General features: G+C 51.9%; 2 protein-coding genes and 1 non-coding gene across 9 annotated transcripts in view; 2 read left to right on the forward strand and 1 right to left on the reverse strand.

Annotated features, from left to right (window-relative positions):
• Window positions 1-13,800: 13,800 nt before the first annotated feature.
• Window positions 13,801-13,909, reverse strand: LOC113893823. The gene has a single exon (XR_003511352.1). It is a non-coding gene; the product is annotated as a U6 spliceosomal RNA (small nuclear RNA).
• Window positions 13,910-20,318: 6,409 nt separating this feature from the next.
• On the forward strand, window positions 20,319-53,162 carry CARD10 (caspase recruitment domain family member 10). Of its 7 annotated transcripts, XM_027541710.1 has the most exons (24): window positions 20,319-20,403; window positions 21,543-21,686; window positions 25,459-25,536; window positions 26,120-26,198; window positions 26,745-26,996; window positions 27,864-28,001; window positions 30,213-30,538; window positions 34,660-34,851; window positions 35,767-35,922; window positions 36,518-36,643; window positions 37,710-37,901; window positions 39,572-39,706; window positions 40,050-40,165; window positions 40,964-40,992; window positions 41,440-41,563; window positions 46,916-47,075; window positions 47,507-47,666; window positions 48,061-48,304; window positions 48,491-48,560; window positions 49,613-49,715; window positions 50,818-50,976; window positions 51,071-51,186; window positions 51,633-51,745; window positions 51,972-53,162. In XM_027541710.1, exons 3-24 carry the CDS (start codon window positions 25,504-25,506, stop codon window positions 52,210-52,212), a joined length of 3,264 nt encoding a protein of 1,087 aa, XP_027397511.1. In that variant the 5' UTR covers window positions 20,319-20,403; window positions 21,543-21,686; window positions 25,459-25,503; the 3' UTR covers window positions 52,213-53,162. The 7 variants fall into 7 exon arrangements, 6 of the variants coding, with proteins under 6 accessions (XP_027397511.1, XP_027397514.1, XP_027397510.1 ...); XM_027541713.1 differs by lacking the exons at window positions 20,319-20,403; window positions 21,543-21,686; window positions 26,120-26,198 and having other exon boundaries at window positions 25,465-25,536; XM_027541709.1 differs by lacking the exons at window positions 20,319-20,403; window positions 21,543-21,686 and having other exon boundaries at window positions 25,480-26,198.
• A 3,706-nt stretch (window positions 53,163-56,868) lies between these two features.
• The window catches only part of MFNG (MFNG O-fucosylpeptide 3-beta-N-acetylglucosaminyltransferase), a 15,648-nt gene continuing 3,101 nt past the window's right edge, over window positions 56,869-69,415 (forward strand). Inside the window, exons 1-6 of the mRNA XM_027541714.1 lie at window positions 56,869-57,358; window positions 61,887-61,935; window positions 62,296-62,398; window positions 62,843-62,996; window positions 65,960-66,045; window positions 67,939-68,104. Of these exons, the coding sequence (XP_027397515.1) occupies window positions 57,104-57,358; window positions 61,887-61,935; window positions 62,296-62,398; window positions 62,843-62,996; window positions 65,960-66,045; window positions 67,939-68,104 (813 nt within the window). The 5' untranslated portion in view covers window positions 56,869-57,103. The remainder of the gene's footprint in view (window positions 57,359-61,886; window positions 61,936-62,295; window positions 62,399-62,842; window positions 62,997-65,959; window positions 66,046-67,938; window positions 68,105-69,415) is intronic.

Raw genomic sequence — 69,415 nt, forward strand, 5'->3', positions numbered from 1 at the left:
TCCTCAGCCCCTGGGATCCCCAGGCTTGCGGGAGCCAAGCAACCCCCGGGGCTCTTATTACAAACACCTGCTTCCCACGCCCAGTCTCGGACCTGCCAGGCCTAGGGTGAGACAGGCTGTGGGGTTTTTAAGGAGGCCCCAGGCCTGGGCCTTCTATCGGGCAGGTGTGGGGAACATTCCTCTCGGATGACAAGAATTCACTCCCACTGCTTCCTCCTCAGGGAGACAATTCCTTCAAAACACACTTTAAAAAAATTGTGCTGTTTATTGAGTAAGCCTCACCTATTCTACAGAGAAGGAAATGGCAACCCACTCCGGTGTTCTTGCCTAGAGAATCCTGTGAACAGAGGAGCCTGGTGGGCTGCTATCTATGGGGTCGCACGGAGTCAGGCTCAACTGAAGCAACTTAGCAGCAGCACCTATTCTAAACCTTTTCTGCGTTAACTCAGACAATCCTCACAGCAATCCTGTGATGTGTAGGTACTCAGGATGGCTCCCATCTTACTGACGGGGAAACTTGAGGCCTATGAAAGCTAGGAAAGTTGTCCAAGGTCACAGGAACTCTGACTTGTTAGGAGTCAGATTGGGACTTGAACCTGGACATAAGCCCTTAACCATTGGGTTGTAGTTTCCCCATCTGCCTCCAGTCCCTGGGCTGTTTGATAAGAGTCCTCCAGGTGTCTTGGGTCAGAGCTGAGTGGTTCATATTTTTTGCTCCTTTGTCCTCTAAGATAGCAGTCCCTAACCTTTTTGGCACTAGGGACTGGTTTTGTGGAAGACAGTTTTTCCACAGACGGGGTAAGAATGGGGATGGTTTGGGGATGATTCAAGCACATTACAATTATTGCACACTTTATTTCTATGATTATCACATCACCTCCACCTCAGATCATCAGGCATTAGATCCCTGAAGTTGGAAACCCCTGCTCTAAGGGTGTGACCTTTGAATCAAGAAATGACCAGTCTTGCTTCAAACCACCTTGGGAAACAGAAAAATGGGATTCAACTTCCTGTGTCCTGCTTACTTCCTCTGGGTGGTACTGTCTCCCGGAACTGGTTTCCCTACCTCTAAATGGGGGTGCAGCACCTCCCTAGGTATCATCAACAAGTTAGAAGATCAAGGATGGGGAGGGGGGTTGTGACCTATTAGGCTGAGGGTTCTTTTGGACCTGGGAGTGGCCAAGGTGGGGTGTGGGAGGATTGGTGTCAGTCTAGGAGTTGTTCAAGTCACCTACCTCCAGGGCTAGTCCTTTTCTTTTTTCTTTTTTTATCTTCTGGCAGCATCACATGGCATGTGGGATCTTAGTTCCCTGGGATCGAACCCACGCCCCCTGCAGTGGCAGAGCAGAGTCTTAACCACTGGACCACCAGGGAAGTCCCCAGGGGGTAGTCCTTTTCCAGCTGGTGTCACCAGGACTCCAGAGGCTGGGGGAGGCCACACAGTGGTGGGAAGAGAGGTTGGTGGGGAACCTGGCTTCTCCCTTCCTGCTTGGCACTCCAACATGCCCTGGCTGGTGGTGGCTCATGATTCATCAGCTTTAAGCCCTGGTTTCATCAGTAATCAGGAAACACACCAGTAGAGAGCCTGGGGCATTTTCTGGAGGGTCCAGTGCCCTCCCAGAAACTGCGGAGCAGTGCAGGGGAGAGGAGAAGGAAGAGGTCCGGCCTCAGAAAATTTACATAATGTATTCTTTTCTTTGAGGAGGCTGAGAAAGCTTCAGGACCTGACATCCCGGGAAACCATTCACTCATTCATTCTAGTTTACTGAACCCCGTACACTGCACCAGTTACCACAGACCCAGAGAAATAAAGTTATGAAGTTATCCAGAAGCTTCCTGATATGGAGATTACTGTATGATTGGCTAATTCCTGCACACTGCAGTGAGGTGCAGGTTTACCAAATTCAGAATCCACAGAGGAGAGAGCCATTAATCTGGGGTTGGGTGGTTGTGGCATGGATAGGGGAGTGGGGTGAGATATTGGTAGTTCTGAAGCCCACATCAGGGAAATGACAGTGTGGGCTGCAATCAGATCCTTCTGCCACTTCTGAATGGTTCTTCTCCCATCTGGGCCTCAGTTTTCCCAGCTATGAACTGGACACAGTGATGGAGCCTTTCTCCTTGGGCTGTTATAAGAGTTAAAGGATTTCAATCACGTAAAGTACTTAGAACAGCCCCTGGTGTGTGGTCAGCACATGGGTCACAGCATGCCTGGCATGCAGGAAGAGGGCTTTCCGGTGAAGGAGCCTGTCCTTGCAAAGGCCAGGAGTATGCTGCACATGGGTGTGATGGACATCGGTTGGGTGGAGTGAGAGGTAGGAAGGATCACTGGAAGTAATGTCCTTCCTTAGGGCAGTGGGGAGCTACAGACGGTTTTTGAGCAGAGGAGTGACACAGGCAGACCTGAGCACCAAGGCTACAGACTGGTGATGGGCTGGAAGGCCAGACTGGGGCAGGGAGACCAGTGAGGAGGTGGTACCAGGGTCTTGGTGAGACATATGGAGGCCTGAATGAGTAGCTTTGGGGATGGAAAAACCTGGAGATGAGGACCAGTGTCAGGGGGACACATAGCTGAACTGACACAATGACATTGGGTTGGCCAGAAAGTTCATTTGGTTTTTCCATGACATCTAACATCATCAGTCTTCCCTGGTGGCTTAGAAGGTAAGGAATCTGCCTGCAATTCAGGAGACCCGGGTTTAGTTCCTGGGTTGGGAAGATCCCCTGGAGAAGGTAGTGACAATCCACTCCAGTATTCTCGCCTGGGAAATCCCAAGGACAGAGGAGCCTAGTGGGCTACAGTCTACGGGGTCACAAAGAGTCAGACATGACTGAGCCAGTAACATGCACAACATCAACAATACAATGAGTGAATAGACACCACACCGTGGGCTGGGGCAATGGAGGAGTCCACGTGTGTTGGGAGATACTGATTCAGAATATACTAATATACTTAGGAGAGGGTACTCAGGAAAGGCCTTAAAGGGTGTATAGGAATTGTCCAGGGGACCCATGAGGGAAGGGCTGCCCGGACAGATGGAACCAAAAGCAGAAGACTGAAAGCAGTGGGTTTGGGGAGGAAAGAGTGGGGTTCAGGAGTTGGGGGGCCTTGGATGTCATCTGTAGGCCACTGGGGTTGGGGGAAGGTCAGCAGACAGAGCAGTGGGAAGAGAATTTCAGCATCTCTGTTAGCGTCTCATGGCTGTTGAAACAAATGAGGTACAGCCTGGGTACCTTAAGGCATTCTGCTTTAAAACAGTAGTGATTTATTCTCTCACCACAGTGTGGGCAAGGCTCTGCTCCCTCCCAAGGCTTCCAGCTTCCAGTGGCTCCAGGTGTTCCCTACTTGTGGCTGTAAGAGTTCAAACTCTGCATCTGTTTCCACATGGCCTTCTCTGTGTCAGCATCTTTTCTTATGAGGACGCTTGTGATTGGATTCAGGGCCCACCTGGATAATCCAGGGTAATCTCACCTCAAGACCCTTATCTGAATTACATCTACAAGGACTCTTTTTACGAATAAAGTCACCCACAGGTTCCAGGTGAACCTATCTTTTGGGGAGTGGGGGTTACCATTCAATACATCACAAGGTCCTAAACTCTAATCCCAGTGCTTCCTCCCAGATGAAGTCTTTCCTCTTTCCCCTTCTTCAGGGCTGCCGGTCCCTCCAGTCGTGCCTCAGGCAGGACGCCCCACTGTTCACCCCTTCATCCCCAGGGCCCAGAAGTGCACGGACACGTGTGCAGAAGTAGCTCCTGCCCGCCTCCCTTCTTCCAGCAGCCAACGCCCTGAGAGGAGGGGACCTGGCTAAACCTGGGGGTGAGCGCCACCTTGTGTTCATTTGGAGCGCTGCAGTCCGAGGCTCCAGCCCGGTCCTTGCCCTGCGGACAAGTGGAGCGGTGCGTCCGCAGAGTTCCGGCTGTTCCCCTGCTCCACACACGTGGGTTCTGCTGGCCTCGGTGTGAAGTGGGGGACATAGCCCCCATACCAGGATAACTCGGCTCAGAGAGGCTGTGACTTGCTAAGGTCTCACAACTTCCACTCCCGTCTGACTCCAAAGCCGCTCCGCAAAAATGAGACTAGTGCACCGGCTGGGGGCGGGACCTGTCCACCCTGGGGGCTGCGAGGCTTTTCAGGGTCTACGTTTGCCCACATGAAAGAGCGGCAGGGATGCACATGAGGCCCCCCACCCCCGGGCAGCCCCGTGCAGAGAAACCCGAAGAACCCAGAATTTAGTCTTTCACTGAAATGGTCTGTGGACCTCATTGCTTCTCCATACTTTCCAAACATTGGTCTTAAAAAACAAAACAAAGCAATTAGGTGTTTATTGTTTAGTCTTTCACTGAAATGGTCTGTGGACCTCATTGCTTCTCCATACTTTCCAAACATTGGTCTTAAAAAACAAAACAAAGCAATTAGGTGTTTATTGTTTTTCTCTAAACATTTTCATGTATGTGAACTATTTAATAACTTAAAAACATACTGAATTAGAAACTTTATGCAGGCTTTCAGTTCTCCTCTGAAAGGCAATAAGCTGAGCTGTTTCTTCCACATTTCTTCCAGGAATGATCCCTGCATATGATTATATATAAGTATGTATATATACACATATACACGCCCTTGCATGTATATTCTGGAGAAGGCAGTGGCACTCCACTCCAGTAGTGTTGCCTGGAAAATCCCATGGATGGAGGAGCCTGGTGGGCTGCAGTCCACGGGGTCGCTAAGAGTCGGAAACAACTGAGTGACTTCACTTTCCCTTTTCACTTTCGTGCATTGGAGAAGGAAATGGCAACTCACTCCAGTGTTCTTGCCTGGAGAATCCCAGGGACAGGAAACCTGGTGGGCTGCCGTCTATGGGGTTGCACATAGTCGGACATGACTGAAGCGACTTAGCAGCAGCAGCAGCAGCATGTATATTCACACACTTCCATTTTTAAAAAAGTGGCAAGCAATCAACATTCTACATTTGCTTTTGTCACTTAATGACGCTTTTACATTTGATCCATATGATTGTGTGTTTGTGTGAATGAGTCATTCAGTCATGTCTGACTCTTTGCCACTCCATGGACTGTAATTCACCTGGTATGAATACTGGAATGGGTATCCATTCTCTTCTTCAGGGGATCTTCCTGACCCAGGAATCGAACCAGGGTCTCCAGCGTCGCAGGCAGATTCTTTACCATCTGAACCACCAGATATCTATATCTATATCTTAAGTGTATACAAGGTGAACACAACAGGCAGCCAGCACCCAGATAAATACATGAACACACACACACACACAAAACACATGAACACAACCAGCTCCCCGTGAGTCTTCTCAGTGCCCCTTCCAACTCCCCGCAAATGGTACTAACTGTCCTGACCTCTGAGATTTTGATGTCTTTGTTCTCCATGTAAATGGCATCATGTCCTCTTTTGTCCTCTTTTGTAGGCAGCTCCTTTCACTCAACATTTTGTTTGTGGGATCCAGTCACATTGTTGCCCGTGGTTGTACATTATTTATCCTCACGACTTGTAATGCCCCACTGCATGACTACACCACACTCTATTTCATCTGTTTTACTATTCATAGACATTTGGATAGTTTCCAGGTTTTGCCCATTACAAAGAGTGTACTATGAATATTCTAGCTTAGTATGTGTCTTTTTGGTGAAAGTGTTGGATCTACACCTAGAGGCAGAATTTCTAGGTCAAAGGCCTACATGTGTTCTGTTTCGGCTTCCCAGGTGGCTCAGTGGTAAAAGAATCCACCTGCAGATGCAGGAGACCCTGCAGACGCAGGGTCGGGAAGATCCCCTGGAGAAGGGAATGGATACCCATTCCAGAGATTTGAACATGAGTTTGATCCCTAGGTCAGGAAGATCCCCTGGAGGAGGAAATGGCAACCCACTCCAGTATTCTTGCTTGGAAAAAATCCCATAAACAGAGGAGCCTGGTGGGCTACAGTCCATGGGATGGCAAAGAATTGGACACAACCGAGCGACTGAAGCATGCACCCACACACTTTCTGTTTTAGCAGAAGCTGCCAAAAGGTTTTCCAAAGTGATGGTAACAGTTGAAGTTCCCACCGGCTTTGATTACTCCGTATCTTCACTCACCCTTGATATTTTTGCCTTTTTCATTTTAGTCTATGTATAGTGCTATGGCATTGTGATTTTAATTTGCATTTCTCTGATTGCTAATGAAGTTGAATACACCTTTTCATGTATTTATTGACCGTTTGGGTATCCACTTCGATCTGTTCAAGTATTTTGCCTATTTTTCTTTTTAAAAAGTTTTGTTGGTATAGTTGATTTATTTTGCTATTAGGATGTCTTTTCATGTTGGGTGTTTTTGTATTGATTTGTAGGAGTTCTATGTATATTTCAAGCAGAAGTTTTTTTTGCTGTATATGCTCATTACAAACATCCTCTCCCATTTTGTGGGTCATCTTTTAACTCTTCAAAATGTATTTTTTGTTAAAGGAGGGCTTTTAATTCTGATATACTCCGCTAAAAAATTATTAGCTCCTTTGTTTATTGTTTAAGAAAACCCTGCCTCTTTCAAGGTCATGAAGATGTTCTCTTAACGCTTTCTTCTAAGTCTTTATTATTTCACTCTTTCACATTTAGGTATAGAATTTATTTATGTTTATGATGTGAGGTAGGGGTTATGTTAGGCTGGAAAAATGGTCTCCCAATGATGTGTACCTCCTAATTCCTGGAACTGTTACCTTCTATAACAAAGTGTCTGCAAAGTGATTAAAGGTTTTGAGTGAGAAAGATTATCCTGAATTATCTAGTTGGGTCCTAAATACAACCATGTGCATTCTTGTAAGAGGAAAGCAGAGGGAGATTTCACACACACACACACACACACACACGGAAGCCCCTATGAAGATGGAGCAGACAGAGATAGACTTGAAGTTGCTCGCCTTGTGACTAGATTGATATAACCATGAACCAAGCAGTGCCTGCAGCTCCAGAGATGGGGAGAGGCAAATAACATTCTCTCTGACAGCCTCCAAGGTGTTGGCACTGCCAATACATTAATTTTGGCCCAGTGATACTGATTCTGAACTTCTGATCTCTAGGACTGTGAAGTATAAAGTTCTATGGTTTTAAGCCACAAGTTTCTGGTAATTTTTTTACAGCAGCTACAGGAAGCCATTAGAGGGATCAAGATACATTTCCCCCATGATATTCTATCTAGTTGACCCAGCACCATTTCCTGAAAAGATCATCCTTCTCCCATTGCACTGCTGTGTCATGTGTGTGGGTTTGTTTCTAGACAGTCTGTTTGTCTGCTCTTGAACCAATGCCACACCGTTTAAATTCTTGTTCCTACAGTAGTTCTTGATGTCTGGTACAGTAAGTTCTGTGGTTTTGTGCTTTAATTTATTTTCTTTATGTCAATGGCTTTTCCTTTGCATCTCCATATACATTTTAGAATCAATTTGGTAATTTCAGGGGAAAAACTCTGGGATTTTTGAATTAGGATTGTGTTGAATCTTGCAATTAATTTGAGAAGAATTGATATGTTTATAATATTGAGGCTTCTAGTCCATGAAAATGATCTAGCTCTCGGTTTATTTAGATCATATTTAATTTCAAATAATGATGTTATTAAAAAATAAAAAATTGAGATACAGTGCACATACCATATAATTCATTCATTTAAAGTAGACAGGGTGGGATTTCCCAGTGTGGCTAAGAATCTGCCTTCTGATGCAAAGGATGTGGGTTCAATCCTTGGTCAGGGAATAAAGACCCCACAGACCAAGAAGAGCCCACACACTGTAACAAAGACCTAGTGATGCAAAAAAAAAAAAAAGTGTACAAGGAATTCCCTGTTTGTTCAGTGGTTGGGATCCTGCATTTTAACTGCTGAGGGCTTGGGTTCAAGTCCCTGGTTGGGGAACTAGGATCCCAGGAGCCACGTGGTGTGGTAAATGAAAACTGTGTACAATTCAGTGGGTTTTTTTTAAAGTATATTTACAAAATTGTACAATCATCACCACTACCTAATTCCAGAATATTTTTTATCACTCCCCAAAGAAACTCCATCCCCATTGGCAGTCATTCTCTACACTCCCCTTCCCCCAACTCGGCAACCACGAATTTCTTTTTGTCTCTATGGATGTGCCTATTCTGGACTTTAAATATATAGAAGTGGAATCATAAAAAATGTGGCCTTTTGTGTTTAGCTTCTTTCACTTAGCATCATGTTTTCCAGGTTCATTCATGTTGAAGCATGTATCAGCACTTTCTCTCTTTTATGACTGAATAATATTCCATTATTCAGGCAATGCCAAAGAATATTCAAACTACTGCACAATTGCACTCATCTCACACGCTAGCAAAGTAATACTCAAAATTCTCCAAGCCAGGCTTCAACAGTATGTGAACCATGAACTTCCAGATGTTCAAGCTGGATTTAGAAAAGGCAGAGGAACCAGATATCACAGCGCCAATATCTGTTGGATCACTGAAAAGGCAAGAGAGTTCCAGAAAAACATCTACTGCTTTCTTGACTATACCAAAGCCATTGACTGTGTGGATCACAATAAACTGTGGGAAATTCTTAAAGAGATGGCAATACCAGACAACCTTACCTGCCTCCTGAGAAATCTGTATGCAGATCAAGAAGCAACAGTCAGAATCAGACATGCAACAACAAACTGGCTCCAAATTGGGAAAGGGGTACACCAAGGCTGTATACTGTCACCCTGCTTATTGAACTTACATGCAGAGTACATCATACGAAACGCTGGGCTGGAAGAAGCACAAGCTGGAATCAAGACTGCTGGGAGAAATATCAATAACCTCAGATATGCAGATGGCACCACTCTTATGGCACAAAGCGAAGAAGAACTAAAGAGCCTCTTGATGAAAGTGAAAGAGGAGAGTGAAAAAGTTGGCTTAAAACTCAACATTCAGAAAACTAAGATCTTGGCATCTGATCCCATCACTTCATGGAAAATAGATGGTGAAACAATGGAAAGAGTGACAGACTTTATTTCTTTGGGTTCCAAAATCACTGTAGATGGTGACTGCAGTCATGAAATTAAACAATGCTTGCTCCTAGGAAAAAAATCTATGATCAACCTAGATGGCATGTTAAAAAGCAGAGACATTACATTATTACAACAAAGGTCCGTCTAGTCAAAGCTATGGTTTTTCCAATAGTCATGTATGGATGTGAGAGTTGGACTATAAAGAAAGCTGGGTGCCAAAGAATTGATGCTTTTGAACTGTGGTGTTGGAGAAGACTCTTGAGAATCCCTTGGACTGCAAGGAGATCAAACCAGTCCATCCTAAAGGAAATCAATCCTTAATGTTCATTGGAGGGACTGATGCTGAAGCTCCAATACTTTGGCCACCTGATGCAAAGAAGTGACTCATTAGAAAAGACTCTGATGGTGAGCAAGATTGAAGGCAGGAGGAGAAGGGGATGACAGAGAATGAGATGGTTGAATGGCATCACCAACTCTATGGACATGAGTTGAGCAAGCTCCGGGAGTTGGTGATGGACAGGGAAGCCTGGCATGCTGCAGTCCATGGGGTCGCAAAGAGTCGGACATGACTGAGTGGTTGAACTGAATATTCCATTGTCTAGAGATACATTGTTTGTTCATCCATCCATCAGTTGATGAATATTTGGGTTATTTCCACTTTGGGGCTATTATTAATATGAGTAGAGCTGCTGCGAACATCATGTATATGTGTTTGCACGGGCATATATTTTCAGTTCTCTTGGGTATTGTATATCTAGCAGTGAAATTGCTGAGTCATAGGGCACCTCTATATTTGACTGTTTGAGGAGCTGCTAAACTGTTTTCCTAGGCAGCAGCACCATTTTACAATCCTACTAGCAAGGTGGCAGGGGTCTAATCTCTCCGCATCCAGCTAACACTTGTTACTGTTTGTCATTTTGATTATAGTCATCCTTCTCGGTGTGAAATGGGATCCCACTGTGGTCTTTATTTCATTTTCCTAATGACTAACACATAATAATATTTTGTCTTTTTCAGCGTAGTGGTCTTGCACACCTTTTGTTTGATTTCTTCCTAGGAAATTGATATTTCTGATGCTCTTATAGATGGCTTCATTTTTTAAAAAATAGAATTTTCTTATTTTCCAGCAATTTTAGGTTCACAGAAAAATTGAGAGAAAAGTACTGAGAATTCTCACCTATTCCTTGCCTTCACATGCATAGCTCCCCCTACTATCAACATCTCATTGTTTTAATCAATGAAACTATGATACATCATCACCCAAAGTCTGTAGTTTACATAAGGGTTCACTCTGGGTGTTGTACATTCTACGGGTTTTGACAAATGCATAATGACATCCATCCCTCATTACAGTGCCACGTAGAACACTCTCACTGCCCTAGAAACCCTCTGTGCTCCATTTACCATCCTTCCTTCCCCCAACCACTAACCATTTTGCTATCGCCATAGTCTTGCCTTTTCTAGAATGTCATAAAGTTAGAATCCCACAGTATGTAGCCTTTCCAGGTTGGTTTCTTTCACTTAGTAATATGCATTTAACTTTCCTCCACATCTTTTCATGGCTTGAGAGCTCATTTCTTTTTGGCACTGAATAATATTCCCTTGTCTGGATGCACCACAATTATCTAACTGTTCACCTACTGAAGGACGTCTTGGTTGCTTCTAAATTTTGCCAGCTATGAATAAAGCTGCCATAAATATCCAGGTGCAAATATCTGTGTGCACTTAAGTTTTCAGCACTTTTGGGTAAATATTAAGAAGTAAAGTATTGCTGAATCATATGGTATAAGAGTACGTTTAATTTATAAGAAACTGTCTTATAAAAAAGCCATCTTCCGAAGTAACTGTGCCCTTTTGCATTCCCATCAGCCAAGAGAGAAAGCTCTTGTTGCTCACCAGCACTTGGTATTTTCAGCGTTTTGGATTTTGGCCATTTTCGTAGGTGCATAGCAGTGTTTCATTGTTGTTTCAATTTGCAAACCCCTACTAACACATGATGTTGAGTGCCTTTTCATATGCTTGTCTGCCATCTGTACAGCTTTCCTGGAGGTGTCTGTTCAGATATTTTGCTACTTTTTTTTTTCAGTTATGATGTTCATCTTCTTATTTTTTGTATTTTAAGAGTTTTGTATATTTTGGGTAACAGACCTTTATCAAATATGTCTTTTAGCATATTTTCTCCCAGCCCTTGGCTTGTCTTCTCATTCTCTTAACAGTGTCTTTTACACGTTTTCAATTTTAATGAAGTCCAGCTTATCAATGATTTCATCACTTACGTCTTTGATGTTTTATCAAAAAAGTCATCACTGAACTCGAGGTCATCTAAATTTTCTCTTATATTATCTTTTAGGACTTCAGTAGTTTCAGTTTTAAAATGTTTTATTTTTGTGGTCAGTGGAGAGAAATATAGTTGATTTTGACCCTATTTCTAGTTTTGCTAAATTCACACAAATTGTTGAAAGATGTGTGTTAAAGTCTCCTACCATGATTATAGACATCTCTTCCTCCTAGTTTTGCTTGCATTTTTTTAAACCACCTACTCTTTTTCTTTTTTTTAATTAGTTATTTGGCTGCACTGGGTCTTCGTTGCAGCATGTGGGAACTTTAGTTGTGGCATACAAACTCTGCAATATGTGGGATCTTGTTCCCTAACCAGAGATCAAACCCTTGGCCCCCTGCATTGGGAGCACAGAGTCTTAGCCACTGGACCACCAGGGAATTCCTCTTCACTTGGTTAATTATAATCCACTACCAAAGTGGATTCCATGCTCACCTCAGTACTCCATTTATGAGTTCATTTATTTATTTTTTAAAATTTATTTCTTTGGCTGCACTGTGCAGCATGTGGGATCTCAGTTCCCCCACCAGGGATTGAACCCTGGTCCCTGGCATTTAGAGCACAAAGTCTTAATCCCTGGACCACCAGGCAAATCTAGCATTTGCCCTTATTTAGCGTTGCCTCTCAGCTGCTTGCACTCTAGCAGGAAGGGCTTCATAATTTTTTTTCAAGGGCACATATATGCTTTAAGTTTAAATGTAACAATACACAATTACCTCTAAAATATAAACATATAAAATAAAGCAAAACCAACTAAAACAATAGCAAGATATTCCAGTAGACTCCCCCTTGTACATAGTATTGGCTTTCATTACATCTCACCTTTGATCTGTCTTAGAAACGATGACTTGTACTGAGATTTCATTCAGAAAACTGGTTTCCACTTCGCCTCCGATAGACTGAGTAAAATGAGATTGCCTGCATCAAGTGTTGGGAAGCATGTGGGCCTCTCACAAACCACCAGTTGGAGTGGAAAATGGTCAAGCACGTGGCAGGACTGCTTGGAAATCTACTGAGATTGTACATATGCCAACCCCATGACCAAGCCAGCCGACTCTTGGCTGCGAATCCAACAGAGGTGCATAAACATGTTTATTAGAAGGGCATATGAATATTCATAGCAGTGGTATCTGTAATAGCGCCCAAACAGGAACTACCCAGCTGCCCATTACACAGTATATTTACAAAACAGAACGCTATTCAGTGATGAGACCGCATAATCTACAAATACACGACAGTCTACAAATTTAAGTACCTACTAAAAATATGGTGTTGTATCTATCACCTACTACAACTATATGTACCTACTACAACTACTCCAACTGTGGTGTTGGAGAAGACTCTTAAGAGTCCCTTGGGCCACAAGGAGATCAAGCTAGTCAATCCTAAAGGGAATCAGTCCTGAATATTCATTGGGAGGACTGGCACTAAAGTTGAAGCTCCAGTACTTTGGCCACCCGATGCAAAGAACTGGCTCATTGGAAATGACCCGGATGCTGGAAAAGATTGAAGGCAGGAGAAGGGGATGACAGAGGATGAGATGGTTGGATGGCATCACTGACTCAATGGACATGAGTTTGAGCAAGCTCCAGGAGTTGGTAATGGACAGGGAAGCCTGGCGTGCTGCAGTCCATGGGGTCGCAAAGAGTCGGACATGCCTGAGCAACTGAACTGAACTGAACTACACATACATGTACCTACGTGGAAGAACCTCACTTCCACATGGTGAATGTGGTGAATGAAAGACTCCAGAGACAAAGGAGCACAAGCTGGATGATTCCATTTCTATGAAGAACAAAAATAGATGAAACTAATCTGTGGCTACAGAAGACACAGTTGCCTCTTTTTATGTTATTTTTTTGTTTTTAATTGGAGGGTAATTGCTTTACAACGTTGTGCTGTTTTCTGCTGTGAATCAGCCATAGGTATACATATGTCCCTCCCTCTTGAACCATCCTCGTCCTATAGATCCCCATCCCATCCCTATAGAGCATTGGGTTGAGCTCCCTGTGTCATACAGCAAATTCCAACTGGTTATCTATTTTACATATGGTTATCTATTTTACCTATGGTGATGTATAGGTTTCAGTGCTACTCATTCAGTTCACCCCACCTTTTCCTTCCCCAGCTGTGCCCACAGCTCTCTATATCTGAATCTCTATTCCTATGCTGCAAATAGATTAATCAATATCAGTTTTCTAGACTTCATATATATACGTTGCTGTTATTGCTTAGTCATTAAGTCTTGTCTGACTCTGCAGCCCGCCAAGCTCTTCTCTCCATGCAATTCTCCAAGCAAGAATACTAGAGTGGGTTGCCGTTTCCTTCTCCAGGGGATCTTCCCTACTCAGGGATCAAACCTACATCTGTTATGTCTCCTGAATTGGCAGGTGGGTTCTTTGTCACTAGCACCACCTGGGAAGCTGTATATACATTAATATACTGTATTCTTCTCTTTTCCAAAAGTATGGAATACTTCACGAATTTGCCTGTCATCCTTGCAGAGGGGCTACATTAATCTGCTTTATATTGTTCCAGTTTTTTAGTATATGTGCTGCTGAAGCAAGCACGAGTAATTGATTGGGCAACGGAAATGGTCAGTGTCTTGATCTGGGTGGTGATCCCCCAAGTGGAGACATAGGTCAAAGTCTTTTAAGCGCCCACTTAAGATCTGTGCACCTTATCGTGTTTCATACCTAAGTAAACATTTTTCAGTTCAGTTCAGTCTCTCAGTTGTGTCCGACTCTTTGCAACCCCGTAAATCACAGCACGCCAGGCCTCCCTATCCATCACCAACTTCCAGAGTTCACTCAGACTCATGTCCATCGAGTCGGTGATGCCATCCAGCCATCTCATCCTCTGTCGTCCCCTTTTCCTCCTGCCCCCAATCCCTCCCAGCATCAGTCTTTTCCAATGAGTCAACTCTTCACATGAGGTGGTCAAAGTACTGGAGTTTCAGCTTTCGCATCATTCTTTCCAAAGAACACCCAGGGCTGATCTCCTTTAGAATGGACTGGTTGGATGTCCTTGCAGTCCAAGGGACTCTCAAGAGTCTTCTCCAACACCACAGTTCAAAAGCATCAATTCATCAGCACTCAGCTTTCTTCAGAGTCCAACTCTCACATCCATACATGACCACTGAAAAAACCATAGCCTTAACTAGACAGACCTTTGTTGGCAAAGTAATGTCTTTGCTTTTCAATATGCTTTCTAGGTTGGTCATAACTTTCCTTCCAAGGAGTAAGTTAACTTCATGGCTGCAGTCACCATCTGCAGTGATTTTGGAGCTCAAAAAAAAAGTCTGACACTGTTTCCACTGTTTCCCCATCTATTTTCCATGAAGTGATGGGACCAGATGCCATGGTCTTCGTTTTAAAAAACGTTTTGAGAAAAAAAAAAAAAAAAACGTTTTGAGGCATATAGTCACTTGACCCAGGACTTGGAGACTGAGTCTGCCATGCACAGGCAGAGCAGGCTTCATGGCTGACACCTTGCTCCATCCCCAGTCACCTCCTGTGACAATATATTTTTTAAAATGTCTAGCATAGTATTCGGAGAAGGCAATAGCACCCCACTCCAGTACTCTTGCCTGGAAAATCCCATGGATGGAGGACCCTGATGGGCTGCAGTCCATGGGGTCGCTAAGAGTCGGACACGACTGAGCGACTTCACTTTCACTTTTCACTTTCATGCATTGGAGAAGGAAATGGCAACCCACTCCAGTGTTCTTGCCTGGAGAATCCCAGGGACGGGGGAGCCTGGTGGGCTGCCGTCTATGGGGTCGCACAGAGTCAGACACGACTGAAGCGACTTAGCAGCAGCAGCAGCAGCATAGTATTTGTCACCTCACACAGGCTCTGCCAGAAATCTGCCACTCCTCCATCAAAAGGTACTGTCCAGGCCCCGCCCCGCCCTCGCACCCTCAATCTGGGTGAGCCAGTGACTGTTTTGACCAATGAAGTGTGACAGCAGTGACACTGGCTGCCTTCCAAGGCCAGGTCATAAAGGGCGATGGATTCCTCGGGCTCTCTTTGGACATGCCATGTTGGAAGCTGGCAGCCCCAAGGCCGTGATGCTTAGAGACCATGTGGTAAGCCTGCTGAGAGATAGAGCGAGGTGCCTGAGGAGCCCCAGCTGTCCAGCCTCTAGCTGCTTTTTGATCCCCACTGATGTCACATGAGCAAAGATGAGAAGCCCAAGTGCAGACTCATGAGCTACAAAAATGGTGGCTGTCTTTTGTTGTAGGCTATCTTTTGGGGTGGACTGACATGTACCAATAGGTAACTGGAACATCTGGTAACTTTATTCCTCAGGGCTTTTCCAGGCCCGCTCTCTGCCACTCATTCAGGCACATCTGGGTACACTCAGTTCCTTATTGCACAAAGGCGTTCTCCTGCCTGTGGTGCAGGAATCTTCTCCCCCTTTCCAGACCCAGCTTCTGCCCTGCCTCCTCCAGGAAGCCTTCCTGTTTGTTTATAAGCAAGCTGATGGCGGGCTTCCCAGGTGGCTCTTGTGGTAAAGAACCCACCTACCAATCCAGAAGACAGACATAAGAAACACAGGTTCGATCCCTGAGTCAGGAAGATCCCCTGGAGGCAGAAATGGCAACCCACTCTAGTATTCTTGCCTGGAGAATCCCATGGACAGAGGAGCCTAGCGGTCTACAGTCATGGGGACACAAAGAGTTGAACATGAGTGAACTGACTTAGCACACTGCAAGCTGATGGTGGGGATGGTGATCATGAGGGCGGCTACACCTGTACAGAGGCAGAGGGTATATGGGAACTATCTGTGCACCAGACTGTGTCTGAGTTCAAATTCCAGAGCTCCCACTTTCCAGCTGGGTGCCCTTGGGGGAGGTACTTAACTGGAGCCTCAGTGTTCTCATCCATAAAATGGGAGTAATAATTGTGGCTTCTTCCCAGCTCTGTCTTGAGGATTAAAGGAATTAATCTATGGAAAGTACTCAGTGTAGCCTGGCAAACAACAAGCATGCTGAAATATTCATCGTCAAAACAACCTTATTTGATAGGTTTTATTTTCCCCATTTTACAGATAAGGAGACTGAGGCACTGAGAGGGGTTTAAATGCAGGCTCCAGAGCCTGTGCCACGCTGCAGGTTCATTTCATCAGGCTACATTTACTGCAGGGGAGTTGGAAAATGAGGCCAAGAAAGGAGGTTCCTGCTCCCCAAAGTATGGTAACAAATGAGAGGCCAAGTAAGAGTTAAACCTGGTTTTCTCATCCACACTGAGGTTGCTCACTCTCCTAAAAACTTGTAGAAGTCAACAGGTTCCTGCCTGGGGCGGGAAGCTCAGTCTTTGGCCTTACCTGAGCCTAGGGCAATGACCTAGAGCGCCAGGGTGCGATGTCACAGGAGCGGCCAAGAGGAGCTATCCCACGTCCAAGGTCAGGGGCGACAGCCAAGAAAGCAACCCCAGGTCCAGGAGCGGCGGCTGCGTGGGGAGGGCTGGAAGGAGCTACTCCACGTTCAGGGTCAGGAGGGGCGACCTCCTCCAAGGTAAGGAGCAGCGGCTGTGGTTTGCTGGAGCAGCCGTGAAGCGATAACCCACGTCCAAGGGAAGAGAAACCCAAGTAAGACAGTAGGTGTTGCAAGAGGGCATCAGAGGGCAGACACGCTAAAACCATAATCACAGAAAACTAGCCAATCTGATCACACGGACCACAGCCTTGTCTAACTCAATGAAACTAAGCCATGCCGTGTGGGGCCACCCAAGACAGCCGGGTCATGGTGGAGAGGTCTGACAGAATGTGGTCCACTGGAGAAGGGAATGGCAAACCACTTCAGTATTCTTGCCTTGAGAATCCCATGAACAGTATGAAAAGGCAAAATAATAAGATACTGAAAGAGGAACTCCCCAGGTCAGTAAGTGCCTAATATGCTACTGGAGATCAGTGGAGAAATAACTCCAGAAAGAATGAAGGGATGGAACCAAAGCAAAAACAATACCCAGTTGTGGATGTGATTGGTGATAGAAGCAAGATCTGATGCTGTAAAGAGCAATATTGCATAGGAACCTGGAATGTTAGGTCCATAAATCAAGGCAAATTGGAAGTGGTCAAACAAGAGATGGCAAGAGTGAACGTAGACATTCTAGGAATCAGCGAACTAAAATGGACTGGAATGGGTGCATTTAACTCAGATGACCATTATATCTACTACTGTGGGCAGGAATCCTTTAGAAGAAATGGAGTCGCCATCATGGTCAACAAAAGAGTCTGAAATGCAGTACTTGGTTGTAATCACAAAAACGACAGAATGATCTCTGTTCGTTTCCAAGGCAAACCATTCAATACCATGGTAATCCAAGCCTATGCCCCAACCAGTAACGCTGAAGAAGCTGAAGTTGAACAGTTCTATGAAGACCTACAAGACCTTTTAGAACTAACACCCAAAAAAGATGTCCTTTTCATTATGGGGGAGTGGAATGCAAAAGTAGGAAGTCAAGAAACACCTGGAGTAACAGGCAAATTTGGCCTTGGAGTACGGTATGAAGCAATGCAAAGGTTAATAGAGTTTTGCCAAGGTAACGCACTGGTCATAGCAAACACCCTCTTCCAACAACACAAGAGAAGACTCTATACGTGGACATCACCAGATGATCAACACCGAAATCAGATTGATTATATTCTTTGCAGCCAAAGATGGAGAAGCTCTATACAGTCAACAAAAACAAGACCAGGAGCTGACTGGCTCATATCATGAACTCCTTATTGCCAAATTCAGATTTAAACTGAAGTAGGGAAAACCACTAGACCATTCAGGTATGACCTAAATCAAATCCCTTATGATTATACAGCAGAAGTGAGAGATAGATTTAAGGGACTAGATCTGATAGATGGAGTGCCTGATGAACTATGGACGGAGGTTCATGACATTGTACAGGAGACAGGGATCAAGACCATCCCCATGGAAAAGAAATGCAAAAAAGCAAAATGGCTGTCTGAGGAAGCCTTACAAATAGCTGTGAAAAGAAGAGAAGCGAAAAGCAAAGGAGAAAAGGAAAGACATAAGCATCTGAATGCAGAGTTCCAAAGAATAGCAAGGAAAGATAAGAAAGCCTTCCTCAGTGATCAATGCAAAGAAATAGAGGAAAACAACAGAATGGAAAAGAGATCACTTCAAGAAAATTAGAGATAACAAGGGAACATTTCATGCAAAGATGGGCTCCATAAAGGACAGAAATGGTATGGACCTAAAAGAAGCAGAAAATGTTAAGAAGAGGTGGCAAGAATACACAGAAGAACTGTACAAAATAGATCTTCACAACCCAGATAATCATGATGGTGTGATCACTCACCTAGAGCCAGACATCCTGGAATTTGAAGTCAAGTGGGCCTTAGAAAGCATCACTACGAACAAAACTAGTGGAGGTGATGGAATTCCAGTTGAGCTATTCCAAATCCTGAAAGATGATGCTGTGAAAGAGCTGCACTCAATATGGCAGCAAATTTGGAAAACTCAGCAGTGGCCACAGGACTGGAAGAGGTCAGTTTTCATTCCAATCCCAAAGAAAGACAATGCCAACAAATGCTCAAGCTACCGCACAATTGCACTCATCTCACACGCTAGTAAAGTAATGCTCAAAATTCTCCAAACCAGGCTTTAGCAATACGTGAACCGTGAACTTCCAGATGTTCAAGCTGGATTTAGAAAAGGCAGAGGAACCAGAGATCAAATTGCCAACATCCTTTGGATCATGGAAAAAGCAAGAGAGTTCCAGAAAAGCATCTATTTCTGCTTTATTGACTATGCCAAAGCCTTTGACTGTGTGGATCACAATAAACCATGGAAAATTCTGAAAGAGATGGGAATACCAGATCACCTGACCTACCTCTTGGAAAACCTGTATGCAGGTCAGGAAGCAACAGTTAGAACTGGACATGGAACAACAGACTGGTTCCAAATAGGAAAAGGAGTACATCAAGGCTGTATATTGTCACCCTGCTTATTTAACTTAAATGCAGAGTACATCATGAGAAACACTGGGCTGGAAGAAGCACAAGCTGGAATTAAGATTGCTGGGAGAAATATCAATAACCTCAGATATGCAGGTATCACCCTTATGGGAGAAAGTGAAGAGGAACTAAAAAGCCTCTTGATGAAAGTGAAAGAGGAGAGTGAAAAAGTTGACTTAAAGCTCAACATTCAGAAAACTAATATCATGGCATCTGGTCCCATCACTTCATGAGAAATAGATGGGAAAACAGTGGAAACAGTGTCAGACTTTATTTTGGGGGGCTCCAAAATCACTGCAGATGGTGACTGCAGCCATGAAATTAAAAGAGGCTTACTCCTTGGAAGGAAAGTTATGACCAACCTAGACAGCATATTCAAAAGCAGAGACATTACTTTGCCAACAAAGGTCCGTCTAGTCAAGGCTATAGTTTTTCCTGTGGTCATGTATGGATGTGAGAGTTGGACTCTGAAGAAAGCTGAGCGCAGAAGAATTGATGCTTTTGAACTGTGGTGTTGGAGAAGACTCTTGAGAGTCCCTTGGACTGCAAGGACATCCAACCAGTCCATCCTAAAGGAGATCAGTCCTGGGTGTTCATTGGATGGACTGATGCTGAAGCTGAAACTCCAATAGTTTGGCCACCTCATGCGAAGAGTTGACTCATTGGAAAAGACCCTGATGCCGAGAGGGATTGGGGGCAGAAGGAGAAGGGGACGACAGAGGATGAGATGGCTGGATGGCATCACCGACTCGATGGACATGAGTTCCGGTAAACTCCGGGAGTTGGTGATGGCCAGGGAGGCCTCGCGTGCTGCGATTTATGGGGTCGTAAAGAGTCCTACACGACTGAGCGACTGAACTGACTGACTAACTGAGCCTGGGTTTCCTTGCCTGCTCTGTAGAGTAAGAGGCCCCGCCCCGCTGGGCTGGATCCTGGGAAAGTAAGAGGCCCCGCCCCCTGGGCAGGTTCTTGGAGGAAGAGGCCTCGCCTACTGGGCTTGCGTGAGATGGTCGAGTTCAGCAGGGATCTGAGCTCTCTCTGTGAGCACTGCAGGCCAGTGGATGATTATTCACCAGCTTTCCTGGTAGGACCGCCCCCAAACCTCACCTCCTCCTCTGGGGTGGGGTCTGAGTCATGGGGACCACGGTGAGCAGGACTGATGGCTCGAAATGGTACAAGTCCCAGCAAGTGAGGGGAATGACGGCCCTGTGGGAACAGAAAGTGAGATTTCCTGCCCCTGAGTCTTTGCACTAGCTGTTCCTTCTGCCTGGACGGCCCTGCCCTTTCTTGTCTCTTCCCCAGCTTTAGGTTTTGATGCCCCCAGGGCAGAAGACTTGTTCTTCTTACCTTTGGGAGCAACTTAGTCTAAAGTGCCTGGTCCAGGGCACAAAGCAGAGACTGCAGACAGAGACTGGGCAGGGAACAGTGTGTGCAGGTGGGCCTGGGGGCATGGGGTGGAGGAGAGAAGGAGCGACTCTCGGTAGGCAACCCCACACTTAGTACAGCACCAACAATATCGTTCATGTGACTCCGCATGCCTAGCTGTTTGTTAATTAGGAGCTAATTCTGGAAATTGTTTAATACATAGATGTCCTGTATATAATAAGAGCTCAAAACTATTTGGTATTGTTGCTGTTGAGTGCCAGCTTTGTGTCAAGCCTGTTACATACTCATTCATTTAATGACAGCCTTATTGTCTCCACTGGCCCGGGTCACAACCTCACTGGAGTGGTCTGGCTAGAATTTGAACCCAGTTCTGCAGAATCCCTCATTTGGTTCCAGCAGCCCGAAGAGGAAGGCATGCAAGTCAGTGGGGCCCCAGTGACTCAGACCTGGCTGGTCCCCTGGCCCGCCCTTTCCTCCTGACTCAGCCCAGGCAGTTCAGCGGGCCTTTCTCTGGAATTCAGGGCCCCCAGGCAACGTTCCTGAGTGGCTGTCTCCTCTGGGATACACTCCCCGGAGAGCTGGCGGATGGCTGTGTTTCCATGGCAGCCTCGGCTGTGTCCTGCATCCCCCTTGGGGTCTCCATCTTTTCTCAGGATGGTGGTCAGTGACTTGCTGGGGTCGACATCTCCCTCCCAATTTCCCTGTGATGCAGAGGGGCAAACCGAGCCAGAAGGGACCCGTGGTGTGGCTGGGTGATACAGCCATGGTTGAGGGTAGGGGTGGGAGTAGGAGAAGCTCATATTCAATTTCTGGCTGCTTTTTTCTGTCTTTGCCCAGCCCTGGACCCCTAAACGGGACCCTTCAGCCTAGCCCAGCTCCCAGCCCTGGAGAGGCGAAGGTCAGGCACGCACAGACCTCTGTAACTGACCTGAATGGGGACAAGCGTGAGTTGCCTCTCTACTCCGCTGCTGCCAAGAGAAGGTAGGGACATGGATACTCTTCTCCTTCTGGTCCCCCTGGAGTCTCCAGCTCAATAATGTGATGCTGGAGCATGGCTCCTGCCAGCCATTCCCTGCAGCCATTCTGCCTCCGGGTGCCCTGCGGTCCCTGTCTTCTGGAACCCAGGCTTACCCAGGCTACCAAAGCCTTGGCCCTCAGTTCCCCCAATTTCTATAAAATCGTAGTCTTATTTCCCCAGTTTCATTCAGATATAATTTGGGAGAAGGGGGGAGGAATCAAGCCATTTTATTGAGGAAGGGGTGAAAGGCTTGGAGGACAGTGAGATCTGATATCCTTCTGGGAGGGGTCTCCCCCAGCCTCACAGTAGCTGAAAGTTCTTTCAGATATGATTGATATATAGCATTGCATTAATTGAAAGTGTGCAACACAATGATTTGATACATGTATAAATTGTGAAAGGATTGCCACAATAAGTTTAGTTCACATCCATCACCTCCCATTGCTGCAAATTGTTTTTTTCTTCCAAAGAGGACTTCAAAGATCTACTCTGGTAGCAACTTTCAGCTACACAAAAGGGTATTGTTAGCTATAATCACCGTGTTGTATATTTCATCCCCAGTGCTTATTTATCTTTCTAACTGGAAGTTTGTACATTTTGACTCCCTTCACTCATTTTTCCCTGCCCCCAGCCCCCACCCTTGGCAACCACCAGTCTGTTCTGTTTCCATGAGTTCAGTTATTTTGGTTTCCACATACAAGCGAAATCACACAGTACTTGTCTTTGTCTGACTTATTTCACTTGATGTAATGCCCCCAGGTCCATCCATGTTGTTGCAAATGGTAGGATTTCCTTCTTTTTTTTACAGCTAATGTAAGGTGATAGTTTTAAATACCCTTCTGGCCCAGATTCCTGTGATTGGTCAGAAAAGACTCCCCAGCCTCCTCCTTCTTCCCCACCTCCATGAAATAGGTCTCAGGGAAGCAGGGCCCCTCTGGCCTTCTGCACAGAGCGACCCTAGGGGGATCCTGGGCAGTGGGAGAGGAAGAGTCATTGTTAGATGAATTCAACTGAGCATGTGCATTAAGGCCCCTCAGATGAAGCGTAGAGAAAAGTTAGATTGTGACTTGCCTAGAATCACAAGCATGTGCTATACTGGGATTGAACCCCAGGGCAGTCTGGTTCTTGTGTCTTGAAGCCCATCAAAAGGAGTTCTCCCCGTTGCCAGGTCCATTCATCAGTCTCCTACTGAATACTTACCATGTGTCAGGTCCCCTGCTGAGTGCTGCCATGTATGCATTGATGTGACCCAGGCCCTGCACTTGGTGAAGAGATGGCCAGACAAGATGAGATCAGTCTCGGGGGTGGGATGGGGAGCCCGGGTCCACCGCACACATGCACATTTCCTGTCTAGCAGGCAAGAGAAATCAAGGCTCCAATTCCCGGAGTGCAATCAGAGGCTGCCTAAGAGGAATGGAGAAGGTGTGGGGCTGGGACCCTTCCTGAAGGAGTGAACGAAAAAGGGCATGCTTGCTTCTGTGGGCTTTGAGGCTGATTTGAGGGAGACGATAATAATCTAGTACAGCTGATCTTTGAACAACGTGGGGGTTAGGGGCACCCACCCCTTTGCAGTTGAAAATCCTCTTAGAACTTTATAGCCAGCCCTCCATATCCTAGGTTCTGCATTCTTGGATTCAACCAACAAAGGATGATATACTACTGTAGTACATACTTACTGAAGAAAATCTGCATATACATGGACCTGTGCCAGTTTAAACCCATGTTGTTCAAAGGCCCACTGAATTACTACAGATAAAAGGGAACGTCTTGACAGTCTCCTGAATGGCCTTCTGCCCTGTATCTTTCCCCCATTCCCTGCCTTCTCTGATCTCCTCTCCTGTTCTTCTCCACTTCTCATCCTCACTGTTCTTGGAACATTCCAGTGTACTCCTGCTGATCAAGACATTTCTGTTCTTGGAGCAGAAGCAGGCAACAAACAGGTAAAGTCACCCAGGAATGGGGAGATGTCTGATGGAGAACACAAGCAGAGTGGCTTGATGGAGTACATAGGAGCCGTGCAGGGTGAGCTCTGCCTGTGTGCCTGTGTGCTCCTGTGCCAAGGGAGGTGACCTTTGATCCAAGACTTGAATAACGAGAAGGAGCCCTCTGCACGAGGAGCTGAACAACAAGCATTTCAGGCAGAGGGAACTGGCTGAACAGAAGCCCTGAGATGAGAAGAGCTTACCAGTTCCAGGAACAGAATGAGGCTAGTGAGTGAGGGAGGCAGACGGAAGAGATGGGGTGGGGCAACTGGCAGGGTCTAGGAGCAATTTACATTATATTCCAGTTTGGTAGGAAAACCTCTGGAGGGTATCAACTGTTTTTAAAGTGATCCCTCTGGCTGCAGAGTAGACTATAGTCTAGCACCCCATGAGTGGGCAGGTTAGCGGCTTGGACCATCAGCAGGGTCAGAGGTGGTGGGACATTGGATTGGTTTGCAATATGGGGACTTTGCTAGGAAGCAGAAGAGCACTGATTGCCCAGTGCCCATTTCACAAATGAAGGAACTGTAGCTTACAGACAGTCTTTGCATAGGGGGAACCATTGTGTCCACTATACAGATGTGGAAATTGACAGGGAAAGGAATTAGCTCAAGGAGACATAATTAAAGTCAAATGTAGGCCCCTAGGGCACTTTCTCTGCTCCTAAACAGTCTTGCTCTCTAGGTGTGGCTGGAATTACTCACCACCTGACTTCTGCAGACAAGGAAATTGAGGCTCAGAATAGCACTCTTGACAGTGAGCCTGGGTTAAGACCCAGGGCCCCTAATGTGAGGTCTAGACCCTCTGTCTCCCTACCGCAGTTCCTGCCTTTCTGGTGTGACTGTAGTGAAATGAATGTAGCAAACCCACCAAGGACCTAACAGGAGGTGATGTTGAATTGCACACTTCCACTCCCAGTGCTGGGGATGCCCAGGGACAGATGAATGAGGGGGCTTTGCCTTGTGGGGAGGGCAGCTGTGTGCCTTCTTGTCTCCCACTCAGCTGGAGGCCCACTGTGGGCACATGTGTGTGTGTCTATGAGTGTGTGTAACTGTATGTGAGTATGACTGTGCTGCCCACAGCAACGACAGCCTCTCTGGGACTGCTGGGCCTCCAGCGACCTCCTGCTGGTCACTTCTTTGTCCACTTACCTGCAGGCCCCTTGGTTTCTGTGTCTTATCTCCAGGCTCTGCTTAGGCTTCTTAATGAGGAAATAATTAACCACAAAAGCATTTTCTAAGACTTTCATCCCATTCTCCTGGTCAAGTTAAAAGTATTCACAATGAACAGTGTTGCTAGTGGGAGGATGACAGGAAGCCAAGGGCCCCTGGGGCCACTGGGAGGAAGGCCTGGTGTGTGCCTGGGCTCAGAGCCTGGGGCTGGGCCCTGGCCTGGTCCCACCGCTTCCTCACTGTGTAAATTTGGTCAAGTTCCTTGCCCAAATAGGCCTCTGCTTCCTCCTCTGTGAACTGGGGAATTTGCACTAGAATCCAGTACTTCCAAAGCATTTCCCCCCAATGAAAACCGGTGATCTCCAAAACAAAAAAACAAAAAAATGGTTAAGTTTGGGAAACAACACTAGGGTATATAAAGGTAAGCCCATTTCTTGACCACATTTCTTGGCCTTCATTTGTTTAAAACTTTTATTTCTTTGGATACATAGCACAAATGCACATGGCATTAAATTCAGAGAGCATGGAAGGAGTTTGGGGAACTCACAGCTCTTTCCTGCCCCTCTGCTCCTCACTTTCAGCAGGCCCCACTGGCAGTATCTAACCCATGGAGAGAGGGTATCGCCATGCCAGCTGATGTGGGTGTTCACTTTATTGTGGTAAGTGACTACCACAAGGGGGTTGGGGAGTGTAGATTCCTTGCTTGGACTACAGCACTACTCCCAAGTGTTTCTGGGTCTAGTATCTAGAGGAACACCCTTTGGGAAATGGGTTTTCATGTTCTCCAGTGAAACTATGTAGGAGGGACCTGGCTGGTGTCTGATCTCTGAGAAGGCAGCCATAACTCCTGTCTTTTGCTGCCCACCCAGGGGCAGCCCTTTAGATTGAGAGGAGGTGCCAGAACTGGCAATTTATTTGGGGACACAGAGACAAGGGTAGGTTGGAGGCTGGACTAGGATCCGCATCTGCTCCCGGAGCAGTGCTCTCCCAGCTGAGCCCAGCCACAGAAGTGCTCAGGGCCTGGGAGAGACCCTGGGGACGGGGGTGGCCTGGCTCCACACTGCATGGTCATTTCCTGAGACGAGCAGATAGAATTGCACTGGGTGTGTGGCATCTGCACGGCGCTGGGGTGATGTGTAGGCTGTGTGGGACGTTTTAACTCCGAGCACACGGTTTGCTAACGTTCCATGTGCCGGTGTGACCGGTATGCCCTGTGGCCGCCGTGTACGCTGCGACCCGAAGTCAGCGCCAGGTGCCAGATGCGAGCGGCGGACTGAGCGCCGGGGAGCCGACGCCGTGTGCCCAGTGAGCGCGGGAAAAGGTGTGTGGCAGCGCGCTGGAGGGTGTGAGCGTGCGTGTCCCGCCGGCGCCGCCCCGCCCCGAGGCCGGGCAGGTGTGGGCGGGCCGCCCGGACCCTGCCGAGCCAGGGCCGGGAGAGCCGGCGGGAAACAGGAAGCGGGGGGAGGCGCGCGGCGGCCGGACGGCAGGGAGCCGGGCTTGCGGGCGGACGTGCGGGTGGCTGGCCGTCCGGACACTTAGCCTGGACCCGGGCGGCGATGTGGGGAGGTCCGGGCAGCCCGGTTGGTGGCGGGGCCGGGGGCGGGGCCGGGGGCGCCGCCGACCCCGCCCCCCTGCGCCGCAGGAGCCGCCGCCCGAGCGCCGACCCCGGAGTGCGAGGCTGCTCTGGCGTGCGGGGTGAGTCCCGGGGGTTCGGGGCCCGGGCATCCTCGGGGCGGACGGGGCGCGGGAAGCCGGGGGAAAGCGGAGGGGATACGAGGGGTCCTGCAGACGACGCCCAGAGCTGGGATCGGTCGGCGCACCCCGCCCCCAGCGCCCGCGCTGACCCTCGCGCGCCTCTGGCCCGCAGACCCCGAGGACGCGGCCATGCCGGGCGGAGCCGAGGCTGGGGAGGCCGAGGAGGAGGCTGGGGCCGGCTCCGGGTCCGAGGCGGAGGAGGACGCGCTGTGGGAGCGGATCGAGGGCGTCCGGCACCGGCTGACGCGCACCCTCAACCCGGCCAAGCTCACGCCGTATCTGCGCCAATGCCGGGTCATCGACGAGCAGGACGAGGAGGAGGTGCTGAGCACCTACCGCTTCCCGTGCCGTGTAAACCGCACCGGTGAGCCGTGGGGGGCGCGGGGTCGGGCCTGAGCGGGTGGGGCCGGCCTTCCCTGGGGCCTTCTTGGGGCCGACCGGTCAAGGGCTCTGATGCCCCGGACCTCGCTCTCCACATCGGTAGGGTGGGATGGTTGCTGTGTCCGCCATCCTGCCTCCTTTAGCGTGTCCGCGTGTCCACACCGCGCCTGGATTTCTCTCCCGCCTCCTCGGCCCACCTTAGAGTAAGGGGTTGGCTGTAGTTGCGGTTCAGGCGGGGCTTGGGACCTCCCGGTCACAGCTGTTGGACTTGGCCTCGTTCCTGTGTCCTTTGCCGCGTTCCTGTGACCTTTGCTTTCATAGGTTCTCCCTGTCCCCCGCTTTCTGTGTGTCACATACTTCTCGGAGAGTTATTTTTCTTTATTTTCCCATCCCAGTTTTTTGAGGGTGCCTTCTCCCGTAGGTTGTGCCTGAACGGAGCTGGCGAAGCAATGCGGGTCTGATGGTGGAATTTCAGGCACTAGTCAACGAGATAGATATTTTGGTTTGCCTTTGAGGATGGAGGGGGCTTTTCTGTGCCGTTGTAAAGGCAGGCGCTGTTTGCTGGCCCTGTATCTGTGTGAAGGGCAGGCAGGGGCTTGGGGAGCTGTTGAAACACAGTTACCACTGGTGGTGGAGGGGGAGTGGGTCCTGATTCTCCTGGCTGCAGCAGACAGGCTATCTCCTCTGATGTGTTGAGTCAGGTCCCTGTGTGTGTCACTGGTTCAGAGATCTGGGGAATGTGGGCCTTGGAGTAGTCGGGGTGGGGAGCGGGGAGCAGACGGGAGAAAGCAGCTAGGCACTGGGGGCAGCCCTCACCTTGACCCCTGGACACCCACCCCCAATTCTCCAGGGCGCCTGATGGACATCTTGCGCTGCCGGGGGAAGAGGGGCTATGAGGCCTTCCTGGAAGCCCTGGAGTTCTACTACCCCGAGCACTTCACACTGCTCACTGGCCGAGAGCCTGCCCAGCGCTGCTCCATGATCCTCGGTGAGTGGGTCTGCAGTGGGTGCCAGAGCAGATTCCTTACCCCCTCCCTGTGAGGGGGCACTCCCATTGTGGCCATTGAACAGGCAGGGAAACTGAGGCACAGAGACAGCTGAAACTGTCTGCCCAAAACCTCCCCAGCAGGCTGAGTGTGGGGCTGGGTTTGTAACACAGTTAGAGTCTAAATTCAGAGCCCACACACTTAAGGTAGCTCTTTGCCCCTGAAATTGTTCTCAGACATGTATGTGGCCGACATGTACCAGTTTGCAGTTTCTTCTGTAAAAAATTCAAACATGCCATGAGACGAGAATAAACAGCAAAGATCTTTACTTCTTCCTTCAACTCTGCTCTGCTGGTAACAGTTTGGCAAGTATACACACATGCACACACATATACAGGGGATCATCTTACATGTCTTGTTCTGTATTTCATTTTTTCTTGGAACAACTGGTTTTTGTGATTCATTCCCCCACCACCACCAGTGTGATTCTGTTATGCTTGTTTTTAATGACTGCATCGTGTTTGTTAGTGATGTGCCATAGTCATTTAACACATCCTCTATTGATGTGTTATTTGCAAATATTACAGTGCTGGGAACATCCTTCTAGGTGCATCTTTGTGCACATGTGTGTCTCAGGAGAAGTTCTGAGAAGTCAGATTTCTTAGAGAATATGTAGCTTCCCTGGTGACTCAGTCTGTAAAGAATCTGCCTGCAGTGCAGGAGACCTGGGTTCGATCCCTGTGTTGGGAAGATCCCCTGGAGATGGGAATGGCAACCCACCTTCAGTATTCTTGCCTGGAGAATCCCATGGACAGAGGAACCTGGTGGGCTGCAGTCCATGGGCTCGCCAAGAGTCAGACACGACTGAGCAACTAACACATACACAACATGGGTCCCTCTAGCAGTGTATGAGCACCCTTTTTGTTGTACCCTCATTCATCCTAGGGATCATTTAAAAATATTTTTTTGTGTGGTTAGATATGTGAAAAATAATATGTTGTTGTTTTAAGTTTGCAGTTTGTTGAAAGATGTACTCAGCTTACTCAACAGTTTAGTTAGCCTTGGGCAAATGACTTGACATTTCTGTGCCTGGGTTTGTCTCTCTTTGAAATGGGTTTAATAAATAGTACCTACCTTAAGTGTTGTGAAGATTACATAAATTAATATACATATGTAGACCAAAGAGTAAAGTCAAATGTTAGTGGTACCACTATTATTGTTGTTACTATTATTGCTAGTGAGTTGGAGGGGACTCCCAGGTGGCACAGTGGTAAAGAATCCACCTGCTAATGGAGGAGATGCAAGAGACACGGGTTCGATCCCTGGGTTGGGAAGATCCCCTGGAGTAGGAAATGACAACCCACTCTAGTATTCTTGCCTGGAAAATTCCATGGACAGAGGAACCTGGTGGACTACAGTCCATGGGGCCACAAAAAGTGGGACACAACTGAGTGACTAAGCACAGCTCAGCACAAACATAGGAAAATACTTTCCTCATTGCATCTCTGCATGCATACATGCTCAGTTGTGTCCAACTCTGTGTGACCCCATGGACTGTGTAGCCCACCAGTCTCCTCTGTCCATGGGGATTCTCCAGGCAAGAATACTAGAGTGGGTTGCCATTCCCTTCTCCAGGGGATCTTCCCAACCCAGGGATCAAACCCAGGTCTCCTGCATTGCAGGTGGCTTCTTTACTGTCTGAGCCACCAAGGAAGCCCATGAATACTGGAATGGGTAGCCCATCCCTTTTCCAGGGGATATTCCCTAACCAGGAATTGAATCGGGCTCTCCTGCATTACAGGTGGATTCTTTACCAGCTGACCTACCAGGGAAGCCCTTTCCTATGTTTACCAGTCATTTTTTTGTTTGGGAATTTGCAATTTGATAGTTTCTGGCCATATTTTTATTTTGTTGTTTGCTATTGATTTGTAGGAGCTCTTTATATAGTGTGACTCTGTGTCATGTGTTGTATTTTCTCCCACTCTGTTACTTGTCTTTTAACTTTGCTTCTTACATCTGTCATCATTCAGAAATCTCTTATAGTTTTTTTATTTTTGCCTTGTTTAGGAAGCCTTTCCCTGTCCCCACATTGTAAAAATGGGTTCCCAATATTTCCTTCTAGTGTTTTTCCGGTTTGGGTTGTTCTGTGTGGTCTGCCATCTTGCTGGATTTTATTTGCCTGAACTGACTTTTCTCTGCCCTGTCCTTGGCAGATGAGGAGGGGCCTGAGGGCCTGACCCAGTTCCTGATGACAGAGGTGCGGCGGCTGCGGGAGGCTCGAAAGAGTCAGCTGCAGCGGGAGCAGCAGCTGCAGGCCCGAGGCCGAGTGCTGGAGGAGGAGCGGGCAGGGCTGGAGCAGCGGCTTCGGGAGCAACAGCAGGCTCAGGAGCGCTGCCAGCGGTTGCGGGAGGACTGGGAGGCAGGGAGCCTGGAGCTTCTGCGGCTTAAGGATGAGAACTACATGATCGCCATGCGCCTGGCACAGCTCAGTGAGGAGAAGAACTCAGCCGTGCTGCGCAGCCGGGACTTACAGCTGGCGGTAGGCCCTGGGGAGGTTGGGGTGGGGTGTGCTATGGGCAAGGGGCAGCTTTGCAAAAAATGATGGTAATATGGTAGCCGGCTGGTGTCCCAGAGCCACCATCTGCTGGCTACTGGACCATGGGCAAGTCCCTTCACTCTGTGCCTCAGTTTTCTCATCTGTAACATGGGGATATTGATAGTGCTTATTTCATTGAGTTATGACTGTGGTTCTCAACTGGGGTTGATTTTGCTCCCCCTGCCCCTAGCAACTTTTGGCCATGTCTGGGAACACTTTTGATCATCACAACCAGGAGTGTGTTACTGGCGTCTAGTGAGTAGAGGCCGGGGTTACTGCTAAACGTCCTTGGAGCCCAGGACAGCTCCACAACCAAGAACTGTCCAGTCCAAAAGGTCTGCAAGTGCTGTGGCAGAGAGACCTTGAGGTAGAAGGATTCCTCGGATTTAAGATACAGAATTTAAGACATGTACAGGGCTTGGTGCAGGGTTAGTGCTCAAAACCTGGATTACGGTTAGCCATTGTTATTGATATTATTAAGTATGACTCTATGCTATGTAGGTTACACGCATCATATCATGTAATCTCACAAAGATACCGTGCTCCATGTTCTCGTTTTAAAGTACAGACACAGGTGTAGATTGTAAAGGGACTTGCTTAAGGTCACAAAGCAGCAAGTGGCACAGCCTGGATGTGAACCAGGTCTGCCTGGTGCCCCTGCTGGCTTCTGCCTTATGATGCTGTTCCTCTTGCTCCCATCCAGATGAAATCTCACCCAGTTCTCCCTATAAGCGAACGAGGCCATGCCTCTTACAGGCTGAGCAACTGAGCCTCTCTTTCTTGGTGTCTTTTTGGGTCTTCACATGGGGATAAAGCTGGGATTTTACTGCTGCAGAGAGTTGTCTCAAGGATTTGACAGTGCCTGTGGCCAAGCCAAGAGATGCAGGGTTTGATCCCTGGGTGGGGAAGATCCCCTGAAGGAGGAAATGACAACCCATTCCAGTATTCTTGCCTGGAGAACCCCATGGACAGAGGAACCTGGTGGGCTACGAGTGAAGTGACTGAGCACACACGTGGCACACAGTAGGCTGTCCTTGGCAGTACTGTACAAGGTTCCATTGGGGGATTTTGATGGTGGGATCTGAAGCCCCCTGACCCCTGAGCCTCAACTGTGGCTGGGGCACCCCAGGGGGTGAGAGGTGGCCGTGGACAATGGGTCACACGTCCACGATGAGCCTGTAAGCGTGAGAGCACTGGTGTGCTGGAGCCTGTGACTGTGGGTGCCATTGGGGGTGGGGGTGGACATCTGGGGAAAGGACTGGGGGTTGTTGAGGCCACAGGTTCATGGACCCAGGCTGCCAGGCCCACTTGAGCCTCAGGTTCCTCATCCTTGAAGTGGGAAGTCACGGTGCAGTGACATCATAGCAATATAGCACCTCCTGTGTAGTAGGCATGGTCCTCTGGGCTTGATGTCCATCAACTCCTGTAATTTCCTGGGAACTCCACTGGATTGGGGGTCGGGTAGAGCCCTGTTATTATCCCCATTTATGAATGAAGAAACTGAGGCACAGACAGGTTGGTTGGAGTACTTTCCCAGGGTTCCAAGATGGAGAATTTCTGACTCTACTCTGGGCACTTCTGGGAGTCGGGTGAGGTGGGGAAGGAGCCTGGTGGGGAGAGCCTGCTCAGAGAGGACAGTGTGATGGCCTCTGGTCCCTGGGTGTTGGGAGGGGCTGTGGCCAGCACAGTTTGTCTCACCCTTGGGTTGCATGTGATTGTAAGTTGGGTCTGCTGAAGTGGTGGATATGTGCATGTGACTGGGTGGGGGGTGCCTTGTGTGTGTGTGTGTGTGTGTGTGTGTGTGTGTGTGTGCGCGCGCACACCTGTCTGGAATCTCCTGGGGTTGGGTAGAGGGATGAAGAAGAGGTGTTGGAGGTTCTCTGTGTGTCAGCGTTTCAGCTCTAGGTGCACATAGTATGTGTGTGCTTAGTCACTCACTTGTGTCCAACTCTTTGTGACCCCATGGACTGTAGCCTGCCAGGCTCCTCTGTCCATGGAATTTTCCAAGCAAGAATACTGGAGTGGGTTGCCATTTCCCTTCTCAAGGGGATCTTCCCGACCCAGGGATCAAACCCACGTCTCCTGAGTCTCCTGCACTGCAGGCGGATTCTTTACCACTGAGCCACTGGGGAAGGTCCAGGATGGCCCTAGGGGTAAAGAAATCTGCCAGTGGGCAGAGAACAGCTGCTTTTTTCCAGTTTAGCTGGTGGAGGGTAAGGGATGAAATTCAATTAATAGATAAGCTTTTCTTTAAATGTAGCTACTGTACACTTGCCTTAATTTACTGGAGCTTTTCCACAACCACTTAACAAAGGTTTTGCAGGTGGAGATGAACAGAGCAGCTGATGATGCTTTTTCTTGGCAGCTTGGGTTCCCTCCGCCCGCACCGCCCCCCCCCCCCCAGACAGGTGTGTGGTGGCTGTGATTTAATACGGTATTTTATAAGGTGCAAATTTAATGAGCTGTTATTTCTAAGCAACATAAACTTAAAGGAATGAACGCTATAATTTTGTGCTAAGTGAGTTTGTACACCAGGATTAAATGCATCTGTTACTTCCTGGTGTTTGGCGGAGACTCCCAGGTGCCCTGTCCCCTGAGCTCATCTGGGAAGCCTGCCGGCCTCGGGTCAGGCAGGAGGTCGGGGTGTGTGGCTGTAGTTTGCTGGAGAGGGTGTGACCACATTTGCCCTTGTAACTAGCTGTCTTTCTCCGGCGGCTCACAAAGCGGGTTTTGTGAGGGGAAAGGAATGTAAGAGTCATGAATTTCTTTCTGAGTCCTCTGCGGAGGAGGAGTGGGCTGTTAATTCGTGGAACTGCCTGACCCAGGCTCCAGATCCTTGCGTGTGTGGGGAGGGGGGTGGAGAATGCTATGCCAGGCTCTGGAGGCTGGGAGGCTGTGAGTCCTTTCCAAGCAAGGCCAGGGCACTCCTAGGGCACCAGATGTCAGCATGCCTGAGTGTAGCCCCAGAGGTCACTGTGTCTTTTTCCAACAATGACTTCATTTCGTGGCCTGCCACCTGCTGCTCTAGCCACTTCAGACCCCACATGAATTTGGAAAATCACTTGGGCTAAGTACACTCATAATCCAGCCAGCTGGTCGTACATCTCTGCCATGGCCACCACTCAGCCACCCACACAGCCCCCTTGGCCAGTTTCTGGCTGCCCACACTGAACTGGTAACAGTCGGGGGAGGGTCCTAGGATTTTATTCAAAGCTGTAAAAATAGCCACTGTTACACCCCCAGCAGTTCTGTAGTTTAAAGGCGTCTGTCCACCTGCTGTCTTGTTTGATGCCTGCAATGACTTTGGGAGGCAGGTGGTGGAGCAGGAGCAGGGGGATTGAACAGGCCCATTTTACTGATGGGGAAACTGAGACCCAGAGGAGGTAAGTGACTTGCTCAGGATGACAGAGGGTAAAATGGTACAATTGAAACCTGGACCCCAGATTTGAAATTTGTATTGGGAGTGAACCAATAGCATAACCATCCCTCATGGAGGCTCTGGTAGGAATATCTCTAAGGGAGGATCAGACTCATGGCTGTTCTGTGCATATATGTTGAGCAGGGAGGCTTTCTGAGGGGGGACATCTTGGCTCTTGGGCTGGGTGAGACTATCAATACTGTCTTCCTCCTTATTCCCCTGGGAGATGAGGAGACTGAGGCACAGAGAAGGGACCATGACTTGCCCAGGGCCACACGGAGTTAGAGGCCGAGCTGGGCCCAGCCCCTGGGTCCTCCTGTTCTTGGTGCAGCCCCCCTTCCCGTCCATTATGCTGGTGCTGGGCTCAGTTGCCTGTGTTCCATGTCAGAACTGCAGGACAGACAAGTGTGTTGTGATCTGGCCCATTCACCCACAAGTCCTTGAGGCAGATTCCCCTGGGACGGTGGCTTGGCCTCGTCATATTGATCCAGCCTGTCGCTTCTTTGTAGACATGTCCAGGGAGGATGCCTGCTCGGGCCCCTCTGGGAATAGGGGAGGCACCCCGGACTGCGGGAGCGGGACCTCTGTCTCCCCTCTGGCCTGGCTGGTGCTCCCTCCCTGAGCTGACCCGTGTCCTGGGCCCCAGGTGGATCAGCTCAAGCTCAAGGTGAGCCGGCTGGAGGAAGAGTGCACGCAGCTGCGAAGGGCCAGGGGGCCACTCCCTGGGGCCGAGGAGAAAGAGAAAGAGCCCGACAGTGCGGACCTGGTCTTGGAGCTCCGTGCTGAGAACCAGCGGCTGGTGGCCTCGCTGCAGGAGCTGCAGGAAGGCCTGCAGCAGGTATGGGGGGAGGCCGGGGGGAGGCGAGACCCTCCTGCTCACTTGTCCCCCTGAGGCCTGGAAAATGAGGATTCTAGATCCAGGGATCTGAGATCTGGCTGACCTCTTAAGCTCTGAGTGGAGGTCCCCAGCTCTCCCTGGGTGTTGAGTCTGGGGTCTGGGGCTGAGGGAGGGGGGACTCAGGAAGCCTCTGAACTCCTTGAAACTGTGCATCTGATTTTGTGTGTGAGCGTTTTTCTGGGGAGTGGGCCCCCAGTTTTCCTTGAATTTGTAAAGGAGTCTGACCATGGACAGGTTGAGACCTCTGAGGTCTGGGTGGCCCCAGGGCTTGCTCAGTGTCCTGTGGCAGGTCAGGGACAGCATGGGCCTGCCACCTGGCCATTACTCCTCACAGGAAGTGGGGGAGGAAGCTAGGACTCTAGTGTATTTTATAGGGTTGGGGGTGCCTAGCTAGGGTGTGGGTCTGGGGACTGGATCTTCGGCCCATGGTCTACCTGCCTGGGCCAGGCTCAGACCCTATGAAAACCCCTTGTCAGGCCAGAGGAGGGGGGTGGAAATAGGCCTTGGAAGTATTACCCATCTTCTGTCCTGGCTAGCTGGTGGGGGGCCAGAGCAAGAGAGAACAGGCCTGGTTCTTGTTGAGGAATAAGATCCTGGTCCAACTTGTCTGAACACGCCCTCATCCACTTACCTCATTTGTACCCCAGATGCTCCCTGGAGGGTGGGCAGAGCTGCTGAGGCCACACCCACTCAGCAGAAGGGGAAGCCAGGGTTCAGAGAGGCCAAGGCTCTCGGCCAAAGGGGCAGAGCTAGTGGGCTGGGGCTGAGGGCTATGTGTCCCCCCTCACCCCACACTCAGGATGGGCCCGGAGCCAGGGCTGAGGCAGCACTGAGCTCTGACACCCGCCCCCGCAGGAGGCAAGCCGGCCAGGGGCCCCGGGCTCTGAGCGCATCCTCCTAGACATCCTGGAGCATGACTGGCGTGAGGCGCAGGACAGCCGGCAGGAGCTGTGCCAGAAGCTGCATGCTGTGCAGGGGGAGCTGCAGTGGGCCGAGGAGCTGCGGGACAAGGTGATGTCCACGTGCCCCATACACCCCCTGCCTTGCCCCCACTTGCCTTTTTGCTCACAGCCTGGGGAAACTCCTGGAGGGGTGGGGGGGTGGGCATCACCCGTTTACTTAAGCCAGCTTTCCCCTAGCATCTGCTGTGTGCCAGGTCCCGTGCCAAGAGCTGTGCATTCGTTTGTTCTCAAATATGTGTTGAGGTCCATCTGTGAACAAAACAAAGGTCCCTTCTCCTGGGGAGGACAGATTCTAGCAGGGGAGACAGACAGGACACCTTATTCGTAATCCACAGTCTCTCACTTCATGTCACGGAGGGTGATGCGTGCTGTGGAGGAAGCAGAGTGGGTTAAGCGGGCAGACTGCAGTCGAAATGAGGAGGCCCAGGTGGGTTGGGATGGGTTGTTGTTCCCATTTTACAGATAAGGCAGCTGAGGCCCAGTGAGATGTCAGTTATCAGCCCAGGCCACCCAGCTGGAGAGGTGGGCATTCATTACTGGGGCTCAGGCCTTTCCCTGGACCTGCTGGGCTCCTGCCCATGGTCCCCAGCCCTGGAGTCTGACCAGGGTGTGTCCCATCCCGCTCCACCCTGTCGTACCCACAGTATCTGCAGGAGATGGAGGACCTGCGGCTGAAGCACCGTACGCTGCAGAAGGACTGTGACCTGTACAAGCACCGCATGGCCACCGTCCTGGCCCAGCTGGAGGAGATCGAGAAGGAGCGGGACCAGGTGAGCCCCACCTGCTGTGTGCCCAGTCCTCATTCCCATCCAGGGGAAGATGGGGAGAGGCAGACAAACAGCATACTCAGCAGTTTAGGATGGGGCAAGCAGGCCCGGAGAAACAGACAGGGGACCTGAGCACTGAGGTGTGCCAGCCCTGCCCTCTCAACACACCTGCCTCACTGGGCTCCTGGGACAGGTATGAGAGCTGGTGTGGGTGGCCTTGGCATCTGAATCCCTGTTCTCCCCACATCAAGAGCGAGGCTTTCAAATGTTTGTTGGTGAAGAGATTCTCAAAAGTTCTGGCTCCCAGGCCCTGGGTACCATTCCTTCACCTCCTGAGGGGTGGGCCAAGGCCCCCAGCCCTCCTCATCTGAGCTCCCCGTGCAGCGGGGAGGGCAGGAGGTTTTGTCCTTGTTCGAATCCCTGGAATCCCTGGAGCAGTTGGTGTCTACACGTGAGCGTGGGCCTTGGGGGGCCTGGTGAAAATGCAGATTTCGGGTTTCAACCCCGGACATACTGAGTCAGGTGGTCTGGGGTGGGCCCAGGAATTTGCACTTCACCTGGTTGCTCCTAGCCCCTGAGACTCTCACCCCTGCTCCCTCTGAGACAATGGGTGATAGGTCCCCGTGGCCACGGACCCAGCTCTTGGGCACCATGGTCTACATTGTGTGGAAAAGCTCTTTGGGTGCACTGGGCTGGGTTTTGAACCCTGGAGGCTGGGAATAAAGTCCCCCATACAGTGTGTCCCGTAGAAGAGTTTTGAGTTGTTTCTGGGAAATGGTACGAGCCTGGACTCTGCAGCTGTGTCCCTGCTGGCCTGGTGTCCCTGTCTGTAAAATGAAAATAAGGAGACTGTCTTAACTCGAAGAGTTAGTATGAAGATTAAATGAGCCAATATTTAGCACAGGGCACAAGCGTGTAGGAAGTTCTTAATAAACATTAGCTGCCGGTCCTGTTGCTACCCACCGCTCCACCCCCTGGCCTGATCTGAGAGATCAGAGGCCAGGACAGCTGAGCCAGCATGTCACCTTCGGCTCCTGGCCCCAGTTCCCTCCTTGCCCACTCTTGCCAGGCCATCCAGAGCCGAGACCGTATTCAGCTGCAGTACTCGCAGAGCCTCATTGAGAAGGACCAGTACCGGAAGCAGGTCCGAGGCCTGGAGGTGGAGCGGGATGAGCTGCTGACGGCGCTCACCAGCCTGGAGGGCGCCAAGGCCCTGCTGGAGGTTCAGCTACAGCGGGTCCAGGGGGGCCCCCATCTCAAGGTGAGCAGGGTCAGGAGTCCAAGCTGGGACTCTCGGCCAGAGTGAGACCTGGTGAGAGACCTCAACTGGAGGTGGGGACGTGGGGGACTCATTGGGAGTCCTCACCTGGGCCTGGGAAGATGCAGGCTCTGGGAGGAAACATGTGGGTCCTGGCTGGAGTCGTCATTCGAGGTCAAGAACATGCCAGTCTTGGAGGGGGCTGTTGGCCAGGGTGGACAAAATGCAGCTCGGATGGGTGGGGGTTGGTGTAACAGGGAACACGACAGGAGTGTAGGGGCCTCTGGGTTTCTGAGGTTATACCTGGGGCACGAAAAACAGCTTGAAGCTTGTCTTATCATACACTTGGAGAACCCCAGCTCCCTGAGGGCTGGCAAGCATCTTAGAATGCAAAATGTGTGCCCTAGAAGTTCCTCAGAGACTGACTAGTACAGTTGCCTCATTGCACAGGGCCCAGAGAGGGTCAGAGGCTTGCCCAGGATCACATAGCCACCCAGCAGTGGAGCCGAGCCCCCAGATCCCTTATAAATCAGACACTGGCTCTCAGATCTCTGCCAAGATAGGAAAAGAAAGGATTTTCCTATTTTGTGTGTGTGCTTAGTTGCTCAGTCATATCTGACTCTTGGTGACCCTTTGGACTGTAGCCCACCAGGCTCCTCTTTTCATGGAATTTTTCAAGCAAGAATGCTGGAGTTGGTTGCCATTTTCCTCCTCCAGGGGATCTTCCTGACCCAGCGATTGAACCCACATCTTCTGTGTCTTCTGCATTTGCAGGCGAATTCTTTACCCACTGAGCCATCGGGGAAGCCCCTTTCCTATCTTGGGTTTGCTTAAAAGAGGATCAGTCCACCAGGAGTGTAGTACCTGAAGAAACAGAACAAAAGAAGCATAAATCTGTGATTTTTGACTTTTAAATATCCTCAGTGGTTTACTTTGCCCTAGAAGTCCTACAGGGTGGTTCCCTTACTTGCCTACCTCGAGCCTGGTTCTCTCAGTCTCAACTTTTTTTTTTTTTTTAATTAAGCTTTTTGTTTTGTATTGGCATATAGCCAATTAATAATATTGTGATGCTTTCAGGTAGACAGCAAAGGGACTCAGCTATACATATAGGTGTATCCATTCTCCCCCATACTTCCCTGCCCTCCAAGATGCTAGAGGACATTGAGCAGAGTTCCATATACTGTATAGTAGGACCTTGTTGGTTATCCATTTAAAATATAGCAGTGTGTACATTGTTGACCCCACACTATCCCTTCCCCCCTGTCTCAGCTTTTGATTCCTAGAATGTGTCAGTCCTGCCTCAGGATCTTTGCTCTGACTGTTCCATCTGCCTCCCCAACTTTAACACCTACTTATCCTTGAGTTCTCAGTTCGAACCACACTTTGCCTGGAAAGCACTCTGATGGCCCCCTGGCCGGGTGGGGCCTTTGAGTGCCTTCCCCACCCTAGGTACCTTCCTTCCCAGCTCTTTTGGAAGCTGAGCCTTAATTCCTTCATCTGCCTGCCTGTTTATAGTTTGTCTTCTCCACTAGGCTGTGAGCTCCATGAGGGCAGGAATGCAGCTCCCTCCTTCCCCACCTCATCCCTGTTTCCAGCACTCGGGCGTTGAGAAAATGGTGGTGGCTGGCCCCGGCCCAGCGCTGCTGACTGCTCCCTCTCCCCTTCCTCTCCAGGCCTGCGCCTCTTCCCATTCCCTGTGCTCCAACCTCAGCAGCACCTGGAGCCTCAGCGAGTTCCCATCCCCGCTGGGAGGCCCAGAAGCAGCAGGGGAGGCGCCTGTCATGGGAGGGCCTGAGCCCCACACCTCGGTAAGACGCCTGCCCTAGCCCAGATGTGGGGGGTACAATGGCCATCATATTACTACTGACACACAGGGGGCTCTCCAGTTTGCTGACCATTCCATTTCCCACGAGAGGGAATTGAGGCCCACGAAAGCCAAGTGCCTTGTTGAAACCCCCAAAGAAGCTGGCTCAGTGCTGGGCCTGGGCTCGGGTGCCAGGAGACCTGGGGAGCCATTCACATCCCAAACTTCGCAGAGCCTGCCCATCCACTCTGGGCTGTAGTTCCCGTCTGTGAAATGAGCACAAACTTGGCACCATGAGCTGTGGACGGGTGCTGTGGGGGTGACTAGGTCCTGCTGTGACTTTGCAGGAGGAGGCCACGGACAACGAGAAGGAGATCAATCGCCTCTCCATCCTGCCCTTTCCGCCCAGCGCTGGCTCCATCCTCCGCCGGCAGCGAGAGGAAGACCCCGCACCCCCTAAGAGGTAAAGGGAGAGGCCCAGGGTGGGCGGTGGGCGGGGTGCTACTCTTACCTCCAGAATCCCTGATGCCAGGGTCAGGTCCAGGCTGTCAGCTCCCTTTGCTGCCCTTAAATGACTGGAGCTATGGAAACCCAGGTCCCAGGAGTCATATGTGTAACCAAGGGGTTAAGACAAGGTCAAAGGGCAGAGTGGGCTCAGTCCCTGCTGAGCACCCTGGCATGAGCGTCACTGGAGGTTAAGCCTGAAAGAGCCTTAATCCAGGGGGAAGCCTGGGTGTTCAGGACTAGGAGACACAGAGGAGGTTCTCAGGGATCAAGGATCTCAGGCAAGAAAGGCTGCAGGTTCAGGCAGCAGCAGAAAATGGGGGCCAGATAAACTGAGCCATATGATTGGTGCCAGGACTGAGGGTGGGAGATAGTCTTCCACCTGGCATGTGTCCCCGGTCATTGGCTTGATGTAATGAGTGAACCTGCCATGATGAGTGTGCAATGGGAAGGTCATGGTCTAGTGTGGGAGGCAGACCCTGGAGCTACAAATGACAGTAGAAAGTAGGGTTGGGATGCAGCATGAGAGGTCAGGGCAGGCTTCCTGGAGGGAGACCAGAAGGGGTGGCCTTCTAGGTGGAGGAACATGGGCACAGTTACAGTCAGAATATTAGCTTCTTGCCCTGTGACTTTAGGAGTCTAGCCTGCATGTGCTTGGGGGTTGCCAGACTTTGGGGCAGCACGGGGACAGGAGCAGGGGGTGGGGCTGAGTGCCCACTGCGCTCAGTGCTGGCCCCTCTGCCCTCTCTCTGCCCAGGTCCTTCAGCAGCATGTCAGACATCACAGGTAAAGGCCCCGGCACTCCCTGGGGAGGGCTCATCTGGGAACCCACCTGAGGCCTGTGCTACCTATGCTGCCTTTGGCCTGCGTCCCCTCCCTGAGGCTCTGCTGTCCCCTGAGCAGAGAGGCTCTGCTCAGGAGGCCCTGAGGCAGCTGATTCCCACCTCTCACCCTGACCCCATCCTGGTCCTCTCTCCTGGTGCCAGCTGTGCTCTGTGGAGCTACTCAGTTCCAGCCCGCCCTTCCCCTTCTTCCAGGAAACTGAAGGGTCCCCCTGGTCGACTCAGGCCCAGCCCTGAGCCCTTTGAGTCCAGTGTGTTCCCAGGGCCTCCAACCTGCCAAGGTCTCTGGGCCCTGAGCCATCTCTGGGCTCAAGGGGCAACCCCCTTCTCATGGACCCAGCCCTCCCTCACGGCTCTGCTGGCGCCCCTGAACCTCACCCCTCCTCCCCAGGGAGTGTGACGCTCAAGCCCTGGTCCCCGGGCCTCTCCTCGTCCTCGTCCTCCGACAGCGTGTGGCCTTTGGGAAAGCCGGACAGCCTTCTGGCCAGAGGCTGTGGCCTGGATCTCTTCAACAGGTACGGCAGTCTCCTGGGGCAGGGTGGAGCTGGGGGGCTGGTTCGGATCCCCGGAGAAGGGTGAGCAGGGGTGGGGTGGGAGGGAGCAGCAGCGAAGCCCTTGCCTCATGCCTCTGTCCAGTTGTTGGGTTTTTGCACAGAGGCAGACGTTGAATTCGTATGCTGTCACCATTGTCTGGGAGGCTTGGGCTGGTTATTTCACCTCTCTGGGCCTCAGTTTCCTCATCGGGGTAAAGGGCACAGCAATGTCTTCTGCAGGTGGAATTTGGAGGCTTAGGACTTGTGGCAGCCAAGCACCCCGCTTTGCCAGGCGTGTGGTGGGTGCTTGGTAGGTGGCAACTGTTACTTGTACTGCTTGCCTGTCCCTGCTCGGATCTCCCAGCAGGACTGGGCCTCCCAGCAGACTTTGTGCTGAGGGCGGGGTGGGGTGGTGGTAGTTTGTCATTTGTAGCTCCCTGCAGCTGAGCTGGCCCCATGCCATGACTGGAGACATGAACCTTGGCAGCTCCCAGCATGCTGCAGGCCATGTGCTCTGTCCGTTTTGGTGGATGCATGGCTTTTCTGGTCAGTGATCTCAGGAGGACAGGCAATGGGAGAGGCTGATCTGAGAATGTGGCCTTTGAACGCAGCCAGGAGAGAGCAGGCCAGGAGGGCAGCTGGGTGATAGGAAGAGGAAAGAACAGAGGCTGTCCAAGGACAGGCCTGGCGTTTGGTGGTGACTGGCGCGTGAAGGCAGGGAAGGGGGAAGGGGGAAAGGTGAAAGTCAAGGCTAGGGCAGGCTTTGTGAGTCAGGCTGGGGAAGTGTGGTGCTGTGCACCATGGGAAACCTGGGCGGCGAGGCGGGTGGGTGATGGTGCTTAGCTATTACTAAATGCAAGGCCGGCTCCTGGCTGCTTTAGAACATTCCCTCTTTCCTGGGACGCCGGCTCTATTATGATTACCCCTTTTTTATAGAGGAGGAAACCGAGGCTCAGAGAGGTTAAGCGACTTGCCCGAGGTCACACAGCTGGGACGTGCCAGGACCAAGGTCCAGAGTGACCTGACCAGATTTGGGTTTTGGGGAGGGCATAGGAAGCAGTGAATGTCAGAGCTGGAATGTGGGGATGCTGGTTACAGAGGACAGGTCGCACAAGAAATCAGGGCAGAGCAGCACCGGGAGCCTCCTGCCTCCCGAAAGCAGCTTGGCCAGGCCCCTGCCCCCACTCTCACCCTTAGGCACCGGGCCCAGCGTGACATTGTTTCTCACTGTGCAGGACGTGCTTCTGGGGGAAGGGGCGGAGGCGCCTCCCTTCCTGCCTGCCTGGCCCTTCCTCCCTTCCTCTGCTCAGGCCTGCAGCAGGGGTCCTGGCTGTTGTCCAAGGGCCTCTGGGATGCTGCAGAGGGAGCTGGAGGTTCTGACCCATATGATCATGGGACCACCTCTGATGCCCACACAGTTCCTGGGGAGGAGGGAGATGGGGGAGGAACACAGATTGAGGGGTTGGGGCAGGGTTGGTGGACTAAGAGAGAAGGGGGTGGGCTGATGGGAGTTCAGGGATGTGAGAGCCCTAATGGACTGGGGAGCACTGTTTGCACATGTCCTGGGCGGGAAGCAGGGTTACAGGTCAGAGCACAGGCGGGATCCAAACAGACTTGTGAGCCAGCTGAAATCCTGGCTCTGTCACTTGCTACTGGGGGGCCTTGAGCAACTCATTTAATTTCTCATTACCTCAGTTTTCTGCTCTGTAAAATGGGCTCACAGTAGTATCTGTCCCATGGGGTCATTGTGGAGGTTCTAATATTCTTACTAGAGTGCTAAATGCAGTGGCTGGCTCATAGTGAGTGGGAAGTTAGCTCTTAGCTATTATTGGTGCTGTTGTGGCTTGCAGTAGCCCTGCAAGCCCCATATACAGATGATAATGAGGCTCAGAGTCAGGAATGTGTCCCATGGCCTCTTGGTGGTGGAGCTGGGGATTCCAGAGTCCCTTCCTCTCATCACAGCTACTTGAGTTGTTTTTTTTTTAACTTTTGTTTGTTTTTGACTGTGCTGGGTATTCGTTGCTGCACACAGGCTTTCTCTAGTTGCAGCAAGAGAGGCCTACTCTCCAGTTCTGGTGTGCAGGCTTCTCATTGTGGTGGCATCCCCTGTGGAGCTCAAGCTCAGTAACTGTCACGCACGGGCTTAGTTGCCTCATGGCATGTGGATTCTTCCCAGAACAGGGATCAAATCCATGTCCCCTGCCTTGCCAGGCAGATTCTTAACCACTGTACTACAAGGGAAGTCCCCACTGAAGCTGCTTTAACTTCCACCTGTGTTGAGTGGTCCCTGTATGTTGGGCGTTGCAGCTCTTCGCTCTCCCTTGCCCCTCTTGGCTCCCAGAGTCTTGGGCCAGGGCAGAGGATGGTCAGGCAGGTGGTAAAGAGTGAAAGTGAGATGTTGGGTGGGGAGGACACTGGGAGAGTATTGGGGTGCTGTCTCCTGGGCAGGGCCATACCTGCCCGCTCTTGTCACAAAGACAGGATCTCCGGCATTGGCCAACCTCGCACAGGGAAGGTTTGGGTAGGTCATTGTCTAACTCCACCACCCACCAGCTGTGTAACCCTTGGCAATTGTAACTTCCCCTGGCTTCAGTTTGCCTCTTCTCTTATGTTGGGGGAATAACAGATGGCTTCCGTGGTTGGGAGGATTCAGTGAGGTAATCTGTGTGACGTGCTTACATCTCAGCTTCAAAGGTCCCTGACCTATGAACCTAGGGATCTTCCCACAGTGCCCCAGGGTGTAGAGCAACACTTACCAAGCCACCTAACTCATGATGCTCGGGGTTGGCAGAGTGAAGGACTTGGCCCAGTACCTGTTGTTCCCCTGTGACCTGACTCCTGAGCTGACACTGGGGGATAGGATTGGGAGCCCTCTCCTGGTGGATGGGGACCCCCATCCTTCCCACAGGCAGGACTGGGATCATCAGATCTTGTTGCAGTTGCCAGAAACCTAAGAGTTCCTGAGAGGTTGGAGCAGGCAACCCCTGCCCTCCACCATGTTCCTTTTTCTTCCCCACACACTTGACTGCTGAGGTCTGAGTCTGAGAGACCTGATTTGGATCCTGCCCCTGTGAGCCCCCAGGTAGTAGCTTGGGGCTGTGGAGGCTCAGAGAAGTCACTTGGTCCCTCAGGAAGGTAGGCGAGGGCATCCTGAAGGAGAGGATGCCCAAGCTGGGTCTCTGAGCCTGAAAAGGTGGAATGGCTGAGGAATTGCCCTGATGCTGGAATTGCAAGGAGGGGGCGTGGCATGCAACCAAGGGTAGGGAGTGAGCAGATGGACCTGGAGGGCCTGAATGCAGTCTTCTCGCTGGGCCCTCACCTAGAGAAGCCAACAGTGGTCATCTGTCTATGGGTTTGAAATTGGGTCAGAGGAAGCTGGACCACAGAGAGGTGACTTGTCCTGAATCACACCTGGTGATAGCGAATGTCTAGTTTTTATCGGGCACTGTTCCAGCAACATCCAGTGTTTAAACTTACTGAGTTGTACAACAAGGTAGATAGACACAAATGGAACTGCTGAGAACCAGAGGCGAGCAGCCAGGCCTCCTGGCCCCAGAGTTCCTGCTGGTGCCCTCCACACCACTTTTCTCAAACTCTTCTGATGGTATCCCGCCACAGGAGAAACCCAGTTCAAGTGCCTGGAACAAAAGGGTCACGGGAAGATAGTTGGATTTACTTGAAGGGAGGCAGGCTTATATTTTCTATTTCATTCCATTCAAAAACAGTGCTGGTCATGACCCAGTGAATTTCATAAACCATTTAGTTGGAAAGCCCTGGAGCCCTCTGGTTTCCACCTCTACCTGCATTATCTCTATATTTGTCTAAGCCTCATGCTCACGGTGGGAAATGAGTGTCATCATCGTCCTTGCTTTATGGATGTGGGGATAGAATCAAGTGGCCAGCTTGCTTCCAAAGGCTAGAGCACAGTTAGTACTGGGGTTGGAGCTGATAGCTGTGGCTTCAGCCATCCAGCCATTGGGCAGCATAGCCAGGCCCAGCCTCAGGCCTCCCATCTCTGTCCAGGCCTTTCTGTGCCCAGTCGATATGGCCAGGACAGTCCTGGGGCTGAAGGAGCCTGTAAAGGCAGCCCAGATGTCCCCAACACCCATGTCTATCCCTAGCCCCAGGGTCTCGGTCCTCTATTTTGATTGAGGGGGCAGGAGCCAGGCTGGACTCCCAAGGGCCAGGGTCTTCCCCTGCATGGGTACTGATTAGGTTAAGGTCTTTGCAGCCTTGCCCACCCTGGGCAGGCAGCAGGGGGCAGTGTGGCTGTGTGGCTGAAGCTGCCAGGGTAGATGAGGAGGTGAGTAAATGCCCAAGCTTTTCCTGGGCTCCCTCTCTATTTGGGGCACACCCACAGAGCATGACCTCTTCCCTTCCCCAGAACCACGGAGGAGGGGTCATGGGGAGACTTGTGGTCAGTTCTCTCTGAGTCTGGCCACAGGGCTTCATCACTTCTCATCCAGGGATAGGCAGAGTCCTCGTATGATAGGGATTTGGTGACTCTGTCCTGACAGTGGTACCCACTGACCACCAGAGGAAGGTCAGATACCTTCATTCCTTGCCCTCCATAGGCTGGCTCCAGCTTGCCTTTCCTGGGAGCTGTTTCCCAGGATGTTAAATTAGTTAATTAGGGCAAGGAGTTTAGCATGGTGTCTAGCACATGGGAAGCACCCAGTGTTTGATGCTACTGTTATTATTGTTATTAAATTCTTCTGCATTGTATCCTATTGTCCACACTTCTGCCTATACCAGCTGTTTGGTCTGGAACCATAGGGTTCTGTCTGTTCCAGAAGTACTTCTGTTCTTTACCCTCATGTAGCCTAGCTGCTGCTTCCTCTGGGAAGCCCCTCCCCTTTATGCTCCTATTGCCAGCAGTAACCATCCCTGATCTGTTATGATTTAAGGGTGACCTCCTGCCCTAGACTATGAGCATAACAAGCTTTTATTAGTCATCTGCCAGATGTGCCAGACACTTGTGATTGGTGGTAGGGATCCAGAGCCAAACATGATAGAGGGCTGATTCTCAAGGCATTTTATTGAGGGAGGAAACCAAGGGGAAAATAGAAAAACGGGGTGCTCCAGCAAGAAGCTCCACCTCACTGTGTGCAGGGGTTTGAGGGGTTTGGGAAGGAGAGGTTGCTTTTGACCTGAGCTATGAAGGATAAGCAGAATTTGCCAGGCAAAAAAGAAGGGAAAGAGCCTTCCAGCAGGTGCAGTGGCCTGGGGTGGCAGCCCTGGCATCTTTGGGGCATCACTGTAGTTCTCCAAGAATATTGAACTGAATCAACATACTGACTAAACGCTTATTCAATCTCCTTTCTCTCTGCTCAGGTCTCTGGCCATCCGAGTGTCTGGCTGGAATCCCCCGGGGGGACCTGAGCCCCAGGACAAGGGCCCAGATAGCCTGTCATTCCTCGGGGACAGCTGGTCTGGGGCTGTTGTGCGGAGGGTGCTATCTGGACCAGGGTCGGCCAGGGTAGAACCAAGAGAGGTGAGGCCTCGCCCCTCTGAGCTGGGGCAGAATCGGTACATTAGCTGGGGCTGGGCGCCCTCTGATTGGTGGATCTAGATCATTGGGCAGAGTTTCTGGAGATTGGTCGAAGCAGAGGAGGGCTCATCGACTAGCCCCGCCTCAGCCAGCATTAAGTGAAATCTGATTGGGCAAGGGCTGAGAGGTGGGCAGACTGATAGCACCTGGACAGATCCCCACCCTTACACGTGGAAAAGACCAGACTGAGCCACGCTCGGTGGGGAGGCCGGTTGCAGGGAGCAGGGTCTGACTGGGCACGCACCCTGTGAGGTGGGAGCATCAGAATTTTGAGACATGGTCACCCCCACACGTGGTGTTCTTCAGCCCCAGGGCTGTCCTGGGAAGTCCTGGGAAGCTAGCTCAGTTCCCTCCCTGTCTGGGTTTTCTCTCAGCCAAGGGCAGAGGCCGCTGGTTTGGAGGGGGCAGGCCTGGAAGGCGAGGCCCAGCAGAGAACCTTGCCCCGGAAACAGACGTCCACACTCCCACTGATGGACTTCAAGGGTAAAGCTGGCCCGGGGCGGGCAGGCACTGAGGACTCAGGAGTCCTGGAAGGTCAGAACTGAGGGCCCACGAGAAGGCTCCTCCAGTCCATGGTGTGGGTGGGACAGCCGCGGCCTGGGAGGGGGATGCCTCGCCTCCTGACTCCTGTCAGTGCTCTTCCCTCTGCACCGCTGCCTCCTTGCTAGTTGTCTCTTCTTATGCTCTTCCTCTGTCTTGTCCTCAGTAAGCAACTTACAGTGAAAGGAGCAGTGGATAGGAGTCCAGGAACCTGGGTTTGGGTCCTGGTTCTGTTCCCAGTGGGCTTGGTGGCTTGGGGCCCATCCCCTCCCTCCCTGGTCCTTGGACTCGCATTTTAAGAAGGGGAAGGTGTGACCTCTCTGAGGCTAATGCTTGACTTTCTCCTTCCCTTGTCCTTACTGCTACCCCCTGCCTTGTCCACACTCAGCCTGCCAGTCCTTCCACGAGGCTCTGGACGCCTGGGTGAGGGAGCCAGGAGCTGAGCCCTTCTACATTCGAGCCAACCTCACCCTGCCTGAGCGGGCTGACCCCCACGCCCTGTGTGTGAGAGCTCAGGAGATACTGCGGCTGGTGGACCCGGCATATAAGCGACGGCAGGAGTGGTTCTGCACGCGGGTCGACCCCCTCACTCTGCGAGACCTGGACCGGGGCACCGTGCCCAATTATCAGAGGTGACACAGCCCGTGGCCCTGGGAGCCGGGACTGGGGTGGGGGACTCTCTCTCTCCTCCCGCAGTCCCTCGCCATCCTCTGGGACAGGATTGGGGGAGGGGGCTAGAGGAGAGAAGGTGAGGAACTCCCTACCTCCCTACAAACTCATGACATGACCTCCCTTCTTCCCCTACCCCTTCCCGCCAGAGCCCAGCAGCTCCTGGAAGTTCAGGAGAAATGCCTGCCATCTAGCCGACACCGGGGCCCCCGCAGTAATGTAAGCTGGGCTGCGGAGGACAGGGTGAGGGCTTGGGGAGGGGGTGCCAAGTCAGGGGCGCCAAAAGGGAGAGGGCAGGCTCCATTCTCTGGAAGCTGGGGGAGGAGACACCACCCATTTGGTTGCTCATCTTCTTGGTGAGCATTTTGGTTGCGTCTTCACCCAGACTTGGTTGATCCTATCCCCAGCGTGTCCATCAGAGAGAACAGCAACAGGGCTCCACTCCAGGTAGTTGAGAGGGGGAAGTGAGGCAGTGTGCCTGGTGCTCAGGAGCATGGGTGGCATGCGGTGGGCACTTAATGATAGTCACACTCCCTTCTCTGATCCCTGGACCATGCGCCTGGGCAGAGCAAGGCTCAGAGAGGTTAAATATTTCAAGAGACCACGGTACTAGAGAGAAGGTGGAGAACCTGGGCTTTAGAGCCAGGCCTCCAGAGTTTGCATCCCAGCTCTGCTCCTTCTTTGCTGTGTGACCTTGGATGACCACCTGACCCTCTCTTGAGGCTCTGCTTCATCATCTGTAAAATGGGGAACCCATGCCTGCCTCGTGGGTTCATGCATGTGGGATCTGGTTAGCGTTTGTCCCGTTGTCACATTATTTGACACCTGTCAACTACTGATATCCATGGGGTCGCAAAGAGACCTGACTGAGCAACTGAACAACAACCACCACGATTGTTACAATTAGCGGTGTCAATTTTGGTTTTTCTGTACTCTTCCTACACTGCTGATTAATTGGAAGAGACCCCAGAGTTTGTCTCTTACATCTTATTAGGTCCTTCTGGGCCTCGATCTCTGATCTGTAATGTGGGGGCAGACCTAAGGCTCCTCTAGCTCTAACTAGCTCTAGCAGCCTTACTTCCCTGGATTCCTAGTGATGGTCACCCTCCTCTGTCTCAGGGGCTGTACTGAGCCAGGTGGGGGCAGGGGACAGCCAGATAGAGAGGGGGTTCTTGTGCTGACCCGTGAGACTAGACAGTAGGGCCCTTTCTCCCTGAGGATGGGACGGAGCTGAGCTCTCAGGTGCCCCTCTTTTTCTACTCCCTGACCAGCTAAAGAAGCGTGCCCTGGACCAGCTGCGACTGGTGAAGCCCAAGCATGTGGGGAGTCCTCCTGGGGACTCCCCAGAGCAGCTGCTGCTGGAGCCCTGCTCAGGTGCGTGCCCAGGTGCGAGGGTGCAGCCACTGCCTACGGGCTCCAGGAATGTGCCCATCTGGGTGTCCTTTGGCCTTGGTGTTCCCTTTGGCCTTGAAGGGTTGTGGGAGGGTTCCAGTCGGGGGCAGGGTGCAGGCCAGGGACCTGGTGGGAGATGGGCCACCAGGATGGAGGGAGCTGGTCTGTGTCCAGGTGTGACCAGGGGTGAGGCACGGAGAAGCATGGGCCTGTTTCTGTCTGGCACAGCTGTGCACACACACTTTTGCCTGTGTATGGTGGCAGGTGCCATGATGACCCCAGAGAGAGTTCCTGGAGGAAGGAGGATGAAGGGTTAGGGGGGCCCAGAGGAATGAATAGCAATTCTGAGGGTAAGGCTGGTTAGGAAAGGTTTCCTGGAAGGGAGATTGTCTGAACTGGGCCTTTCAAGGATGAAGACGACTTCATGCCAGGCAAAAGGCAAAGACTCGGAGGCATGGCTATGTGTCGTATGCTTGGAGGACACAGAGTACAGCAGGCGCAAAACTCTTGTCGTGCATTGTGCCAAAGGGGAGGGGGAAGGGAAGCAGGGGAGGGGCAAGGTAGGAGGGGTCCCTGCCCACCTGGGAGCTTGGGAAGGCTTGACCTGGGCTCTGACAGAAGAGTTAACTGGGCCACCAGGGCATGCAGAGTTCCCATGATTACAGCTGCTGATCTGTGAGGTCGGAATAGAGCTTGTAGTGAGGGGATCTGTGGCTTGCTGCTTCCCCAGCTCCGGCAGGGCTGGGTCACCCACGTGGAGGATGTGGCCTTCTTCCTGAGAGTTGTGGGAAGTCACTGGTGCATTGAACACAGGGGAGTTACAGGATCTGACTTCAGCGTTGAAGCCTGCCTCAGCTGCCGAGAGGAGAATGGCCTGTAGGGGGCACGGGTGAGGCCTGGGATGGGGAGGAGGACAGTCCCAGTGAAGTCCAGCAGCGGGTGTTAGGAAGGGAAAGAAGATAGGGGCCTTGACAGGAGGCACTGGGGTCCTGAGTATTGAGGGGGCTGGCCATTCCAGCAGCGAGGACCTCGTGCCCTGGCTGCACCCTCATCTCGTCTACATCCTGTCCCCTCCCGTGCCCAGAGCCAGAGCGGAGCCTCAAACCCTACAGCCTGGTGCGGCCCCTGCTGGTGTCTGCTCTGCGGCCCGTGGTGCTCTTGCCTGAGTGCCTGGCGCCCCGGCTCATCCGCAACCTCCTAGACCTGCCCAGCTCCCGGCTGGACTTCCAAGTGTGCCCAGCGGGTAAGCCTGTGCACTTGAAGATGGGAGGGCGGGGTGGCACCGTGGGGCAGTCAGGCCCACTGGCCCTTCGTTTGTGCCTTTCTCTGCTTTGCAGAAAGCCTCTCTGGAGAGGAACAGTGCACACTGTCAGCGCCCGGAGCCCCCAAGGCCCGGCCTGCCGCCCCCAGTCTAGGCAGCAGGATCCGTGCCATCCAGGAATCTGTCGGGAAGGTGGGTGCTTGGGGTGGGGCATGGGGGTGGTGCCCTCTGGGCCCAGGAGCAGAGGGTGACCCTGGGCAAGCCCCTTCCCTTCCATGGGTGTCTTTGCACCTGTGAAATGGGTGGCCTGGGGCACTCTGCCTCAAGTGGCTCACCCTGCAGAATTTGGCTGATACATCTGATCTGTTCATCCTTGTCTCAGACTTGCTGCTCCCCTGGGAGCCACCTGGGGCTGCCAAGGGTGGGGTCAGCGCCCTCTGCAGATCGGGGTCTAGGGAAAGTGACTTATTTCCCTGGGTCTTGGGCTTTCCCTTCCAGTTCTTTCCTTATTGCCAAGGTGGATGGGGAAGCTGGACCCTGTAGGAGGATGTTTTAAGGGGGCCCAGTCAGGGGGCAGGGAGGCTAGGGTCTCTGGCCTGGGAGTAAAATGTAGCCTTGACCACCCCTCCCCCGAGAAGAAGCACTGCCTGTTGGAGCTGGGTGCTCGGGGCGTGCGGGAGCTGGTCCAGAACGAGATCTACCCCATCGTCATCCATGTGGAGGTGACCGAGAAGAATGTCCGGGAAGTCAGGTGAGTTGGGCCGGAAGGAGGGGTAGGGACCCTGTGCTTCCTCCTGTTTGGATGCCTTGCTCTCTCTCTCTCTCCATCTTTTCGTTTGCCTTCTGTCTGTCTCTCTGATTCCCTCTGTCCGTCCTCCCTCTCTGACTCTCCATGTCTTAGTCCATTCCTTTCTCTCTGTCTCACTGTCTGTCTTCATCCCCTACTCTGACCACAGCCTGCTGTCCTCTCTCGGCAGGGGTCTGCTGGGCCGGCCGGGCTGGCGGGACTCTGAGCTGCTGCGGCAGTGCCGGGGCTCAGAGCATGTGCTCTGGGGGCTGCCCTGCTCCTGGGTGCAGGTGCCCGCCCACGAGTGGAGCCACTCGGAGGAGCTGGCCAAGGTGGTGCGGGGTCGTATCCTGCAGGAGCAGGCCCGCCTTGTGTGGGTGGAACGTAGCAGCACCAGAGGCGGCGGCAGCAGCAGCAGCAGCGAGGCCTGAGGGCCCCCCTGGAATGCCTGCGCCTTCCTCACACACTCCAGAAGCCACCACCGGGAACCCTGGTCTGCAGTGGAGCCGGGTCCTCCCCATCCTGAGCCTTCCTCAACCCTGGAACTCGACGTAGGGCCCTCGGCTCTGGGCTCTGGGCTCTCTCACCCATAGGAGCCCCTGGCCAGAGCTCCCTCCCACCCCTGGACTTGCTGCTCTGGGCCTTCCCCTGGCCCTGTGTCTCCACGGACCCTTCTTGTGGGTCTCACACACACATCTGTGTCCTGTCCCTCATGGCGCTCCTCAGAGCATCTGCGTTCTCAGTCCTGTGCGTTGGTTTGCACACTCAAGATCCCACAGAGTGGACTCGAGTCTGCCCCTCCCCTTGTCTCACGAGGTCTCCTGGCTCCACAGCCTCTTATTATTTTTTTTTGGCCTCACTGCGTGTGGCATGCAGGATCTTTGTTCCCTGACCAGGGACTGAACCTGTGCCCTGTGCAGTGGAAGCACAGAGTCTTCATCGCTGGACTGCTGGGGAAGTCCTCCACAGCCTCTTCTGTTCACAGGAGCCCCCGGGCCTGTGGTGTGGGACACCCAGCCACGCAGCTGGCATTTCTTGTGTTCACCTCCACGGGGCGTTGTGGCTTCCCCAGTCCACTGTCACTTGTGCCCCTCGTGTCTTCCAGTCACATGTGTGTCTGTGGTTCTCCCCTGTGTAAATGCCATGCCCCCCACCCCCGTGACCCTTAGGACACTAACCCGCGTGTGTTCCTGGTGAGCACACCCGAGGACCATGTTCTCACAGCACCTGCGCCCCTCCCTGCCCTGCCTCTCAGAGGGATGGGTGGGGAGGGGGCCAGCCACTCTGTTACCAGAATGTACAGCTTGTGGATTTTTAATGGGCTTTTTTTTTTCCCCTCAGAAGCTGCACATTATGGAACATTAAACAGTTTGTCATAGAAGCTGGTGGCCTTTTGCTTGCTTGCCTCCCTGGCCTGGGCCCCCTTCCCCTCGTCCCACTTGTTGCCACCCCCAGCTCAGGTTGATGCCACCTTTCAGGTTCCTGCTCGCTCATGGGGAGGGTCAGATTTCTCTCCTGACTCATCCTGGAGCTGCCTGCCATCTGTGCTGGCATCACCTTACCTGCCCCCAAATGACTGGAGGAGGGCCCCACAGATGGGCCACCCCTGTACCCAGCCCTGCCTGTGTCTGATCGTCAAAGAGATGTCTCCTGGAGCGGGGATACCTGGAGTGGTCTGAGGCTAAGGGCCTCGGCCACTGAATCCAGAAGACTAAGAGCAAACCCTCAGTGTACTGCCAAGCCCGTGAGACTGCTTCACTGGAGAGGATGAGCACTTCCAGTGGGAGATATCTAGGCAGGCTTACTGGAGGAGGTGCTGCTTGAGCTTGGGGTGTGGGATTCCTTTCTTCAGGAAGCACTTAAGGGACTCGCATGCCTATGTTGTTCCTGGTCCTCCTAGGACTCTCCTCAGTCACAGTGATGAACTTGGGCAGGCTCCAGGGAGTTGTGGGGAGTGGATAGACTAGGTGGAGGGAACCTCAAGAGCAACGGCTCAGTGGCAGGAAACGGATTGAGATTGGCCACTGGGGAGTGGTAGGAAATGAAGCTGAGAGGTCCAAGTCCAGGGGTTGGGGGCTGCTTACATTTGAAGTCTGGCTCAGATATCATTTCCACAAAGCCTCCTGATTTTCCCAGGCCTTGGAAATTCTGGGCCATGCCATGCTCTGCTTTGTGGCCAGATGGTGGGTCTCTATGGGTGGCTATTGGCTCCCTGGCCATGGAGACTGGGTTATGATCACTGGGGTAAGCAAACCACCCCCTTCTTGGCCCAGTGCTTGGTCTATGGACATACGAGCCTGGGTGAAGTTGCAGGTGCCCAGTGGCTGGTCCCATGTTAGGTGCCCTTTCCATGGGGGGTGGAGAAGCCCACCAACCCCAAGTCTTATTTTGTCCCCATCTTATAAATGAAAGTGAAGTTCAGAGAGGTGAAGTAACTTGTTCAGAGTCACACAGCTAGGGATTTGAACCCTGGTCGGTATGGCATGAAGCATGGGTTTATCCCTTGGAGATGCCATTCTGTGAAGATGGGCTGTGAGGGGGCCTGGCACAAGGCTGGGCCATAGAAGGGTGATTCAGAAGGGTTGGTTTTCCTTTTCTCTTCCTCTATAGCGCTAATGCAATTCTCCACGCATCTGGTATTTCCTGTGTTTAACAAGAAAAGTTTGAGTGCCTACCATGTGCCAGGTTCTGTTCTAGGTACTAGGAATTCAGTGAATAAAAAGAAATCCCTGCCCTGATATTCTCATGAGGAAGACAGACAATAAATATATAGGATGTTGGAGGATGAAAAGTACTTTTGGAGAGAACACTGCAGAAAAGGGGCCCTGGGAAAGAGCCTGGAAAGCTGGGAAGGAGGGGGAAGGAGCTGCAATTTAAATAAAGTGGTCTGGGAAGGCTTCATGTAGAAGATATTTGTGTAGACTTGAAGGAGTTAGGGTAATGGGGGAGTTAGATCTCTGGATCTCTAGACCTGGCAGCCTGGGTAGAACTAATTATTTTGAGAGTCCATAGAGTTGGGTCACTGATTCATTTTATTAACTTCCAGTGAATCTCATTTTTCATTTTTAAAAATCCTAATTATTTTGATCCCTTCTTTACAAAGAGGTAAAAGTCACTTTAAAATACTTAGTAGTAGTATAGTATGAATTTATTGTCTGAAGGTCAGTGATTTTCTATAAAATCATGAAACTGTAGCTTAAAGAGAATTGTCTCTTCCATCTAGTCTGAGATGTGAATGCTAAGGCTTTCAGGTTTTTTGGTAGCATTATGTTGGTAGAACCAGTTGATTTGATAGGCCAGTTGATTTGTTTCTCAGGACCAATATCACAGGTAGCTCGGTGGTAAAGAATCTGCCTGCAGTGCAGGAGACGCAGGAGACTTGGGTTTGATCCCTGGGTTGGGAAGACCCCCTGGAGAAGAAAATGGCAACCCACCCCAGTATTCTTACCTGGACAATCATCCATGGACGGAGGACCTTGGCGGGCTACATTCCATGGGGTCGCAGGGTTGGACACAACTTAGCGACTAAACAGAGGCCCAGGCGGGAACCATGGGCAAAGGTCTTGAGGTGGACGTGTCCCTGAACTGGTCAGAAGCCCACTGGGTCTGGAGTGAGGAAGCAAGAGGAGAAGAGTATTAGCTGGGACTGGAGGTAACAGGGGCCACCCTTACAGGGTCTGCTGGCTGGTGTTGATCCTTGGCGTTTGTGAAGCCATCAGGGTTCTAGCAGAGGGAGGACAAGACATGAGTGACCTTGTACCAAACATGATGGAGGGATTTCTTTGGTGGTCCAGTGGTTAAAAATTCACCTTGCAATGCAGAGGACATGGACTCGATCCCTGACCTAGGAAGATCCCAGATGCCAAGGAGCAACTAAGCCCGTGAGCCGCAACTATGGAGCCTGCGCTCTAGAGCCCACTAGCCAAAAGAAGAGAAATCCCTGCTCACTGTAACTAGAGAAAGCCTGAGCGCCACAATGAACACCCAGCACAGTCAAAAATAATTAATAAATTAATTAACTTTAAAAAAAGACAAAGGTGGTAGCTGCAGAAAGCCCTCTGTCCACTGGGCTGGCTGGGAGAGAGGAAGCAGTAATGACTGCCGAGCAAGATGGACTACGGTGGGTCACAGCAGGACAGGGACCCTCAGGGGCCTTCTGTGGGCCAGACAAGGGCCAGAGACCTGGGTTCACCAGCTCTGTGGCTGAGCTGCTGGATCAGCTTGGATCATTCTGAGCTTTATATGTTCAGCTATGAACTGGAAATAATTCTAGCTCTGTTGTGAAGACCGAAGAAACTGGGCTAACCATTGTAGGGGCCCCAGAGGCTGGGAGACTTCCTGGAGGAGGGCCACTTGAGCCTAAGCCTTAAATGGATAAAGACCTACTGTACAGCACAGGGAACTCTGTTATGTGGCAGCCCAGGTGGGAGGGGAGTTTGGGGGAGAATGGGTACACATGTATATGTATGGCTGAGTCCCTTTGCTGTCCACCTGAATCTATAAGATCTTGTTAATGGGCTATGTGCTTAGTTGCTCAGCCGTGTCCGACTCTTTGTGATCCCATGGACTGTATCCTGCCAGGCTTCTCTGTCCATGGGATTTTCCAGGCAAGGATACTGGAGTGGGTTGTCATTTCCTCCTCCAGGAGATTTTCCTGACCCAGGAATCAAACCTGCATCTCCTGTGTCTCCTGCATTGCAGGCGGATTCTTTACCCACTGAGCCATTGGGGAAGCCCTTAAAAGGCAAATAAAATTCAGCCTGGTAGAGGAAACGTGGGTGAGGATGGCCAGGGCTAGAGGAGGGAGGGGTGCACCCAGGAGGAGGAACTGTGTGAAGCCAAACCTGGGAGGCTGGCCACCGAAGATACTGGGTGTTGAATGAGCTAGGCCCACGGTCTCCGGGGAGTGCGAAGGCTGGAGGGCCCCTCCCTTCCATCTGGCACGGAGGGGTAGTTGTTGCCCCCACCCTCACCGCAGCAGCTGGCAGAGCCGGGGCTGTGCCTTCTGCGGGTGCCTTTTCCAGCCACCTCTGGGCTCCCCAGGGCCGGCCCCGCCCCTGGGCTGCGCTGGAAGCAGGGGCGGGGCCAGGCGCCCCAGAGCCGCTGGCGGGAGGGCTGGGGAGCAAGCAGGTGGAGGGCTGGCGGCGGCGGGGCTACGGTGGCTCGGCCTGCGGGTCCGGAGCTCCGACTCCCACCTCTCCCCTCCCGGCCCGCCCGCCATGCCTGCCAGCCCTTTGCCTTTGCCGGGGCTCCCGCCTGACCAGCCTCCCCTCCCCGTCTGGTTGGGATTTGGGAGCTGAGCCGTCTGGGGCCCTAGGGCCAATGCAGTGCCGGCTCCTCCGGGGCCTGGCCGGAGTCCTTCTCACCCTTCTGTGCATGGGGCTCCTCTCCCTACGGTACCGCTCAAGCCCGTCCCCGCAGCGTGTGCCCGACACCCCCGAGCTGAGCCCGCCAAGCCCTCGGCCCTCCGAGCTGCAGCTCCACGATGTCTTCATCGCAGTCAAGACGACCCAGGCCTTCCACCACTCCCGCCTGGAGCTGCTGCTCAACACGTGGGTCTCCAGGACCAGGGAACAGGTGACAAGCGGGCGATTGCGGGTCCCAGGAGTGGCCCCTGGTCTGAGGGTCACAGAGGCCTTTCTACCGCTGACCTGGGGGTTCTCTGGCGGCCCCACAGGAGAAGCTGCTCTCCCACCTGCCCTGCCTGGACTGTGTTCCCGCTCCTCCTCTCTCCCAGGATGGGGTCCCCTGTGGCTGTGAGTCCCTCACTAGCCCAGGAGCCGGGCACTCCTGACGCCCACTGCTTGGTCTTTTGGGGGCCAGGCTACCCTGGGCTCCTACGTCCCTTCTAGGGGTCCCTTCATTCCCTGGTTGTTCTGGAGCAGGCTTCGTGCCTGCCCACCCTGGCCTTGGGGGCAATGGTGGGTGTTTGGCAGCTGGACAGAGGCCTCTGGGAGGTCCTGACTTTTGACAAGAGCCCTGGCCAGGCTGCCCCCAGGCCAGGCTCTGAGTGCTGTCCTTTGCCCTGGCTGAGGGTTCAGCACAAGGGCTGAGCCCCTGAGGATGGGACGGTCTGGGTGGGGCCTGTTTGGGGAGAGGGGTGAGGGGCATCCTTTCAGAATTCCTGACAGCCCCTGCCGTCATCCTCTGCTGCCAAGGGTGTGCCCCGAGGCAGTGGCATCTCACCTCCTGTGCTCCATTTCCTGTGGGGCAGTTTCTGAGGGATAGATGAAGTGGGTGTGTGCTGTGGTGAAAGCAGTGATGAGCGAGAGGCCTGCCTGGCATGTATGGTGGGGATGTGTATGTATGTTCACATGCGTGTATGCTCACACGCATGGAGCCAGTGCCATGACAAGAGGTGTGTGTGTGACGGGGTATGGCTTTCTGGGGAGGCAGCTCTGAGTCCCCTCTGGCTCTTCCAGCCCCATACCCAGTGCCCTCCTCAGGCAAAGTCAGTGATTTGGGGGTGTTGGGAGTCATCTCTAGGCGGGTAGAGGGGCAGATTCGCTTGTGTATGCGCGCATGCGCGCGCGTGCACACACACACACACACACACACTGTCCCTACTTTGGCGGCTGGCTCAGTGGGAGGAAGTGACGAGCCTTTGGTGGGGGGGTTGGTGATTGGAGGCTCCTGGAGACCAAGGAGGGGGGAGGTGGTGCCTGGAAGAGGCCAGGGCCCACTGGGGAGGGGGCACCTTTACCCTGATTTCCTGGTCCTGATATCCTGCCACCCTGGATTAACCCTTTCCTTGCTGGAACCCCCAACACCCCCCCCGCCGGACTCTTCCCTGGGACGCTGCGCATCTTCTCATCTTGGGGGAGAGTCTAGTTCCGCTTGCGGAAGCCACCAAGCCTGGCCCTCCCTGCAGACCTTCCTGTTTATGGTGCTGTCTGTGTGTACCCGGGAGCATGGCCTCACGTGGTCGGAGGCCCTTTCCTGTTTCGTCTTGATCGCTACGATGGTGCCTGTGCTCTGGATGAAGATACTGAGGCCAGAGAGGAGGAAGAGCTTGCCAGCATCACCCCAAAGGCCCAAAGGGCAGAGCTCAGTGGGCCCACCTCTAGGCTGGGGTCCCTCCTTCTCTGCTGAGACTGGGGACCACAGGGCTGCCTGGTCACTTGGGCTTTTAGCCTGAGTGTTTGGGCCTGGCAGGACTAGGCAGGCAGAGGAGAGGCATGCAGACACCCTCTCTGTGCTCTGAGGTCAATCCCAGATGCTAACCAGGCAGCCAGAGGGAGTACCTGCCAACTGCTCGGCATCTAAGGGACAGCATATCGGTGCATTACTCTACTGAACCCTCACAATAACACGAGTGGTAGGTATTGATATTCCCATTTTTCAGAGGGGGAAACTTAAAAATTCCCATTTGTAAGCAGAGGTAGGAGATGTATTCACTCAGCTGGACATTCCCACTTCCTCCTCCCCTGTCCCTAGCACAAGGGGCAGACTCTAGAAATCTTGTCCTTTAAGGCAGATCTGAAAAAAAAAGGCAAGACACTCAAACTGAGGAAGAAGAGAAGAGACAGGGAAACCCACTCTCATCACTACATCTGGGCCCCCTTCATTTCCACCCTTTGGCTCATCTCTCCCTGTGACCTCGGCCAAGGCCGTCCCCTTTTCAACCCTCGGTTTCCCCAGCCGCACAGGGCAGGAAGGTATTAGAGCCTCTCTCAGCTCTGCCATCAGGAGCAGGCCTGAGCTGGTTAACTCCAGGGCTGGGCACCAGCTCCAGCTGGTTAAGGGCAGCCGGGTGGCAGGTGGGCCTTTGTGGCAGCGGGCTGGGGCTCATGTGTGGCCTTTGTCCCAGGCACAGGGGGCGGGCTTGGGGGAAGCATGTTTTGAGATGCAGAGGAGCCTTTCTCTTCCTCACATTCCTCGAGGGCAGGGGTGGGGGGAGTAACGAGAGCCCCACATCTCCCCTTCTCTGCAGCAGATGGCCCCCGGCACCCCCTCCCCTGACCCCAGCGGGCTGTCTGTCCTTTTGTTTTCCTGCAAGGTTTTAACCATTGTCAGGATCCCTCCTTGAAACAATCAAATGCAACCCTCTGCTCAGAGAAAACTCTGCCCACTGTTCTGTGCCAACCTCAGAATTCCCGGGGACTGAAACACCAGCCTCATGAGTCCTGCTTAGCCCCCAGACCGTGCTGCGGGGACCCCTCCTTCCCCCTCTCCTCACTAATTCATTCCCAGGCATTCCCTGGCCCATTTGGCCCACACTCCAGACTGGAGAGAGTTCCACTCTCTGGTGACTGTTTGGTGGCACAAGTTTGCCGGAGAGCAGGGCAAGAAAAGTCTGACTTACTTTACAGGCTCCCCCGGGGGCTGTGTTGAAAACAGCCTGGAGAGGAGCAGGACGGAGCAGAGAGAACAGGGAAAAGGTGACTGCAGCAAAGCAGGCAGGAGGTGACAAGGAGGGGATGGACCGTGGGCTGACCGTGGAGGCTGTACCCCAGGGAGAGGGTGTACCCCAAGCAATTTGAAAGTTCAGTCAGTTCAGTTCAGTCACTCAGTTGTGTCTGACTATTTGCGACCCCATGGACTGCAGCATGCTAGGCCTCCCTGTCCATCACCAACTCCCAGAGTTTACTCAAGCTCATATCCATTGAGTCGGTGATGCCATACAACCATCTCATCCTCTGTCTTCCCCTTCTCTTCCTGCCTTCAATCTTTCCCACCATCAGGGTCTTTTCCAATGAGTCAGTTCTTTGCATCAGGTGACCAAAGTACTGGAGTTTCAGCTTCAGTCTTTCCAATGAATATTCAGGACTGATTTCCTTTAGGATAGACTGGTTGGATCTCCTTGATGTTCAAGGGAATCTCAAGTCTTCTCCAACACCATGGTTCAAAAGCATCAATTCTTCGGTACTTGGCTTTCCTTATGGCCCAACTCTCACATCCATACATGACTACTGGAAAAAGCATAGCTTTGACTAGATAGACCTTTGTTGGCAAAGTAATGTCTCTGCTTTTTAATATGCTGTCTAGGTTGGTCATAACTTTTCTTCCAAGGAGCAAGCGTCTTTTAATTTCATGGCTGCAGTCACCATCTGCAGTGATTTTGGAGCCCCCAAAAATAAAGTCTGACACTGTTTCCACTGTTTCCCCATCTATTTGCCATGAAGTGATGGGACCAGACGCCATGATCTTTGTTTTCTGAATGTTGAGTTTTAAGCCAACTTTTTCAATCTCCTCTTTCACTTTCATCAAGAGGCTCTTTAGTTCTTTAGTTTGAAAGTTGGGTGGATAAAATTTGCTGACAGACTGGATGTGGGTGTGAGAGAAAGAGAGGAGGCATGGTCACCCCCAAATGTTGGGTCCCAGTAAGATAGGGTAGAGGGAGAGAAGCCCAGGTCTGGGGGTGCTCAGGTGCTCAGTGTCCTCAGGCTGGGTCTGAGTACCTGCTGGGTGGGGCTCCTGGGGGGAAGTCTGGCTGCGCTGGGAGCTGAGAGTGGGGAGAGGTCCTTACCTCTTGCCAACCACACAGCTTTGCTTCATCACCTAGCCTTCATTTTGCCATCTGCAAATCACAACGCCTGTCTGGAGGGTCAGTGAAGTCATGAGGGATCAGACATGTGAAAGCTGTGGGTGGGGTGCCTCTTCAGTCTGGGAGGTGTGTGAGGGCCCTAACACTTGCACAGGGAGTTTGGGTGACTATGAAAGTTGTGACTATCTCCCCAAGTGGTTCGGTGTCCCAGCATGTGCATCTATCTACTGACACACACGTGTATTCGTGACTGTGGAGTGGCCAAGTGGAACTGTGATGTGTGTATGGTTGAAGAAAGTGTGATTCTACCAAGGGTGTGCGACTCTGGTCTGGTGGGTGTTGGTCTGTAAGGGGGCTGAATGTGAGACTGATGGGCTGATGTACAACTCGAAGCTGTGTGTCTACAAAAGCTGGGTTGTGTGTGTTGTATGGGGGAGGGGGTTGGGTAGCTGAGAAAGTCCTCTTGTCCTAAAGGAGTGTGTGACTGTGACAGGAGTGTATTTCCATCACTGAAAGAGGACAGAGGTCTGCTGTGTGTGTATCCACCTGAACTTGGCTGTGGGCTGACCCGGGACTGTCCTTGGCTGACCCCTACCCTGCCTCTTTTCTCATTCCTAGACGTTCATCTTCACTGACAGCCCGGATGAAGGCCTCCAGGAGAGACTGGGTAACTCGGGGTGGGATGGGGACCCCTCAGTTGTTGTCAGGGAAAGCTGGGGTGGCTGCCTGGGGGTCTCCAGGAAACACGACTGTCTACCCTTGGTGCACAGGGATTCCCCCTTTGCCCAGGAGGGGAGCAGGAGTCTCCCCTGGAGACGGTAAGGCCGTGAACACCTGGGTCCCAGCTCAGCGTGCTGTCCATTAGTTTCAGGATTCTGGGCAGGCCAGCCCTCCCTGACTTGTTTCCCCGGTGTAAAATGGGAGTGGGTGGACTGCTCCAGGCTCTCTGAGGCCCTGCCTTGCTCTGCTTCTCACACTGTGCAGGGCTGTGGGGAAGAGCTGGGCTGACTTGTCCTTACTTCTCCAGGGTCCCACCTTGTGGTCACCAACTGCTCTGCGGAGCACAGCCACCCTGCCCTGTCCTGCAAGATGGCTGCTGAATTTGATGCCTTCTTGGCCAGTGGGCTGAGGTGAGTCTACCTTGGTCTTCACCTTGGTCTTAGGGGGCAGGCGTGACCTTTGCCTCAGGCTACTCAAGACATCCCATGTCTAAATGGGATGTCTTGTCAAAAAAGTAAAGTTCTGGATCCTGTGAATTGAATCACATGTAGGGCCTTCTGGGATCTGTCTCTGGTCAGACCATCTGCGTTCAAATCCTGCCATTCTGGCTGTGTGACCTAGGGCAAGTGCCTTAACCTGCCTGAGTCTTGGTTCCCACCTGAGGAATGGGCACAACTTCCTCATGAGCTTACAGGAGATGCTGCTGGCACAAGGCTAGGCCTTAAGTGTTAAGCCCACTCCAGCCCATATCTGTTTGTTGACTGATTGTGAGGGTGCAGGGAGGGGGAGTCTGGTTGACAGGCAGCTCTTGGGAACCCCGTTCAAGTTCAAGGTCCCCCATTCCATCCCCATAGATGGTTCTGCCATGTGGACGATGACAACTATCTGAACCCGAGGGCGCTGCTGAAGTTGCTGAAAACCTTCCCCCAGACCCGCGACGTCTATGTAGGCCGGCCTAGCCTGAATCGGCCAATTCACGCTTCGGAGCCGCAACCTCACAACCGCACAGTGGGTCCCTCGCTGCCTCCTTTGTGAACTGGCCGCTGGGTGGCGGGGCAGGGCCCTTCGGGGGCGGAGTCGGGGCGGGGCCCTGAAGGGGCGGGGTCCTGCAGGGGGCGGGTGGATTTTCTGGGTTTCAGAATTGCCTGCATCACTGTGTACCTCTGGGCTGGTGGCTTCTCCTCTGATACGGTCTCCTTCTTTATGAGACCGAGAGAGGAGAGAGAGAGGAGATTGACATAATGCAAGGAAAGCAAAGACTGGCACCGAGTAGGGCCTCAATTACTGAGGAGCAGTGGCTTGTCCTTGTCATACCGTGAGCATGGTGGGGTGAGCTGAGGTCTCCAGGCTCCACAATCAGGCTTCTAGCCACCTGGTATCACCATGTAGTTGGACGGATTGTTAAAATGCTGAATCTGTTGGGCCAGGTGGCAAATTGCGGCTGCCGGGAGCCCCTGAACTCTCCCTTCCCCTAGACAGCTTTCCTCTCTTCAGATTTCACTAATCACCCACAGAGGTATTGGCACCTGGCACAAGAGGGTCCCCAGCACCCGCTTCAGCTCCAGACCTGAATGGACAGATTTAGGTTGCCAGATTTAGGAAGCAAATAAACAAAACCCCAGGGTATTCATTAAATTTGACTTTTGGAGAAATAAGAATTTTTTAGTATACGTATATCGCATGTTTTTCCCCCTGTCCCCAGAACCCACCTGGATTCCGGTGTTGGGGTGACCCAGGCCCCTAGGGCACCCTTGGCCCCCATGAGCAGGAAAGCCATGGGTCCCCCTCTCTAGAGGCAATGTCTGGAGCGGGAGCTGTGCCCACTATGGGGCTTTCTCCCTCTCAGGGTCACCATCTGCTTCTCGAGGGAAACCAAGAGCAGGAAACACAAAACCTTAATTATCTGCAGCTCATCAGCCTCTGAGCCCTAATTAAATCCTTCTGGGCCCTGAGGGGTGGTGTGCATGAGCAAGCAGATGCCAGATGAGCCGAGGGGTCCCCCAGGTTCCCATACCACCTCTCCCTGACCTAAAGATTTGAGAGCTTGGCTCTGAAACCTAACTCCCAGAGCTCATTCCCTAGCCCCGCTCCCTCCTGGCTTTGTGACATTGACTGAAGTCATCTTGCCTCTCTGTGCCTCAGTTTCCTCATCTGTAGAATCAGTGAAAACAGTCACTACCTCATAGAGCAGTTGTGAGCAAAAGAATTAAATGAGGTCACCTATTCAAGGGCCAGGATCTCCTGGAGAAGGAAATGGCAACCCACTCCCATATTCTTGCCTGGAGAGTCCCATGGTCAGAGGAGCTTGGTGGGCTACAGTCCATGCGGTTGCAAAGAGTCAGACATGACTGAGCGACTAAGCACACAAATATTCAAGGGCTTGGAATGCGATCTGGCACATGGTAGATACTAGTGAGTGTTTTCCACCAGTACCCGATTCAGCTCCATGGGATTCTGAAGAGTCAGACATGACTTGGCGGCTGAGCACGAGCACCTGACTCAGCCCAGCCTCACCTCTGAGCAGTGTTTTTCCTGTGCTGGGCACAAGACCCTGCTGGACACACCCACTCCTCAAGCCCACAATGTGCACCAATGCCCTCCTTGTCAGACACCCCACCAGCAGGATCCTAGGACTGCTCCAGAGTGTCCTGGCCAGTTCAGAATGTGGGTGTCCCCCCAGGGTAGGATGGCAAAGGGGGAAGGAGGTTTGGCTTGGGGTCAGTCCCAGCTCTGGGACCTTGGCAGGTGACCTCAGTTCTGTGTACCTCAGTCACCTGATCTGTAGCAAAGGGCTTGACATGGTCAGTGCTTGGGGCTAGGCGCTCACATGATCACTGCTGATGTTACTGTGGTTCTCTGGGAGTGGAAGCCCTGCTCTCATTAATTCATTAAACAAGCGTTTATTGGGCACCTCCTGTGTGTTAGGTCCCAAAGAACCCATTCATTCTGCCTAGTTGAAGCCTGACTTCTCTCTAAGAGGGAAGAGTCTCTAGGAGTAAACTCGTAGAGATCTCGGAGGAGGAAGACACTTCTGGGCCCGGAGAACCATCGGATTTCAGAACTGGAGCCAATGTTGTGCTCACAGGTGACATATCTGAGGTCCAGAGAGGGGCAGGGACTCTTTGAAGGTTATACAGCTGTACAGTGGAGGGGGGAGCTCAGTGTCAGACTTTCCAACTTCCCATCCAGCGCTCTTCTCACTGCTGAATCATGGGAGATAACCCAAGCCAATGCAACACACATCAGTGAAGCATCAACTGTGGACCTGGGAGAAGGTAACCTTAGGGCGCTTTGACTAAGAGATGGTACAGTTGAAAAGGTACAGTGTTTCTCAAAAGCCTTGAAGAAATTCCTGGGTGAATTCACAGGTCCTCACAGAGGAGGTAGAAGAGATCTTGGGCCATGGTGATGCTAGGCAAGGGCTGAAAACGGTTTACACTCTAAAAGGGTGGTATTGGTTCGGATGTCAAGGGCTTTACAAGCTGATCGATAAACCCACTAGTGTTTACCATGTGCCGGATCCCATTCCAAGCCCTTGAGTGTTTGCCTGCCCTTCTCTTTTTCCTTCATGGGCATAATTTAAGGTTATAACAAGACTCTGCATGCATGCTAAATTGCTTCAGTCATGTCCAACTCTCTGTGACCCTATGGACTTTAGCCCACCAGTCTCCTCGGTTCATGGGATTTTCCAGGCAAGAATACTGGAGTGGTTTGCCATGTTCTCCTAGGGGATTTTCCCATCCCAGGAATCGAATCTGTGTGTCTTATGTGTCCTGCATGGGCAGGCGGATTCTTTACCACTAGCGCAATCTGAGAAGCCTCATAGCAAGACTCTAGAAAGATGTGAAATATAAAGCTTCTGAGCCAACATGGCTTCTGAGCCATGTTGGTTGTGAGTAAGGGGAGGCCTGGCTGTTGCCCCCACCCCTAGGCTCACCCTACACTTTGGCTTTCCCCATCTTCCCCCACAGAAGCTGGTACAGTTCTGGTTTGCCACCGGGGGAGCTGGCTTCTGCATCAACCGCAAACTGGCTTTGAAGATGGCCCCCTGGGCCAGGTAAGCAGAGACCTTCAGGAAGATGGGGGAGGTAGAGGTGTGCAGAGAGGAGGGATCGGCTGGTGTGTGGGTGGGGTGTTTGTAGCAGAAGGGGCTTGAGAGTGAGCTCAGGAGACACTACCTCTCATTCCCACTGCATCAGAGTTACACAGTTAGTGGTGAGCAAGTCACCTGTTACCTTGCCCTTGGGGGTACACTGCTTAGTACACTCTGCTACACACAGGCAAGATGTGTAGTCTCTAAGAGCCTCAGTGCCCCATCTGTAAAATGGACCTGATAATACAGTGACCAGTGGTTTTTGTAAGGGTTAAATGAGAAAGTGCCTGGGCTGGCACCTGGTAGGAGCCCAGTCAATATTAGGTTCCGTTTTCAGCCCTCTTCTGACCAATCACTGTCACAAGGGAGGTGAAGGCCAAGTGGAGGAACACTCAGAGGAGGGAGTAGGGCCTTCTACATAGGGAGAGGAGGGAAGGCTTCCTGGAAGAGGTGGCATTCGAGCTGGAATGGTCCTAGAAGAGTGGTGCCAGACTGAGGGGGATTGTGAGAGTAGTGGAAGCCCTCGGTACTGGGTAGGAGTACTGGTATTCTAGAGAGGGCATGACAAAGGTCTCTTGAGGTCTGCTGGGTAGTCTGTTACTGTTATTAACAGCCACATCAGTGTCACCACCTTGAATTGAGGGTTGACTCTGAGCCAGGCCTGTACTTTGCTAAGATTATCACAGCCCCCAGGGAGGAAGGGGCGTTGGCCTTATTTCTACTTGGCTGAGAAAACTAAGTTGCTGAGAGGTTAAGTAAGTGATTGGTTCAAGGTCACCCAGGCCCAAGGTCTCTCAGCTGCTGGGTTTGGCTCTAGGGCCTGCGTGATATGCCTCTGCAGCAACCTGCCCTGCCCTGCCCTGCCCTGCCCTGGATAGGGGTGCCCTCAGGAGGTAGTTTGTGTCCTGACTGGAAGCAGGAATGCTGTCCTAAGGTCTGTTGATAGCAGGTGTATACACATGACCAGGGGTCTCCCTGTGACCCGGATACCCCATCTAGGCTTCTGTCCCCCTCTATAGTACATTTGTGTGAATTAGAAAAAAGTACCCGCTCTGGGCAGTGCGGCCCCCGGGCACAGCCTGGGGAAGGTGACAAAGGATGGGATTCTGTACCTGCTCGACCCCTTTCTCAGGCATCTTGTGCAGTGGAGCAAGCTGCCCAGCCTGGTCTCTAGGGCGTTCATGGGGTGCACAGTCAGGTGATGCCCTTGCCAGGAACACTGCTCCTCCCCCGCTTGGCACCTGGCTGACTGCAGATCATCCTGTAAGACTCTGTTTAGAATCTGCTACTGCCATGATTAAATAAAGAGCAAAACAAAAGGCTGCCACCTCCTCTGGGAATCTGCTTTGCCCTCCCTGTGTCCCCAGGCCTCGTGCTTTCCTCTAAGCACTAGTCCTCATTTGCAATGACCTGCTCATGTCTCCCTCCAGCACGGAGGCTGCTGTTGAGGGCAGGAAGCATTTCTTTCCCATCTCTGTGTCCTCAGCTTCTGTGTCATCAGTGGCTGGCACCAGGTAGATGTTCAAACTCAAAAATGAATGAATGAGTGGATGAATGAATGAAAAGAAAGAGAGAAAAGGAAAGGATACATTTATAAAAGGCTTCATCTCACCATTTTGCCACTTAATCCTCACAACAGCTCTGGCTATTATCATGCCCATTTTACAGAAGAGAAAACTGAAGCTCTCCGAGGTTTATAACTTGCATGAGGCTACACAGTATGCAGGGGGCAGATGCTAGAGCTGCACTCTTCTCTTCCAGCTGGCTGTGGTGGAGGGAGGGTTTTCTGGGAGACAGGAAGGGCTCTACGTGTCAAGGGCCTTAGGCCAGTGGCCGCAGCATGGCTCTGTCCTTCAGTGGCTCCCACTTCATGGACACATCTGCCCTCATCCGGCTGCCTGATGACTGCACCGTGGGCTACATCGTTGAGTGCAAGCTGGGTGGTCACCTGCAGTCCTGTCCCCTCTTCCACTCCCACCTGGAGACCCTGCAGCTGCTGGAGGCTGCCCAGCTCCCGGAGCAGGTGAGCCAGCCATGGGGCAGGTGGCAATGGGGGAGGTGCGTGTGTGTGGGGGCTCTCTCCTTTAATGGGGAAACTGAGTCCCAGCGTGGCAAAGGACCCCCTTACGGGCACGCAGTGACTCAGTGCTCTCCACCTCTGACCCATAAGGGTTGGCATTTGTGGTGCTAATGTTCTTTGATCTGGTTCCCAAATGCCAGCTGGAGGGACCTGCACAGATGAGAGAAAGCTCATCTTGAGATTCAAACCAGGCCCCTGAACACTGCATCCATCCTTACCACACCCTGTGAAGGGGCCAGTCCTGCACTTTCAACGGCCTCCTCCTTCATCAGAGCCTACCTGGCCACTACTTACTGCTTTTCCTTCCCACACAGGTGTTACTGGGAAAGACCAGGTCTTCAGTAGGGATGACCCATGTGTAATGTCAGGCTGGGGGAAGGGTGGGTGCCCCTCCCATCACCTGGCAGATAGTGACTCTGCTGAGGTCCAGCTGGCTCTGCCTTGCAGATACTGCCCTCCAACTCATGGGTGTCCAGTCCCATAGGGGGTCCTGGCTGGGAAGGCCCCCAGGGAGGTTCTGTCTCATGGTATGAGTCAGAGCCCTTTTAGCTGCAAAGGACAGAAAGGCAATAGACTAATTAAACAGAAAAGGACACTTATGGGTCCGTGTACCTGAGAAGGTGAGGGTGTGGATGACTTGCTAGATCTGGTGAGATCTGGGTGCTCAGATCCCATCCCCTCTCTCGTGTGTCCTCCCCTATGCTGGCCTCATTCTCAAGCAGGCTCGCTACTTGCGCTGGCAAGATGGCAGCCCCACCCCACCAGTGAGAAGAGAGCTCCTCCTGTCAGACCGCAGGGCTGGTGCTTATTGGTCACATGGCTCACTTGGGTCACATGACCTGTTTCCTACCAGAGCCTAGAGCTAGTGTTGATTGACCAGACCTACAACTGGGGTGCAGGTTGGTCCCATTAGGACCACAGCCAGGAAAGAGGGGCAGATTTTGGACAGGCAAAACCAGGGTGTTCCCTAAAGTTTGGGGTTTGAGCTCCTGCTGTGCCAGACACCACACTGGGGGCCTTATCTTTTTTAACTCTCTGGTTCCTCATAACATTCATAGGGGATGGAGCTTAACAGTATTCCCATTCTACAGATGGAGAAACTGAGGCCCAGAGAGTGGAACTAACTGTGGCTAGTTCAGGACAGAGAGGGACTTGAACCCTGGTGGGTGGCCCCCAAATCCACAGTCTTTAATCACTGTGCTTGACTGCCTTTTGACTGGAGTCGTCATCCGCAGCCTCATTGCTTGTGGAATG

Source organism: Bos indicus x Bos taurus, chromosome 5 (assembly GCF_003369695.1).
Source record: "Bos indicus x Bos taurus breed Angus x Brahman F1 hybrid chromosome 5, Bos_hybrid_MaternalHap_v2.0, whole genome shotgun sequence".
NCBI lineage: Eukaryota > Metazoa > Chordata > Mammalia > Artiodactyla > Bovidae > Bos > Bos indicus x Bos taurus.

What these genes read in the sequence shown, in the direction of transcription:
- CARD10 (XM_027541708.1), top strand. Translation starts at nt 26,434, where the DNA reads ATGTGGGGAGGTCCGGGCAGCCCGGTTGGTGGCGGGGCCGGGGGCGGG. An exon ending in CCAGGGTAGAACCAAGAGAG is followed by an intron (nt 47,076 to 47,506) that starts GTGAGGCCTCGC and finishes GTTTTCTCTCAG; the next exon opens with CCAAGGGCAGAGGCCGCTGG. An exon ending in ACCGTGCCCAATTATCAGAG is followed by an intron (nt 48,305 to 48,490) that starts GTGACACAGCCC and finishes CCTTCCCGCCAG; the next exon opens with AGCCCAGCAGCTCCTGGAAG.